At 42.4% G+C, this 56,025-nt stretch overlaps 1 protein-coding gene and 1 non-coding gene across 5 annotated transcripts; one reads left to right on the forward strand and one right to left on the reverse strand.

The window, feature by feature from the left end:
* Positions 1 to 264: 264 nt before the first annotated feature.
* On the forward strand, positions 265 to 53,265 carry DHTKD1 (dehydrogenase E1 and transketolase domain containing 1). Of its 4 annotated transcripts, none has more exons than XM_067701194.1 (17): positions 265 to 523; positions 15,356 to 15,511; positions 17,122 to 17,333; positions 18,098 to 18,292; positions 22,439 to 22,708; positions 27,329 to 27,500; positions 28,704 to 28,902; positions 31,033 to 31,345; positions 32,395 to 32,479; positions 33,177 to 33,316; positions 38,823 to 38,973; positions 39,354 to 39,460; positions 44,810 to 44,974; positions 48,074 to 48,156; positions 48,502 to 48,671; positions 50,329 to 50,414; positions 51,231 to 53,265. In XM_067701194.1, the coding sequence occupies exons 1-17, from the start codon at positions 367 to 369 to the stop codon at positions 51,333 to 51,335; spliced, it is 2,766 nt and encodes a 921-aa protein (XP_067557295.1). In that variant the 5' UTR covers positions 265 to 366; the 3' UTR covers positions 51,336 to 53,265. The 4 variants fall into 4 exon arrangements, with proteins under 4 accessions (XP_067557295.1, XP_067557303.1, XP_067557314.1 ...); XM_067701202.1 differs by having other exon boundaries at positions 22,439 to 22,693; XM_067701213.1 differs by lacking the exon at positions 18,098 to 18,292.
* TRNAV-UAC (transfer RNA valine (anticodon UAC)) lies at positions 9,574 to 9,646 on the reverse strand. The gene has a single exon. It is a non-coding gene; the product is annotated as a tRNA-Val (tRNA).
* Positions 53,266 to 56,025: the final 2,760 nt, after the last annotated feature.

Below are 56,025 nucleotides of genomic sequence, written 5' to 3' on the forward strand. Positions count from 1 at the left end.
CTCCTGGTGGGAGACCGCAGCATATATAGGTATATCAAGGTTTATACCAGAAAGCCGGTAACGCTCTACTCAACACTCCCCGTTTTCCCAAATCCAGGGCTACCCTCAGCCTCTAGGACCGCGCGAGTCCCAGCGGATCCCGGGGCGCGGCTTCGCTTTGAAGGCCGCTGATCTAGATTGGCTCCGAGGGCCGGTCCTGGCCATTCAGGACTGGGGGCGTTGTCTCGAAGGCGGGGCTTCCCCTCGCCTACCCCCCCTCCCTCCTCTCGCCTCCCACGCGGTGGGTTCCAGGAGCTACCTCCCTCTGAACGCGACCCCTAGATCTCCCGCACAAGTCTCTGGGCCCGGGGGGGGGCCTGGCGGGACATGGCCTTGGCCACTGTGGCAGCAACAAGACTGGGCCTCGGCCGGGCCCCTCCGCTCCTCCTCCGGCGCGGCTACCAGACAGAGAGGGGTGTCTACGGCTACCCGCCGAGGAAGCCCGAGAGCCGGGAGCCCCAGGGCGGCCTGGCGCGCCCCCCAGGTCAGGGGTTGGGCCCGGGCGGTGGGCGTGGGGCCTGGGGAGGCAGGGGGCCTTCCTGCCTGGCCTGGGGTGGGGTGCTTTTGATAGTTGGGGCTTCTAGGGGCCTCAGTGTGCGAGTAGGAGGGTGGGGAGGAACCTGAGGCGAGGGAGCAGAGGCGGACAGGCGTGCCTACAGTCAGGGTCGGGGTCACAGAATGGTTTTGTGAGCTCTTGTCTTTTCCATTCCTTGGTCGTAAAACGTATAAGAACTTAGCTCTTTGCGGAGTCGGGGCTGCAGGAAAAGAAAAGTTCTAAGATATCCCAGCTCCTGGAGATCACCCAAGGATACATTTCCAGGTCCGTCTCCAAAGCTGGTGTGAGCCGGGATGTGTGGGGATCGCGACTGTGGCAGGGTGAAGAGGGCAGTTAGTAGATGGTCTTGGACCACAGCATGATATTTATTATCCATTTGTCTCCTCTGTGTAGCCTCTTTAATTTCAGAGTTTAGAACTCTTTGCTGAATTTAGAAACGTGTTACTCAGGTTTTAATGTATTACGAGACACGAATATCAGTTTTTGGAAGCTCTGTTGCATTCTCATATGCTAGAGACTAATTTTGAGCATTTGGTTTATGCTCCAAAGTTATTGTATCTTTATTCATCTTCACAGAATAGAAGATGAACACAGATCGATTATTAGAGGAAGGTCATTTGGCATCTTTGATCCAGCTATTGGATTAACAATTAGGAGCCCCTTCATCGTCTAAGCACCTGACCTTTGAGCAGTACATCACACACTGGAACCTCAATATTTTGCTTTTGATCCCAGGGAACATTTAGAATAAAACTGATTCTCCTTCTTGAGTCTAGCGGGTTTCTTTAGGGACAGGATTTTGGCCAGCTAGATTGCTAATCCCTTGAGAGTAAGACTATAGGTATCTTATTTCACTTGGCAAATTGAATGCCCAGAATTTTACGTGCCAACCGTCCTCAAACTGAAGCACGCATTCAGATCACTCTGCATGATGTTAAAATGCTAGCTTCCAGGCCAGCCTCCCTCTCCCCTCCCCCAAACCCCACCCTAGTTCTCATTCAGTGGCCTGAGATGAGGTTCAGGAATTTGTATTTTTATGTCACTCTAAGTGATTCTCTAGCAGGATGTCCGTGGCCACCGTGGCCAAACACTGTTATAGTCATAAGGGATGTATGTGTAAGATGTATTTGACAATCTCTTCTTCAATTAAGAACTTACTAGTGTGTGCTCAGTGTGCAATTATTGTGATCTTATTTGAGGTTTTCCCTCACTGCTGGGTCTCTGTTTGATTCCTATTAACAGCCTGGCAGTCGAGAATTAATCTTTGCTGGGAAAAGTCTGGGCTGGTGGTTCTCAATGGCAAGACTGTATCCAAATCATCCAGGGAGCTTTGGGCTGGTGTGGTTTGAAAAAATATCTCTGGAGTTGATTTTATCTGTATATAATCTTCTCTCTTCCCTCATCACCAACTTGTGCCTCCCCACCCCTCCTAGCAATGAACTTGCTGTATTGTGGGATCCTTGGTGAACTTTGAAAGTTCAGTATTGAGTTAGAACTGCAGGCTAAGGGTACAATATTGTGTTGTACTGAGAGGATAGAGTAAAATCAATACTGAGAAATAGTTGTTTGTTGCAGTTATGGGATCTGACTTAAGGAATTTTTTCCTTATATCTTTTTTTAATACTCTGAATAAAACTTAAAGGCAAGTGGGCCGTTTTGTTAACTTTCTCCAAAATTATCATTCCATGTAGATCTGTGACAGTTCTTTCTGTTTAAGAACTTATCACATCATTTTGTAAAAACTCTTTTTATAGATACTACTCCTACTAGGCTGTGTGGGAGAATGGGGAAGGAGATTACATATAGCTCACGTCCAAAGAGCTTGGTCACACTTCTATACATACCTGCAAGGGAGACTGGAAACCATAGTCTTTACTCAGGGTGGCTACCTTCCAATTAAAAATTATTTTGAGAGAGAAGAGGAAAATAGATGTTGGAAAATAATTAGTAATTACCACGCTCGGCCCCTTTGGCCATTCAAATATCCTAAGCTTTTCTTCCCACACATAGAATGTACTCACCTCCTCCCTCCTCCATTAAATTCCTTAATTCAGCTCAAAGTCCATTTTCTCTGGAGAATGTGCAGTCCTCTCCAGCAGGTGTGGCTGTGGCTCCTTGGAGTCTGGAATTTTATGAACTGCCATCCATCCTGAATATATACACATTCGATGTACAAAGGAAACTCCCATCCACAAAAGGAAAGAATGAGGAATTTATAGCAGCCACTGGTTCAGACCAGTTATCAAGTCCTGTTGGGTAGGAATGGTAAAGCCCCTTTATGTGGCTTAGTGGTAAATTCACTAGATTATCTGGCCCCTCAACTCTGCCCCTGTCCCTTCCCCTGGTCTTGCCTTATGGGTTCTTCTTCTTCTTCTTTTTTTTTTTTTAAATTTGCCCATTTTAAGGATGTAGTTTTTTTGTGTTTTTTTTTTTAGATGTTGGGGGTAGGAGTTTATTTATTTACTTTTTGGCTGTGTTGGGTCTTCGTTTCTGTGTAAGGGCTTTCTCTAGTTGCGGCAAGCGGGGGCCACTCCTCATCGCGGTGTGCGGGCCTCCCACCATCACGGCCCCTCCCGTCGCGGAGCACAGGCTCCAGACCCGCAGGCTCAGCAGTTGTGGCTCACGGGCCCAGCCACTCCACGGCACGTGGGATCCTCCCAGACCAGGGCCCGAACCCGTTTCCCCTGCATTAGCAGGCAGACTCTCAACCACTGCGCCACCAGGGAAGCCCACGGGTTCTTCTTTAACCTGTATCTTCTGAGGGCTTTGGGGAGTGTGCCCTCCTTGGGGGCTGCACACCTTTCATGGTCCACTTTATTTTGATAAAGTTAGGAGCCTGAGAGTTACTTTAGGTAGTCATCAATTACAGATTTTTTTTTTCTGGCCAGAGTTGGGATTTCTTTGGCAGTTCAGTTTTTAATTTTATTTATTTTTATTTCTTATTTTTTAAATTAGTTTTTATTGGAGTGTAGTTGATGTACAATGTTGTGTTACTTTCTGCTGTACAGCAAAGTGAATCAGTTATACATATACATACATCCACTCTTTTTTAGATTCTTTTCCCATATAGGTCACTACAGAGTACTGAGTAGAGTTCCCTGTGCTGTACAGCAGGTTCTTATTAGTTATCTATTTTATATACAGTAGTGTATATATGTCAATCCCAATCTCCCAATTTATCCTCCCCTGCCCCATTTCCCCCTTGGTAACCCTAGGTTTGTTTTCTACATCTGTGACTCTATTTCTGTTTTGTAAGTAACCTCATTTGTACCATTTTTTGAGATTTGGAGTTGGGATTTCTTTGGCAGTTCAGGTTTTTAAAAAATTTATTTATTTATTTTTGGTTGCATTGGGTCTTCATTGCTGCGCGCGGACTTTCTCTAGTTGCGGTGAGCGGGGGCTACCCTTTGTTGTGGTACGTGGTCTTCTCATTGCGGTGGCTTCTCTTGTTGTGGAGCACGGGCTCTAGGTGCATGGGCTTCAGTAGTTGTGGCTCACGGGCTCTAGAGCGCAGGCTCAGTAGTTGTGGCGCACGGGCTTAGTTGCTCCACGGCATGTGGGATCTTCCTGGACCAGGGCTTGAACCAGTGTCCCCTGCATTGGCAGGCGGATTCTTAACCACTGCGCCACCAGGGAAACCCGGCAGTTCAGTTTCTTAAATAAAATTCCTAGGACTGCAGTCTTTTTGCTTTTCGCTTTTTGGCTTTTTGCTTCTAGTCATTCCATGAGCAAGTTGCCCACAGTCAAAGAGCTCATCCGGGCCTAGTTTTTAAGCCTGCAAACCCTGGTCTTTTATTTACTGCTTCTACCCACTCGACTCCCTAAATTTAATGGTGTTTATTTTGAGACCATCTCAACTAATATGCTGTAGTGGGAAGGCAAAACCCTTTGTGTGATATTGAAGGCTCAGCTGGCTTTCATCATCTAACAGATAATGCTTACTAGAAGGTACTTAAAAAGGGGTTTCATCTTTTCTCCTATATCCGGCCAAGACAGCCTCTTCAGAACTACCTTAACTAATTGCTTCTACTCTTCCAACCTTGGCTGGGTCTGCCCTCTAGGTACTGAGGCCACAGATGGAGAAAACCTCCCAGTAGTGGAGTGAATTTCCCTCCATCTCTTCTTAATGATGAACTAGCTCCTCCTTGACCTCACCTTTCTTCTGGGGCTTTCCTGAAGATGACAAGAAATGATGAACACAGACTACTGAGCTACAGGCTCCATGGGCACGCAGCCTGCCTTTCAAGATATCGCAAGTGACAGTTTTACTGAATGTCAGATAACATAACACTGCTTCAGCTTTCTAGTCTGAAATACCTGGGTCCTCAGTACCCACCACCTGACTGCTAAGCCAGTGTCATATACATTTTAGGTTCTGTTATGGCAGCAACCCACCTCCAGTAGCAAATTCAGTATTGGATAGGATGTGTTCAGGGGCTGTGCCAGAGACCTGGAATAACAGTGGGTTGAATAAAGTAAGTAGAAGTCTGAGCTGGTATGACAGCTCTGCTCTGCAAAGCTGTAGGGGTTCAAGTTTCTTCTATGTTGTTTCTTTGCCACCCTGTGGGTGTTGCTTTCAACTCTGGTCAAGGATAGTTCACCACTACAGCCACATACTGGCCAGCAAGAGGGAGGAAAAGGGGGAGGGGAAGAGAACACCATCTCTTTAAGGGTAAGACCCAGAAGTTGAAACATCACTTCTACTATCCTCTCATTGGCCAGAACATAGTCATATGGCCACCCTGGCTGCAGGGAAGGCTGGAAAGGGTATCCTTATTCTGGGTGGTCATATACTCAACTATCTGTTACCATAAAAGAGAAGGGAAAATGGATGTTGGGAGTTATAATAGTCTCTGCTACAGATGTACTTTAAAAATCTGGGGCAAGCAACTTTTTCACCTTGTACTTCCTGTCACATTTTGAGCACTCTGTTTCTCAAAGCCTTGCTTTCTTCATATTTTCACTAACTAGGATCCTAGTCTAGGTGTTTAATTCTGGCCTGCTACCAAAAAAAAAAGTTGAATTCAAGGGTTCTTAACCTGGGCTCATGGATCCCTATGAGAAGGTTTCAGGGGGTCTGTGTACTTTGCACAACTCTGTGTGTGTGTCTGTTTGTAGGCCGAGGGCCCGTAGCTTTCATCACATTCTCAAAGAGATCCATGACTTCAAAGAGGTAAAACTGCTAGCCTAGCTGGTATTATAATTTATAGCCTAGTTCCCTTCCAGCTTAGTCCAGTCTTTCCAAAACGTTCGTTTAACTGAGTCACTTTCTTACTCAGGTCTCCAAAGGCTCTACTTTGCCTCTCAAAATAAAATGCAGGTTCTTTAGGTTGCTACTCAATGCCCTTCATGTTTCTTGACCTGTTCTAATTCTTTCTTACCTCTTTCCACATAAATTCCCCCACTTTCCAAATCTCTTCTTCACTTTGTGCCTTTCCACTTCTTACTCTCCACAGTCCAGCTCCATTCCCAAGTTCTCCGTGACATCTTTCCAGACAACTCCAGGCTATCCTAATCTGAATTCCCTTAACTCTCAGTATGGGGCCCAACCCCTTGGACTGTATTAAACTTTTTCTAATTGTGTGCAGTTTTGTGCGGGGATCATCTTCTCATTTACATTGTAAGATCCTGCCTAGTAAAGACCTTGTCTTATATTCCTTTCAGCTCTACACTTAATTAAATACTTATTAAATGATTGATTCCTACTAAGAAGTGGAAATAGGGTTCTGTATATGCAATTTCTTTGTGACATTTAATACATTTGAATTTTGCACGTACAACCGTAACACCAAGAACTAAGAAACACTTTATATATAGGGTAATATACTGTATTACCATGTTCTAGAAGAAGGAATAACTTTTTTTTTTGCTGATGAAGACAATTAAGATTCATTGGGTTTTTCCTTAAATTCTGTTTAACTTGTGCTTATGGTCTGTTCTATTAATTATAGGAGGCTGATGAGGCCAAGGACACAGTTTAATTGGCTTTAGTCTTTCTTTTTTTCGGCCTTGCTGTGCAGCATGCAGGATCTTAGTTCCCCGACCAAGGATCAAACCCATGCCCCCTGCATTGGGAGGTGCCCCCTGCATTGGGAGCACAGAGTCTGAAGCACTGGACTGCCAGCTAAGTCCCAGCTTCAGTCTTTTTCATAATGCCTACCAGTTGTCCTAAAAGGTACCATCTTTGTTGAGAGGAATGACTGAGTTAGTGGGTTGGATCATGTACATTAACTTTTGGTACTGGCAAAATGAATCAAAGGACAAACCCTACTGAAAATGGACACAAGGCATCCTCCCACATCCAAGGTGACACAGAGAAATGGGAGGAGGTGTGATCAAAGTTATGGTGCCTCCCTCCTCCTCTTTGACCTTCATCAGCCTTCTTTCTTAATATGTTTATCTTGGCCAAATATCAATGCCTGCATAGGATGACTACTTCATTTACTAAGATTTTCACTGTAGTAAGAGTTTGGAGAGATATTGGATTTGCTTGTAGTAACCTTTTTGGGTGGCAGCGGTTTCACTAGTTAAAATTTGACCTGTGATGAGTGTCCTTTGTAGCTGACTATTAGTAAAACAGCTTGTACTTTAACCTCTGTATACCTCAACTTCCAAGTCAACTTGAATTTATTTATCAACAATCCTAATTTAAAATGGAGGTGGGTTTCCATATACATTTTAGAAGTATTTGTTCTAATTCTGTGAAAAAAGCCATTGGTATTTTGATAGGAATTGCACTGAATCTGTAGATTGTCTTGGGAAGTATGGTCATTTTAACAATATTAATTCTTCCAGTCCAAGGCCATGGTATATCTTTCCATCTGTTTGTGTCATCTTCCATTTCTTTCATCAGTGTCTTATACTTTTCCGAGTATATGTCTTTTACCTCCTTAGGTAGATTTATTCCTAGGTATTTTATTCTTTTTGGTATGACACTAAATGGGGTTGTTTCCTTAATTGCTCTTTCTGATAGTTCGTTGTTAGTATATAGAAGGGCAACAGCTTAGGACCAGTGATTCATAGGCATAAATTTCATTATGAAGGATTTGGGTTATTAAAAAATGGCAGAATTTAGAGACCATTAGGAGATGAGAGCTGTAAGATTCCAAACAGCGTTTAGTGGTTACTGATCTTGGAGATCAGCTTTAGTAGTTGAAGTGAGGTTGCAGGTATGTTGCATATTAGAAATAATAGGAGCCTTGGGAATTCCCTGGCAGTCCAGTTGTTAGGACTCGGCACTTTCACTGCTGGGGCCTGGGTTTTGTCCCGGGTCGGGGAACTAAGATCTCACAAGCAGCGTGACGCGGACCAAAAAAAAAAAAAAAGAAGAGAAAAGAAATAATAGGAGCCTTTACTGGAGGTATAGGAAAAACAGTTCGGGAAAATCTTATTGCATTAGAGATTTTCAAAAATATTTAGATGATTTTTTAAATGTTTCAATGACTTCTAGTTGTCTCATCCTGTTGGCTGTAGGCCCTGGACTTTCCTTTTCACTTTTTGTTATGGTATAGTAGGTAAAACACTGGATTAAAATCAAGCACACCTGAGTACAAATAGTTCAAATTCCAGCTTCTCATTACCAGTGTCACCTTCTGCAAGTCACTTAACGTGTTTGGGCCTCAGTTAACTCTTCTGCAGATAAGGGTGCCTATTTCAGGGCTGTTACAGGATTAGATAAAATGACGTATCTGAAAAATGTAACACAATGTGCAGCACAAGTTAGTACTCAATAAACGGTCACTACCATTTATTATCAATCTGTGACTGTTGCTCACCTATTTCGGCAATGATTTAAGAAAGGAATCTCAAAAAAGAAGGAAAGGACCAGAACAAGGTTTCTATTTAAAGTTTGGTTTTTTGCAAGAAAGAACTATCTGGCAAAATAAATTTAGCTTATAAAGATATCAGGTTTGAGATGGGAAGAGAAGATAGGATGTAAAATGAACTCAGCCGCGCAGCCTAGGTATGAGTCTGTTGTACAGAATTCATAATAATAGTATTCTGGTACCAAGTCTTGCCTTTTGATATGGTTATCTATGAACTTCCTAAGTGGAAGCTGGTGGAAGCTGTCTCACTTCTTTTTTTCTATAAATTTCTGTTGTTTATTTATTTATTTATGTATTTGGCTGCATTGGGTCTTCGTTGCTGTGCGCGGGCTTTCTCTAGTTGCGGTGTGTGGGCTTCTCATTGCAGTGGTTTCTCTTGTTGCGGAGCACGGGCTCTAGGGCGTGCAGGCTTCAGTAGCTGTGGTGTGCAGGCTCAGTAGTTGTGGCTCGTGGGCTCTAGAGCGCAGGCGCAGTAATTGGGGAGCACAGGCTTAGTTGTTCCTCGGCATGTGGGATCTTCCAGGACCAGGGATCGAACCCGTGTCCCCTGCATTGGCAGGCGGATTCTTAACCACTGTGCCACCAGGGAAGTCCCCGTCTCATTTTAATAGGGCCTAAGAGGGGACTTCCCTGGCGGTCCAGTAGTTAAGACTCCACGCTTCCATTGAAAGGGACGTGGTTTCGATCCCTGGTCAGGGAACTAAGATCCCACATGCCGCAAGGTGTGGCCAAAAAAAAAAAAAAAAAAATAGGGCCTATGGGACTCCAATTATGGAGTTCTCTTTCTTGGAGTCTTCAGTATTTTTATAGATAGCCAATGTTCCCGCTTGCTCTAAGCATATGCTGACTTGAATGCAAAGAGACTGTGGATTGGATCTAGATATTTTGGGGGGAGGCTGTTTATGACCAGATGATGAAAGAGAACTGTATTGACTTCCAGTTGAAGTACTAAGTTTAGTTTAGGTTATCTGTCAGTGTACTTTATGTTGGTTAATATGAACACATTTCTTTCTGAAAATAAAATGCTATTCAGTACTATCCAGTGCCCCCACTGTGTTTGCTTACAGCAGAGAATAAAGTGAAGTAGATATCCCTATCATAATGTTTTTTATTTGTTTGTTTGTTTTGGGTGCACGGCACGTGGGACCTTAGTTCCCTGACCAGGGATTGAACCCGCACCCCCTGCATTGTAAGCACAGAGTCTTAACCACTGGACCACCAGGGAAGTCCCTCATAATGTTTTTTTACTCTTGTTTTAGCTAAGGTTCTTTTGGTCACAAGCAGCAGAAACCAACTCTGGCTATCTTAAGCAAAGAGGGGACTTTATTTGAAGGGTACAAGGGTATCTTCTAGAGCTGAAAAACGTTTCAAGTAATCAAGAAGGGAGTGAATCAAAGCTAACTCTGGGAATATTGGCAGAGGCTGTGTGTGGCCCGATAAGGCACAGCTGTTAAGGTACTTAGCTCCTGTGTCACCCATAATGTGTGTTGGGTGTTCACAAGACCACCCCACATTTAGAGATTCTCCAGAAGGGACTCATGGCACTCAGTCTATAGTTGTACTCATGGCTAAGGTTTATGGCAGTGATGTGATAAGGACACACAGCTGGACCATAATGGAAAAGGCACAGGAAGAGTCTGGAGTACCTTTGTGCAGGCTTCCTTCTGCGTTCTCCCATGAGGCATCACACGGAATGCACTCCTCTTCAAGAAACACAGCAACATGTGTGCAATGTTCCTGCGCAGGGAATCCTATTAGAGTCTCAGCACCCAGGGTTTTGTTTTCTTTTTTCTTTTTAACATCTTTATTGGGGTATAATTGCTTTTCAATGGTGTGTTAGTTTCTGCTTTATAACAAAGTGAATCAGTTATACATATACATATGTTCCCATATCTCCTCCCTCTTGCGTCTCCCTCCCTCCCACCCTCCCTATCCCACCCGTCCAGGTGGTCACAAAGCACCGAGCCGATATCCCTGCAGGGTTTTTATTGGGAGAGGTTCGTATAAGCACCCTCTGCATGTGCCAAAATCCCAGACTCCCAGAAGGAAAGCAGGTGTTCAGCCTAAACTACCTTGTTCTCCCAAACAGTCGAGGCACAGTGGATCACCCTTACCAATTAGGGACAGGTGAGGCCATTCCTGAAATTCAAATTCCCAGGCAGCAACCAAGAGCATAATAAACCTTGCAAGCAGGCTTTTCTAAGGATAGCAGTCTCACGCTCACTCTTCTCATATCTCTTAATTCCAAGTCTCAAATTCTGGGAAGATTGAATCTGACCCACCTTGACTCAGGTGTCTTTGGAATCCATTGACTCTTTGGGAGGCAAAGTGGAGCAATAGAGACATGGCCCTGGAACCCACCCTCTGGGATGGGAAGGTACAGTTCTCAGAAGAGAAGGACCCAAAGTGATCAGGAGGGATCCACTGCAGCCCTCATACGGCATGTTTGAGGGCTCTGGAAACCTTTGATCGGGAGGGTTCTGTGATGCCATTACAATACAGTGAATTTCAGGACTTCATTCATTCAAGTAATAACAAATATCTCTTGAACATCTACTATGTGCCATTCTCCTGAGCCAGAAGCACGCCTCCAGTATTTTCCATTTTATTTGGAAGAAGAGCGTATATATCTGCTACTGTGGTTTGCCCTATTCTCTCTGGCTTCTTAGGAATTTAAACATCCAATTAAATTCCTCTGAACTTTCACAGATATCGTGAGCACTGAGTCATTTGGTCAGTATTATGCCTCAGGTGAAGGGATTCATTTTTCTCTTACAGTAATCCTTTGATTTATACAGTAACAGGGAGTTTTTTTGTGAAGAAGATATGTATTCTATTGCTGTGATCCAATCCATTTAAATCTTTTAATTTCATTATTTGCTACCAAAGTAATCCAGCTGAAGCAATTTTATCCAATGCATTTGACCCTGAAACTTGGTCAGTTAATTTAACAAAAAATCATTAAATCAAGGATTATCATAATGAAATGAGAGACACTTTACGTATTTTAACTCAAGTATGTTTACTTTTGGTTTTGTATATGCAAATCTTTAAAGTGAAGAGCACTTATGAAAGCAATCTGAGTGCGGAATCTCCTAGATTTTTATAATGTCTCCCCTAATGTTTACTTTTCCCCATAGCAACAGCCTTAGGAACAAATATAATTTATTCTTACAAGCATATAGTCAACTGGTGAGGGCAGTGGAGAGAATCTGATCATCAGAAGCTTTCAGGGTGTATTTAAGTCAGTTAAATGGATACAATTTAAAGAGCTCTGGGAATTTCCTGGAGGTCCAGAGATTAGGACTCAAGTGCTTTCACTGCCTTGGGCCTGGGTTTGATTCCTGGTCGGGGAACTAAGATCCCATAAGCCTCATGGTGTGGCCAAAATAAATAAAGAGCTCTACTGGACATGTTCATTACAGAAAACTTAGAAACTATGGTAAGCAAGAAAATTTTTTTTTTTTTTTTGGCTGCGTTGGGTCTGCATTGCTGTGCGTGGACTTTCTCTCTAGCTGCGGCGAGCTGGGGCTACTCTTTGTTGTGGTGCACGGGCTTCTCCTTGTGGTGGCTTCTCTTGCTGCGGAGTACGGGCTCTAGGCTCAAGGGCTTCAGTAGTTGTGGCTTGAGGGCTCTAGAGCACAGGCTCAGTAGTTGTGGCGCACGGGCTTAGTTGCTCCACGGCATGTGGGATCTTCCCGGACCAGGGCTCGAACCCATGTCCCCTGCATTGGCAGGCGGATTCTTAACCACTGCGCCACCAGGGAAGTCCCAAAATTAAGAATTTTGTTTGTTTGTTTGTTTGTTGTTGTTGTTTTTGCGGTATGCGGGCCTCTCACTGCTGTGGGATCCTCCTGGACCGGGGCACGAACCCGTGTCCCCTGTATTGGCAGGCAGACTCTCAACCACTGCGCCACCAGGGAAGCCCCAAAATTAGGAATTTTGACATAGGATCATCACTAAGTTTTTGGTCTATTTCCTTTATATATGTGGAATATATACATGCAAGTGCAGAGACATATATGAAGTATATAGATACTAATATGCTAGATATACTATATAATGAAATATATATTATACACCAATTTTAACAAAAATCAGGCTTATGCTATATATAGTGTCTTTTAGTCTTTTTCCATCTAAACAAACTGATGCTTTTCCAGTAAGCATTCTCCTACAGCATTATCTTGTGATGACTTTTGGCCAGTGGGGATTAGTTATCAACACTGTGGCATGTCCCTAAGAGGACTGGGGGTTTGTAGGGAGTTAGAGGACTAACTACAGGGGAATGTCAGTGAGGAATGAGGAGGCATTGACTCCACCTTCAGTACCGGAGGGACGTGTGTGTGGGTGATGAGTAACTTCACCTTCCACTGGTGTCCTCAGGGGAAAGCAGATTCCCGTGACGACAGGAGTATAAGCAATTGTTTAGGAAAGAGGTGAAGAGGGTAGGGAGACCTGTTAAGCATGGAACAGAATTCCAGAGGTCATAATGGAAGGATCTGGGAGACAGAAAGGGAAGAGATGTGGGACTGGGTCTGGTGGAAGATACCAGAGCAGTGAAATGAGGGTCTGAGAGAAAACAGATGGTCAGGATGGATGGAGGATGTGCCCCAAGGTGGGAGGGGAATAGTCCTCTCTCTCTGGCTCTTTCAGAATAGTAGGTGCCACATGTTTTTCAGGGTGAGCAGCATCCTTTTGTGCCAACTCCCCCGTCAGTGTTCTAGAGTATCATTAAAAACTGGCTTTTCAGTTAGCAATTTCAGTTAGAAATTGAAGCAGTGATCCCTGAGCTGATGTGGTTCAGTAAAGAGAATGTTTTCAAAAGAGGGCTAGTAGAAGACTTCCCTGGTGGTCCAGCGGTTAAGACTCCGTGCTTCCAATGCAGGGTGCGTAGGTTCAATCCCTGGTCAGGGAACTAAGATCCCACGTGCTGCGTGGCATGGCCAAAAGTTTAAAAAAAATAAAAATAAAGCATTAAAAAAAAGAGGGCTAGTAGATTGTGGTGAGAATGGTGATGATAACCCTATATATTTACCACTGGACTTACCCCACTAAGGATGTAGTTTTGCAGATGATCTTGGAAGTCGTGGATGAGATCACCTAGAGCGAAAGTAGATTGAGAAGAAGACCCTGGGCAGACCTGGGGAGAACCAATATTTTAGAGGTGGACAAAGAGGAGGATCCCCTAACCCACTTCTCGCCCAGCAAAAGTGATTGAGGTTGAGTAGCCAGCGAGTTAGGAGGAAACCCAGGATCTTGCAATGCCAGAGAGCCCAGGGAAGCAACTGTTTTTAAGGAGGAGTGGCCAACAGGGACAATGCTTTAGACAGATATATCTGTCTGTATTTTAGCCAGAAATATGAAGGTGTCCTACTTCATAACCAGAATAGAGACTATAGCAAAATTATATATGACTCCTCCAGCTTGAAATCTGTTCATTTACTGGGATTGTTTGATGAGTTTATTAGACATAGTGTGGATCCTCTTAACTGCCGGATTTGTGCCAACAGATCCTACATATTCGTATGAATATTGAATGCATGTTCAACACACCTCAGTTCTTTCCTCTAAGCCTGTGACAAGAGATACACTGCAGAACCCTGAATACAAACCCCAGCACATAAACATGTAGCTCTGAAATCATTGTGTGGCAACACATGTTCATAAAATGGTCAGTAAGTATTTCAAAATATGCTAACAATTTTCTTTGGGTTCTGAAAATAAAAATGCAAATTTTTGTAATGTTCAGAAAATGTGTGCCCTTCATGGTGGACTTGCTCATCTTCAGAGATTTGTGCTTGATTTGTATAAGACCACCTTGATGAACTGAAGGTTAATCGATTGTGGGCTTGAAGGATTTTCTTCCAAATTTTAGAAGGGCTTTCCTGTGGGAAAGGGAAGAAAAGCAGCTTCTGGCTCAATATAAAATCATCTAAGATAGAATTGGATTCATTGAAAGATAATGATTCCCCCTTGAGTAGAGACTGGGGAATTACTCATTTAAGGCTGTACAAACGGGATTTAAAAATTTTTTTCATTATGTGAGTAACAAGATAATTTCTAAGGTCTTTTCCTACTGTACGATTTCATGAGTGTATGTACCTGGGGTCTTTAAGAAATAAGGAAGGCTGGGACTTCCCTGGTAGTGCAGTGGTTAAGAATCCGCCTGCCAATATAGGGGACACGGGTTCTAGCCCTGGTCTGGGAAGTTCCCGCATGCCGCAGAGCAACTAAGCCCGTGCGCCACAACTACTGAGCCTGCGCCTTAGAACATGTGAGCCACAACTACTGAGCCCACCTGCCACAACTACTGAAGACTGCGCACCTAGAGCCCATGCTCTGCAACAAGAGAAGCCACTGCAATGAGAAGCCCACGCAGCCCAACGAAGAGTAGCCCCCACTCCCCGCAACTAGAGAAAACCCGCGCACAGCAACGCAGACCCAACACAGCCAAAAGTAAAATAAATAAATTTATAAAAAAAGAAATAAAATAAGGAAGGAAATGTAACATTGATTTTGTAGTTCAAATTGTCTGTATTTCTAATGTACGATATAAAAAATCTCAAATAATAATTAAGAGGACTATAATTATCCATAATCTCAGCATTTTAACAGTTATTTTCAATTTGGGGTGTTTCCTTTTAATATCTATCCTCGTGCATAATTAGTTTCACAAATGTGCACTTATAGTTCTGTTTCCTTTCTGTATTTTTCAGTGACTTTCGCTCTCAGGAGATAAATTTAAGGAAATAAGTGTGTTTTCCTGGAGTCTGTTAGTCTTTAATCCTGAAAACCACTGGCAGCTGTGGTGGGTAGGAGCCGTGTGTTTAAAACTGTCCAAGGCCACAGAGGCTTCTTTGAAAAACTGATTTTGCAGCTTGTGGGCATTTCCTAAACTCTATTGTTCTGTTGTTTTTTCCCCCTGAATTAGTGGATCATGGCCTTGCCAGGTTGGTGACGGTGTATTGTGAGCATGGCCATAAAGCTGCCAAAATCAACCCCCTCTTCACTGGCCAAGCCCTGCAGGAGAACGTGCCTGAAATCCAAGCCCTCGTGCAGACGCTGCAGGGACCCTTTAATACCGCAGGTAAAGCCCATCAACAATGGACTATCCACGTGACAGTTAACTGCCAGTGAGGTGGGGCTCCTTTCTCTGTTCTTGAAGGACCCACATGCCCGCTGGAGCTGAGGCTTCCACGGGTGTGAGGAGACAGTGAGGGGGCACATTCGAACACTGTCTGGGAGGAGCAGTGTTGGGGTTCTAGAAGGGTCTTCTGATAGGGCCCGTTTCTTCTCTATTCAAATCATATGTACAATGGCCAGAGGGTACATGAAAAGGTGCTCAGCATCACTAAGCATCAGGGAAATGCAAATCAAAACCACAATGAGGGGCTTCCCTGGTGGCGCAGTGGTTGAGAGTCTGCCTGCCGATGCAGGGGACACGGGTTCGTGCCGCGGTCTGGGAAGATCCCACGTGCCGCAGAGCAGCTGGGCCCGTGAGCCATGGCCGCTGAGCCTGCGCGTCCGGAGCCTGTGCTCCATAACAGGAGAGGCCACAACAGTGAAAGGCACACGTACCGCAAAAAAAAAAAAAAAAAAAAAACCACAATGAGCTATCACCTCACACCTGTTACAATGGCTATTGTCAAAAAAACCCCCAAAGATGGATAAACAACACAGTCCTACTGTCAAGCACAGGAAACTATATTTAATATCCTGTGATAAACCATAATGGAAAAGAAAATGAAGAAAAATGTATATATATATGTATAACTGAATCACTTTGCTGTACAGCAGAAATGAACACAACATTGTAAATCAACTATACCTCAATTAAAAAAAAAAAAAACCCAAAGATACAAGTGTCGGCGAGGATGTAGAGAAAAGGGAACTCTTGTGCACTGTTGGTAGGAATGTAAGTTGGTGCAGCCACTATGGAAAACAGTATGGAGGATCCTCAAAAAATTAAAAATAGAACTACCATATGATCCAGCAATTCCATGTCTGGGTATAAATCTAAAGGAATCGAAATCACTATCTTAAAGAGATATCTTCACTCCCATGATCATCACAGCTGTGCTCAATCAGTATCAAAGATCTAACGTTTATTGTAAGCAACTATACACGATATAAAGAAAATGTTGGTTTGTTAAATTCATATTGTAGGCTTAGGCAAATGACTGATAATTGATTTGGTGCTGGGCCAATCACGTACTACAAACCTTTCTTTTCTCTGGCTGAGATTCAGGGAGATTTCCTTTTACCTTAGAATATTGCATTGCTATCAATATTAATTCACATTAAGACCAACTGTGCAATAATAGGCATTGCTTTATAGATATTAATAAGACTTGAACGTTTTGGTAGATAGATGTTTCAGATAAAGGTATACATATGATTTGTAGCTATAAAGCAGATGAAAGGTAGGTTCACAATTTAGTTCAAAATGACTATAGAATCAAAATTTGGCATAATGCATCATGGCTCTGTTCGAGAGATGGAAGCTTTTTATTCCCTCTCCTTTTAGTACCTTTATGGCCTTTGATCATATTTTTAGTTTTGCCTTTAGAAAAATCTAGATAACCCAAGTTACTTGGAATGAAATGCTCTGAATTCAAATAAGGATCTTGGTATGTTCTATAATTAGTTACATGGTTGATTATTCTTTAAAACGATCCCTTTGATTCCATTTCGTAGGATTACTGAACATGGGGAAGGAGGAGGCCTCTCTCGAGGAAGTGGTAGCCTATCTCAACCAGATCTACTGTGGGCAGATTTCTATTGAAACCTCCCAACTTCAGAGCCAGGAGGAGAAAGAATGGTTTGCCAAGCGGTTTGAGGAACTGAAAAAGGAGACATTTACCACAGAAGAGCGAAAACATCTGTCAAAACTAATGCTAGAATCTCAGGTATAAAAGTAGCAGCTAATATCAAAGAAACAGGTCGATTCATTTTCTACAAAGACATATAAATATTGAAGAGAGGGAGTTAAGACATGAACTCTCTGAATGTAGCCCCATTTACCCCATGGCCTCAACACAAGGGGCAGGGTAGCACATACCACTTTATTCTAAGTAGAAGAAAGTAGATCACCAAACAACAGAACTATTGGTGCTTCTCAGAGTCAATATGTTTTATGTATTTGTCTATTCCCTCTATAGAAGCCTGCAAAATCCTTAAGATCTTATTTCTCTTTTTCTTACCTGAAGTGATAGAAAAAAAGGAACTGTATGTGGAAGAGGCTCTCAATACAGATTAATGGGATTGAATGTCTGTCAGGGCTGTGATCAGGACTCGGGCATATCAAGATGACAAGAAACCTGTTCCCAGTAATGTGGGTGGTTGGCTAATTTGCAGCCCAGATGAAATGCTATTGTAGAGCCCTGTACTGAAACTCAAGTCATGGGAAGGGCCTGGCATTCTGAGGGGATTCCTGCTGGGGTGAGTTCTTCTACCCCTCAGGTTGTTTTCTCTGCATCCCTGCTGCTGTCTGGTGTCCTCGGCAGGGCTTTCCTGCCTGGCTCTGGGTGACTTCTGTGCATCTCTGCGGTCGGTAGTGAAGGAACCCTGTTGCAGCTGCTTGACGTAGTGTGGGGTCTTCTTAAACGTGTTTGACTTTGACCCAAGTAGTTAGCTGTCCTGTAACTGATGCGTCTGACGTGGTGTTCCATAGGAGCTTGACCACTTTTTGGCCACCAAGTTTGCCACGGTGAAGCGATACGGAGGCGAAGGAGCTGAAAGCATGATGGGCTTTTTCTATGAGCTGCTGAAAAGGGCGGCCTACAGCGGGGTAACCGATGTCATTATTGGGATGCCACATAGAGGGAGGCTGAACTTATTGACAGGCCTTCTGCAGTTCCCTCCAGAGGTAAAAGACATTCTATGTTTTCCGCTATTCATGTACAATTGACTGTAAAAGAATAAAACCAATGGTAATAACTGCTTTTAGAAAACCAGCCAAGCATATGAGCCATTTGTCCAGGAGACAGCTTAGTTAATTTGTTTTTTGATCTGAATTTTATTTTATTTGTTTATTTTTATACAGCAGGTTCTTATCAGTTATCTATTTTATACATATTAGTGTATATATGTCAATCCCAGTATTTCAATTCATTCCCCCACGCCCGATGCCACTTTCCCCCCTTGGTGTCCATACGTTTGTTCTCTACATCTGTGTCTCTATTTCTGCCTTGCAAACTGGTTCATCTGTACTGTTTTTCTAGATTCTACATATATGTGTTAATATATAATATTTGTTTTTCTCTTTCTGACTTACTTTAGCTTAGTTAATTGATGAAACCTGTTGCTGTTGGATGGCCCTCTTCTTTTTCCTTTTGTTTGTTTATTCTTTTGGCCGTGCCACGTGGAATGTGGGATCTTAGGTCCCCAACCAGGGATCGAACCCGCGTCCCCTGCTGTGGAAGCACGGAGTCTCAACCACTGGACCACCAGTGAAGTCCCTGGACCTGGCATTTAGGTTGATTTTCTGTATCAACTTACAGAGGTTCTTCACTCAGGGAAGTTAAAAGTTAGTTTGGGGCTTCCCTGGTGGCGCAGTGGTTGAGAGTCCGCCTGCCAATGCAGGGGACACGGGTTCGTGCCCCGGTCCGGGAAGATCCCACATGCCGCGGAGTGGCTGGGCCCGTGAGCCATGGCCGCTGGGCCTGTGCGTCCGGAGCCTGTGCTCCGCAACGGGAGAGGCCACAGCAGTAAGAGGCCCATGTACCAAAAAAGAAAAAAAAGTTAGTTTGTTTCCTACGGATGATGCAAACAGATAAATTCTGTTTTTCGAAGCATGCTTTCCCTATTTCATAAAAATCATTCAAACAAACACAAAGATCTGTACAATTTGATACAATTTTACCTTACAAAAAAGTCATTTTTACCTTCCACTTATTTGCAGTTTCTAGTTAATAGATTGTATGAAACTAGTAACACATTGTTATCTCAAGAGACCCCTCTAAGTGAGTGGTTTTATGGGTTATTGGATCTTGGTGTTCCTGTTCTGTCCAACTCAGCTGCTCTGTAAGTCTCGAAAGACTTGAGGGTCAGGATGGAAGATTCGATGTCAGGGAGCATCAGAGGGACTCAATGTCTGATAAGGTTGTAGCCGTTACGCGTGGATAAACCTCATTACTGTTCTTGGCCCGGAGATTAAAAATAATTATAAATGTTAAAGGACCTTTCAAAGTTAGATGGAGTTAATGGAGCCTATGGAAGGATGTGTTATCCTTGAGAATATTAGAAGAAACACATGGGAACCCTAGTACGCTGTTGGTGGGAATGTAAATTGGTGCAGCCACTGTGGAAAACAGTATGGAGGATCCTCAAAAAACTAGAAATAGAACCACCATATGACCCAGAAATTCCATTCTTGGGTATATATCTGAAGAACATGAAAACACTAATTTGAAAAGATATATGCACCTCAATGTTCATAGCAGTATTATTTACAATAGCCAAGATACAGAAGCAGCCTAAGTGTCCATCAACAGATGAATGGATAAAGAAAATGTGATACACACACACACACACACACACACACACACACACACAGGAATACTACTCAGCCATAAAAAAGAATGAAAATTTGCCATTTGAAACAACATGGATGGACTTGCAGGGTATTGTGCTTAGTGAAATAAGCCACACAAAGATAAATACTGTATGTTGTCACTTATATGTGGAATCTCAAAAATAAAACAAACTAATGACTATAACAAAAAAGAAACAGACTCACTAAGAGAACAAACTAGTGGTTACCAGTGGGGAGAGGGAAGGGCGGTATAGCAGTAGGGGATGGAGAGATACAAACTACTTTGTAAAAAATAAATAAGCTACAAGGATATATTGTACAACACAGAGAATATAGCCAATATTTTATAATAACTATAAACAGTATAATCTCTAAAAATTTTGAATCACTACGTTGTACACCTGAAATTTATATAATATTGTAAATCAACTATACCTCAATTCTAAAAAAATTTTTTTAATGAAAAAAATATATGTGATGTTATGTCTAGGGGCCAAGCTTTACCTTTAATATTCGTACCTCAGTGTTTCTGATGCTAAGAGACTGGTAACCAGCTTTGAAAAGACACCTTAGTAAAGGTAGAATATGACAGAATAAAGTAATGGACAGATGGAGACATGTGCTTAGATACCTGCAGAAATTTTCTCTCTCTTTCTTTTTTTTTTTGGCCTGCTCCATGCGGCTTGCGGCTTGTGGGATCTTAGTTCCCTGGCCAGGGATGGAATCTACGCCCTCGGCAGTGAAAGCGCAGAGTCCTAACCACTGGACGGCCAGGGAATTCCCCTGCAGAAGTTCTTAAACCAAAAATTGCATTCCTAAAATATCCCAGACAAGACAGTTACTGAAAGACACAGAAGTGATTATCAATGATCATATTTGCGAGAAACACACCCATCCCTATACTGTGTGAGTTTGTATGCTCCTATTTGCAGATAGGGAAATAAGAAGCTTTTGTGAACTGGAGAAGCTTTTGGGTCATTCAAACCATTTGGCCAGTAGAGAATAGCATGCTGTTTTTGGTAAATACCTTGGTTTGAGACCCAGATTTTTAGCCGAGGACCTTTAAACCATCTAGTTAATTTCTCTTGCTCATTCATTTTTTTTTTTTTTTAAATCTCAAACTCCTAATTTATCCCTCCCCTTCCCCTTCGGTAACCATAAGATTGTTTTCTATGTCTGTGAGTCTGTTTCTGTTTTGTAAATAAGTTCATTTGTATCATTTCTTTTTCCTATTCTTTTTTTATTTTTGGCCGTGCCGCATGGCTTGCAGGATCTTAGTTCACAGGGACCGAACCTGGGCCCTTGGCAGTGAAAGAGCAGAGTCCTAATGACTGGACTGCCAGGGAATTCCTGTATCATTTTTTTAGATTCCACACATAAGTGATATCGTATGATATTTGTCTTTTTCTGTCTGACTTATTTCACTTAGTATGATAATCTCTAGGTCCATCCATGTTGCTGCAAATGGCATTATTTTGTTCTTTTTTATGACTGAGTAATATTCCAGTGTGTGTGTGTGCACACACACCATATGTTCTTTATCCATTCATCTGTCAATGGACGCTTAGGTTGCTTCTGTATATTGGCTATTGTAAATAGGGCTGCGATGAACGTTGGGGTGCATGTACCTTTTCGAATTAGAGTTTTCTCTGGATATATGGCAACTCTAGCAACTCTGTTTTTAGTTTTTTAGCTTGTTCATTTTTAAAATGGGTAGTAACATCTATGTCATAGAAGACTGTGAAGATGAGGTGACAGAATGTATGCAGAGAAGTCCTTTGAGAATTGGACAATATAGTTTTTAAGATGCCACTTGCACTAAGCAGTGTATGTTATCCCCTGACTAAATGGGATTAACTTCTTATTTGCCTCTCTACCTTTAACAAGAATAATACAGATTCTTTTGGAAAATACATAATAACAGGTGCATTTAAGAAAAAATATTTTGCTTATTGCAAGGCAGAAGTATCTTACCATCTGCATCAGGCTAGACTCTTCTGAAAGTGTTGGAACTTCATATGACTGAACATCTCCAAATAGTTCTGTGCATTCGAGCAGTTACAAGTGTGTGCTTATCTTTATTTATTTAATTTTTGGCTGTGTTGGGTCTTCATTGCTGCCTATGGGCTTTCTCTAGCTGCGGCGAGTGGGGGTTATTCTTCATTGTGGTGTGTGGGCTTCTCATTGCAGTGGCTTCTCTTGTTGCGGAGCACGGGCTCTAGGTGCATGGGCTTCAGTAGTTGTGGCACACAGGCTCAGTAATTGTGGCTTACGGGCTCTAGAGTGCAGGCTCAGTAGTTGTGACACACAGGCTTAGTTGCTCTGTGGCATGTGGGATCTTCCCGGACCAGGGCTCGAACCCGTGTGCCCTGCATTGGCAGGAGGATTCTTAACCACTGTGCCACCAGGGAAGTCCCTATTGTGTGATTTAAATGAACCACCTCTTACCATTTTTTCTTGTACGTTTATTCGGCATAGCTGATGTTCCGTAAAATGCGAGGCTTAAGTGAATTTCCGGAAAATGTCTCAGCCGCTGGCGATGTCCTGTCTCACCTGACGTCCTCGGTTGACCTGGACTTTGGCGCGCACCATCCCCTCCACGTGACAATGCTGCCCAACCCCTCACACCTGGAAGCCGTTAACCCTGTGGCTGTTGGGAAGACTCGCGGGAGACAGCAGTCCAGGCGGGATGGGGACTACTCTCCAGACGGTTCGGCTCAGCCTGGGGACAAGGTCATTTGCTTACAGGTACTAGTAGCTTCAGGAAGTGAGGCCTGAGGTTGGAAAGACCAGGAAGTAAGAATGTCCAGGATGGTAGTTACGACAGGAGATGGCAGATGTTCCAGATGAAATTGAGATGAACTTTTGGGAAAAGAAGATTTTTGGGGTTCTTTAAAAAATTAATAGCAGATGTGAGGTGGTGTAGTCTCAAGGCAACTGACTTTTATTTTTGACTGATGTTTTAAAAAATTCTTCAATTAATTTTTTTATTGGAGTATAGTTGATTTACAGTGTTGTGTTAGTTTCAGGTGTACAGCAAAGTGAGTCAGTTATACATATACATATATCCACTCTTTTTAGATTCTATTCCCATATAGGTCATTACAATATAGTAGGCTCTTATTAGTTAACTATTTTATGTATAGTAGTGTGTATATGTCAATCCCAATCTCCCAATTTATCCCTCCCCGCTCAAGGCAACTGATGGAGGTCTTCACTGTGTTTTTCCTTTCTTGAGTTATGAATTAATTAAGGGGATATAGACCGGCATACCTGCTACTGTTAAGAGGACAGATGTCATTACTTCTCTGAAATTATAACTCTCTTGGAAACGACGTGGTATCCGTCTGTCTAACAAGACTGCAAGAGTCTGGATTTATTTTATTTGCTTGTTTGTTTGTTTTCCAATGAAGGTCTTTGGCATTAAGGCAAACAATACAAATTATATAATGTATTGCTTCCTCTGCCCTCCACTTTTTGGTAGCCCAACAGGTATACTTTAGAGGTTTAGATTGTGGGTCACATTTTTCTTCTGCAAGTATTCATTTAAATATGAACGTTTAGGGACTTCCTTGGTGGTCCAGTGGTTAAGACTCTGCACTTCCACTGCAAGCCGCGAGGGTTTGGTCCCTGGTCGGGGAACTAAGATCCCACATACCACGCCACAAAAGTAAAAACATAAATATGAACCTTTAACTACTGGATAACTACTAATTAATCCTGGATATCAGTAACTGAGTCTTCAAACCCAAAGGAAATTAAGTAAATCTACAAGGCAGTAGAATATTTGGCTACATATACAAATAACCACATTATCTTACTGTTAATTTTCCATGGGCCAGAAACTTGTAGTAAATAAATCGGGGGTAAGCAGGATTGGATTTGATTATGTTATAGTATTTCTAAATAGAAATCTTCAAATCATTAGCCAGACATTCTCTTCACCTTTCACTTGAATTCATGAGACTAAAATATTTCAGTCACTCACATTTCCCCAGTACATTGAGCTGATCTTAAGGCTGATTCCTGAAGGAAGAGGTGAAAGTGCCATTTTCTTTGAAGTGAAAAGAAACTGCCCTCTTCTCTCTACTTTGTGTTCCCAAGACATTTTGCCCTGCTGTGTCTGCCTGGGTCTTGCCTCACTCAAGTTCAAAATTCTAATTTATTGTGGGAACTTGAAATTCGGAGTCTATAAAATCATGGTGGGTGAGACTCCGGATACTACTTTTGCCGTCTGTCTTCTGTTCATCTTGGTCCTGAATGTGGTGGAAGTGGATCGTCACATGTGATCCTCTGTGTGTGTCCAAGCCCCCTGCTGTGTTTGGCTGAGCAGTTTCCACCGCCCACAGCATTCCTTGGGGCTTATGGACCCGACTCCTGCAAAGCTTTATGGGCATCATGGAGTGTTTTCTCTTCTAAGACAGGAAATAAAATTAGCAGATGACACATGGCTTTAGTGCCAAGAACCCTAAGACTATGATAAAATGACGCAAGTTATGAACAGATGTTATGTTCTCAGCAATGCCTCTCCTGTAAACGCTTTTGTAAAGGAGTGGAAGAGACACCCAGCTCTCTTCCTTGCTTTACTGGTCTCCTTTTACATCATTACTCCACAGGAAGTCCCATCAGCAAGGAGGCCAAAGGGTGTGGAGTGTTCAGATGCTAGGAACCCCTTGACCCTGTGTGGACCGCCGTGCAGCTGAGGGTTGGACTTGACAGTGTAGCCCGGTGTAGAAAAGACAAGGATTCTGGAACCAAGAAGCACTGAGTTCAGATCCTGGCTTTGCTGCCTTCTAGCTTGGCGTGCTTGGTTCTGTTCCTCAGGTTCTCTGAATCTCAGAGGTCAATGGGAGTAGGTTACATTCCTTATAGTGTTCTGAGGATTAAATGAGAACATAGTAAGTTCGTTAACCCAGGCGAAAGGCTTGGAGGGGTGGGGAAATAAGTCCAAAAAATGGAGGCATCAGGACTTTCCTGGCAGTCCAGTGGTTAAGACTCCACGCTTCCAATGCAGGGGGCACAGGTTCCATCCCTGGTTTGGGAAATAAGATCCCGTGTGCCATGCAGCGTGGCCAAAAAAAAATGGAGGCATCACAGAAGGTCTAGTCCTTGGCACGTGAAATACGTACTCTTTCTGAACCTTGGTTTTCTCATCTGTGAAAAGAACAGTGGCGATTCCCTTACCTGGCCCCTACACCTGATTGTTGAATGGATCAATGGAGATAATGTACATAGCGTTGTGGAGGTGACGTAAGGGTATGTTATCACTACGTCTGGATATTCCAAAACGTCAGTCATCCCTGTAGGCCCTAGCAATGGGAAGGTGTGGGCTGGAGATTTCGCTAAGCAAAACAGTGCTTCCTTTCTTAGCCAAAATGTTTTACCTATATACAAATTACTCTTTTAGGACGTCTTCACTGTCATTAAAAAAATCTGCTTCCAAGGATTCCTTCTTTTTATTTATTTATTTATTTATTTTTGGCTGTGTTGCGTCTTTGTTGCCGCACGCGGACTTTCTCTAGTTGTGGTGAGCGGGGGCTACTCTTCGTTGCGGTGCGCGGGCTTCTCATTGTGGTGGCTTCTCTTGCTGCGGAGCAGGGGCTCTAGGCACTCGGGCTTCAGTAGTTGTGGCTCGAGGGCTCTAGAGCTCAAGCTCAGTAGCTGTGGTGCACAGGCTTAGTTGCTCCGCGGCATGTGGGATCTTCCCGGACCAGGGCTCGAACCCGTGTCCCCCCCTGCATTGGCAGGTGGATTCTTAACCACTGCGCCACCAGGGAAGCCCAAGGATTCTTTCTTCATTCATATTTAGGTCTTTTATTTCTGCTATTATTAGAGCCACAATGGTTACCATATCAGGTCATTTTATTTAATTAATTAATTAATTAATTAATTTGGCCGCGCTGTGCAGCCTTCAGGATCTTAGTTCCCCGGTCAGGGATTGAACCCGGGCCATAGCAGTGAAAGCGCCGAGTCCTAACCACTGGACCACCAGGGAATTCCCCATATCAGATCATTCTATTCTCTAGCTGAGCATTTTGGCTGTTTATGATAGTAGCCTTTTATTTAATAGCTTTTTAATTAAAATGCATTTGTCATATAACATCATGTAAATTTAAGGTGTACAACATATACCTTATTGATATAACAGCCTTTTATACAGCATGAAGTCAGTGGAGCTCATACTTTCTCCTAAGGTCTGCAATTCCCTCATTATTTACTTTCAAGTTTTCTAAAAAAAATTTACCCCCTTTTCTACCACTTTCCGTTTACCGGTTTTTTTGTTTCTTTGTTTTTTGCGGTACGCGGGCCTCTCACTGTTGTGGCACGTGGGCCTTTCACTGTTGTGGCCTCTCCCGTTGCGGAGCACAGGCTCCGGATGCGCAGGCTCAGCGGCCATGGCTCACGGGCCCAGCCGCTCTGTGGCGTGTGGGATCTTCCCAGACCGGGGCACAGACCCGTGTCCCCTGCATCGGCAGGTGGACTGTCAACCACTGTGCCACCAGGGAAGCCCATACCAGTTGTTTTTCTTAATTAATTTTTTATTGAAGTATAGTTGATTTACAATGTTGTGTTAATTTCTGCTGTAAGCAAAGTGATTCACTTATACACATATGTATACATTCTTTTAAAAATGCTTTTCCATTATGGTTTATCCCAGGATATTGAATATAGTTCCCTGTGCTATACAGTAGGACCTTGTTGTCAGGTTTTGTGCTATTATGATCTAGCAGACTTCACAAGTTCTGGAAGAAAAGCACATTTCAGAGATTCTCTTACAATAGTATTTTGCTCTTTCCCCAAAGCCTCCTTTCACTTGTGTATGATATACTTACACCCCCATGCTCCTGTCTTTGCTGTCACATCATTCTCATTTATGTTCACAGTGGTGGCTAATACACCCAGTAGGAATGAGGTGATGTGAGCTACACGCAGTCTCGTTTTGGGGGGGAAATGATTGGGGAAGAGTGAGAGTTCGAAGCTGTGCATTGGTCTTAGTGTCTTGCAGGCTGTTTTCATGATTGCTTTACTAGAGTTGATTTTCCTTCTACACCTCCAATCACCCTTCTGTGGTGCTGCTGTGAACACTAGCATGTTGATGGGGATGTGAGAAGTGATGGGTGTAGGTGATGATGTGGGGCGGAAGGAATAGGTCAACTGGTGGTGGCTGCAGGAGGAAAAGGGCTGATTTAGCATCTTTGAAAGCTGCTTGAGATCAGCCTAACCATTCTAGGAAATCCTATAACTGGCAGATTTTTAGGAGGGCAGGGGAGCAGTGAGGGCATGATTGTTTTTATTCCTGTTACTATTGAAAACCGAAATTTCTCCATCCCTTACGTTCATTTTCTTTTTTTCTCCCCCATGATCTAGGTTCACGGTGATGCTTCTTTCTGTGGTCAAGGGATTGTTCCTGAAACATTTACACTCTCTAATATCCCGCATTTCAGAATTGGTGGGAGTGTCCATTTGATTGTCAATAACCAGCTGGGTTACACCACTCCTGCAGAAAGAGGAAGGTCTTCCTTATACTGTAGTGACATTGGTATGTAACACAGGGAAGAGTTGATGCTCTGGAGTCCGACAAGGAATTCCTGGAGAAACTTCTAGTTCACTCAGAACAGTGAGCCTCACTGCTGGTCCCATTTTAAATTTTGGATCAGATATGGCCAGTGGTCACCAACAGTGTTGTTAATATTCCTTTTAAAGTCTGAGTGTGATCTTAAAATCCAAGGAAATAAAACAAGAGTAGAATTTAGAGGGTGCAATCTCAAAATGCTGAAGTATCTAGTTGAATGATCTGCTGGAATCCAGAGATAACACAATTAGTACAGCTAGAGCAATTGTCTTTAGGATAATCAGATTTGGAGTACCCAAGATCACAGTCAAAGAGGATATGTTCAACCGGTAAACTTGGCCAAGTGGTCTGGTTAGAAATCAGATGTGAAGAAGCAAAGTCAGCTTGTTTTAACCTGTGGAAACTAGTAGTATTCAAAGAAACACAGGGCTTTTTATTATTCATTCCCTATTTCACAGAATTTCCAGAACTGTTAGATGGTAAGAACTGCTCTGTTTTTATACCCAGAGCCTGGCCTGGATGCCTTTTGGGGCTACCTATATGAATTTTTTGTAATTAGTTAGGTAGAGATTTGAAAATTCATTCTCAATCTTCTCTTTGGAGAAAATCAATTTTTTTCTTGGATACATCCTTTAATGACCCTTTTATCTCAGGAAGAAAGATAATAGTCATGATGATAATAACAAATAAGTATCAGTTATGATGTACCAGGCTCTGTTAAGCACTTTATATGCATTAACTCATTGCCTCTTTAGGACATCACTAAGAGGTAAGAGCTATTATCCCAGTGTTACAGACAAGGAGACTGAGATTCATAACTTTACCAGGATCACACAGAGCTGGGACTTGAACTCATGTTTGTCACCTGGCCTCTAAAGTGCAGGTTCTTTTTTTTTTTTTTCATAAAGTGCGGGTTCTTTTTGTTTTTTTGGCCTCACCGTGTGGCTTACAGGATCTCAGTTCCCTGGCCTGGGATTGAACCCAGGCCACGGAAGTGAAAGCCCAGAATCCTAACCATTAGGCCACCAGGGAACTCCCAAAGTGCAGGTTCTTAACACCCAAGCCAAACTACCCCTAAGGACAAGGGCTGTCTCCCCATGCGGGCAACAGGACTTGGGGGTAGGTTCATGGGTTGACTAGCCGGTCTCATCTCCAGCTCCTCTGCCTCAGGGAAGCTTGTGGGCTGCGCCATCATCCACGTCAATGGAGACAGCCCAGAGGAAGTGGTCCGGGCCACGCGACTGGCATTTGAATACCAGCGCCAATTCCGGAAGGATGTGATTGTTGACTTGTTGTGCTACAGGCAGTGGGGCCACAACGAACTGGACGAGCCCTTCTTCACCAACCCGGTCATGTACCAGATCATCAGGTACAAGGATGAACCGTCATGCGATGTGCCCTTTCCCCCACAGTGCTCACATTATTATTTGTGTTAGACACTCTCCGGTAGGGTGACCAGCTTTCCCAGTGTGTCTGGGACATGAAACTTTCAATGCTCAAACTGGGACAGACCTGGGCACACTGGGATGGTCATCCTATGGGTCGCAGGAAAGCGCCCCATGTTCTTCCAACTCTACATATTTCCTCAATGAATAGACAAAGGGCAACTTCACCCCCTCACTTAGCAGAGGGAGGACTGAACAGAAGACGTAGGCAGAACCTTGCCCGAAGCTGCTCAGTGCGACATTGACAGGAGCAGAAACAGAACCTCCGCGATTCACTTCTGCGAACTATAGACGTGGACCTGCTTTGTGCCTTGGCAAGAGGTTACATGATGGATTTTAACGAAGTTCTGAACTACACTGTCCAAAGTGGAAGCCTCGAGCCATAAATGGCTGTTGGACACTTGAAATGTGCCAACTCCTGAAGGAGATGTGCTGGGAGTGTAAGATATACACCAGATTTCAAAGACTTAGTGTGAAAAAAAGAGTGTAAATGATCTTGATAATAATTTTTATATTGATTAGGTATTGAAGGGACAATATTTTGGGTATATTGAGTTAAATCAATATATGATTAAAATTAATTCCACCTCTTGCACCTTTTCTAATGTGACCACAGGGAAATTTTAAATTACACATTGTTTGCGTTACATTTCTGTGGGACAGTGCCGAGTCAGAAGGTTCACGTGATGGGGAGGAGTGTGTTCCTTCGGAATTTCCTATTTATGTATTTATTTATTTGGCTGCACCGGGTCTTGATTGTGGCACGCAGGATCTAGTTCCTGGACCAGGGATCGAACCTGGGCCCCCTGCATTGGGAACACGGAGTCTTAGCCACTGGACCACCAGGGAAGTACCAGGATTTCCTTTTCAGATGCTAGGAAGTAAAGTAGATCCCTCTTTCCTGCTTTATTTCCTCATAGACATAAATTAAAGCAGAGGAATAAACTTGGTGATATTTTATGGGCCTTTCTGGTCGTGGGTAGCAGACTGCCCTTGGAAGAACAAATCTGGTTTCTCCATTTAGCTTTGAACTTAGCACCTGAATGACTTGATGTGACTCAGGACCCTGCTTTTAAAAATATATCCTGTCTACCTCTCACTTTTTTCAGGATTAAATATAATGATCAATGTGACCAGACTTGCAAGTTTAACGTATTAAGCGAATGCAGAGTAGCATCATCGTTATTTCTATTGTTGTAAAACCCGGATGCTGAATAGTTACAGGCTTCTTCAAGCAACCTGAAACAGATGTCGGCAACTTATAGGTCCAATCCTTTTTGAAATAAAGGGATGCAGAATAGGTAGACAATATAAGTCAGCCTTGTAAATAACTGTCCAGAATTAACAGTTTGTAAGAAAACTCTACTACTCATTACTTCTGCCTGACTGTAGACAAAAGCTTATAAAGGTAAATTTGTGGGCTTCCCTGGTGGCGCAGTGGTTAAGAATCCACGTGCCAGTGCAGGAGACACGGGTTCGAGCCCTGGTCCAGGAAGATCACACACGCAGTGGAGCAACTAAGTCCGTGTGCCACAACTACTGAGCCTGTGCTCTAGAGCCACAACTACTGAAGCCCGTGTGCCACAACTACTCAAGCCCATGCTCCTAGAGCCCGTGCTCCGCAACAAGAGAAGCCACCAGGATGAGAAGCCCACGCTCCGCAACGAAGAGTAGCCCCTGCTCACTGCAACTAGAGAAAGCCCACAGGCAGCAATGAAGACCCAACACAGCCAAAAACAAATAAATAAATAAATTTAAAAAAAGAAAAAAGATAAATTTGTTTTCACTTGCTTGCCTGAAAGAGGTGGATACTCACCACTGCCTTTAAAAAACAAATTTATTGGAGTAAAAGTCACATGACATAAAATGGACCTTTTATTTTTTGGCTACACCACAGGGTGCGTGAGATCTTAGCTCCCCGACCAGGGATTGAACCCGTGCCCCCTGCAGTGGAAGTGTGGAGTCTTAACCACTGGACCGCCAGGGAATTCCTGTATCTGTCTCTTTGATTTTTACAAATCATACTGATTTTTGTTTCCCTTTTCCTTGGACAGAGCCCGGAAGAGCATCCCCGACACGTATGCAGAGTACCTTGTGGCCAATGGACTCATGACCCAGGAGGAGGTGTCGGAAATCAAAACCTCCTACTACGCGAAGTTAAATGGCCATTTAACTAACATGGCACACTACAGCCCCCCTGCCACGAACCTGCAGGCCCACTGGCAGGGCCTGGTTCAGCCAGAAGCTTGCATCACCACCTGGAACACAGGTGTGCCCCTTGACCTCCTGCGGTTTATTGGCAGGAAGTCTGTGGAGGTGCCGGAGGAGCTCCAAATACACAGTCACCTTCTGAAGATGCACGTGCAGGTAGGGAGCCCGGGAATCTCTGGGTATTGTTTGTCCATCTCTCACAGCAAGGAATTGCTGTTGGTCTGGTCTTGTTGCTTGGCTAATGCACTTGGCAAGTATTTATTGTGAACCACTCCTAGCGGTGTTTTGGTACTGCTCGTCAATTAACTCAAATTTTGTCTACTTTTTTTTTTCTTTCTTTTTTTTTTTAACCTACTTCTATTTTTCCTCCACTTATTCTTTCAGTCATTCATTAATACATTATATGTACAGGTACTGCGTGCACATTATTAGAAACACAGCCGTACAGGAATGCCCTTTGTGGTTTTTCTGAGCAGTGAGCAGAAGACACTTCCATTTTGAGGAAGGTGGTCTGGGTTTGGCTTAAATAAAATAAATAAAAATCAGCACACACACTCCCGAAAGGCAACCATTTACACCCTTAAGCATGTCGAGGTTTTACATGTTGTCTCATGTTAAGGATGGATTGACAAACTGTCATGGTTTGCCTGTGGTTTCCTAGAACGTGGGACTTTCAGCACTAAAAGCAGGAGGAGAGCAAGGAGATACAGGTCTTCATCATTCTTGAACTTGGATGAAGACACGATGAACTCTGGATTATTTTTAAAACACTAACTTCGTTTATAAGTTTCTATTATAGGTATAGAGACTATTAAAACAATCTGTGTACTCACCATCAGGCTGAAGACATAGAATATTACCAATACCGTTCCTCTCTCCCCTCCCTGATAGAATATTACCAATACCGTTCCTCTCTCCCCTCCCTGATAGAATATTACCAATACCGTTCCTTTCTCCCCTCCCTGACCTCTCCTCCTCCCATCCATCTGCCCGGTTAACTGCTCACCAGAGTGCCGGTTTGTTTCGCCTGCTTTCATATGTCATGTACTTGCTGTCATACTCCGATGTTTCCTTCTGCACTATCTGTCATATTTAATGTTATGTTTTTGATTCTTAACCATTGTTGCCTTACATTTTTTGAACTCAATGTGAAAAAGGATGGGAACTCTTAAAATTTTCTTTTCCCCTCCCATTCAATTTTACAGTCCAGAGTGGAGAAAGTGATGGATGGAACAAAGTTAGACTGGGCCACAGCAGAAGCTCTTGCCCTAGGCTCATTACTTGCTGAAGGTAAGACGTTTCTGTGTAGCTGCACAGAGGGTACGGGGTGCTTTATATAACATTTCTTAGATGTGACGCCTGCAGTTTTGAGTTACAACTACCTTGTATTGTTTTTATTGACTAGAGAGGTTCTCAAACGTGTTAACGTTTCTTACCTGAAAACATTATTTAATCTTGGTATGTCATGTTGACAATCTTCATCAGCGAACAGACTATGGAAACAAAGGACTCAGTGCTGGATGTATTGGAAAGACATTTTCCTTTAAAAATTGTAGGATGAATGATGACTCTTCATTCTTAATTAGACTATGGAGTGTTGAATATAGGACAGGTTTTTTTTTTTGTTTTGTTTTGTTTCTGTGGTACATGGGCCTCTCACTGTTGCGGCCTCTCCCATTGTGGAGCACAGGCTCCGGACGCGCAGGCTCAGCGGCCATGGCTCACGGGCCCAGCTGCTCCACGGCATGTGGGATCTTCCCGGACCGGGGCACGAACCCACGTCCCCTGCATCGGCAGGCGGACTCTCAACCACTGTGCCACCAAGGAAGCCCAGGACAGGTGTATTTTAAGAAGGATAATCTATTGTCCTAAGGACAGTTCTCAGGATGAGCCGATATATAAGAATTCAGGGTCACCAGGCCTTATTATTACTTAGGTTATTCATGGGAATCTGGATTTTTTTCTTTTCCTTCTTGCTTGCTTTAAGGTTTTAACGTCCGTCTGAGTGGCCAAGATGTTGGCCGTGGAACTTTTAGCCAGAGGCACGCAATGGTTGTTTGCCAGAAGACCGATGACACCTATATCCCCCTGAACCATATGGACCCTAATCAAAAGGGCTTTCTAGAGGTAGGCTGTTTTATTATCTAGTATAAACCTCAGGTGCTGGTGATTATAACTACAGGCTTCTTAGACCAACTAGAAACAGATGTCGGAAACTTTGGGTTCAGTCCTTTTTGAGATAAAGGGATGCCGACTGGGTAGACAATGCCCGTCTATGTACTTGGAATGGAAGTAACAGACTAGCGAGTAGACTAGAGCTGTTTTACTGTGGCTACTTATCTGTAATCATGTAAATGTCAAATGGGTGTTCATTTTGTGAATCCAAAATTGATTATATAACCTGCTCATTGCTGAATTCATCAAAGTGAGTCGAAGATGTGGATAATAAGCCAACATTTCTTGCCAACTTAAAAAAAAAACCCACTGACTTAAGGTTACTTTATTCCCTAGAGTTTAGCGGGCTTGATGAATGTATCCATTGCCATGTATTTCTCTGTGCCAGTTGCTGAGTTAGATTCATTAGAGTCAAGAGCAGGGCCTGGGTCTTTTCATTTTTGTTTCTCCAACAACTAGCATAGTGCCTGGCACATGGAGTTTATGAAATTATCCTTTAAGGTACAATTAGTGGTGTGTCATCTTTTTTCCTACTCTAGCCATTTGAGAGTATTGGGTTCACTGATACTCGATTTTTTTTTTCAATAAATTATTTTATTTATTTATTTTTGGCTGTGTTGGGTCTTTGTTGCTGCGTGCAGGGTTTCTCTAGTTGTGGTGAGTGGGGGCTACTCTTCGTTGTGGTATGCGGGCTTCTCTTTGCGGTGGCTTCTCTTGTTGCGGAGCACGGGCTCTAGGCGCGCAGGCTTCAGTAGTTGTGGCACATGGGCTCAGTAGTTGTGGCTCACAGGCTCTAGAGCGCAGGCTCAGTAGTTGTGGCCCACAGGCTTTGTTGCTCCGCTGCATGTGGGATCTTCCCGGACCAGGGCTCGAACCCGTGTCCCCTGCATTGGCAGGCGGATTCTTAACTGCTGTGCCACCAGGGAAGCCAAATACTGATATTTCTTTTAAAAATTCACTTTGTGAAAAGCAAGCTTCCAGGACAATTACTTAAAGGACATGCAACTCATCTTTTCTTTAAGTTAGTCTAAAATCCCCTCCTTGATCAGTATCAGATTGGTGACCTAGATACTGAAACATTTCGTATTTTCTCCACCCGATGTCTTTTATTGATTTGTGATTTGATATATAGTATCAGTTAATTTTGAATATCGCTATTTAGAAAGCCCCAAGTAAACGTCTCACATCTGTTATGGGGATACTGTCAAAGATTTCATTTATTACCCAACACTTTGTCCTTTATATGAAGACCCTAGGGGGGACTCCTGCTTGATCTTGGTATTGAGAGTAGTTGTAGTTCCCTGAGCAGTGGCTCGTCTTTATTGTGTGTACATTGAAAATTCTGCAACCGATCAACCTCCCCTTATCAATAATGGCTTCTGGGAAGGGGTAGAGGCCATGGCAGCCTCAAGAAAGTAGGTTACCAGGTTGTATGTTTTCCCCAACGCTCTTGGGTGTGTCAATCTATTTATTTTCTTTCTGCCCACCTACTTTTTTTTTTGGCTGCACAGCGCAGCATGTGGGATCTTAGTTCCCTGACCAGGGATTGAACCCATGCCCCCTGCAAAAGAAGCATGGTGTCCTAACCACAGGACCACCAGGGACTTTCCTGTCCACTTACATTTAAACTATCATTTTGTGTATTATCTATATTTACAGGCCATCTTAAATAATTTTTGGAATAAATGAAAGCATTAATAGATTCAACAAATTAATGTAGATAAGGGTATACAAGTATATGAAGTACAATAGATGCATAGGAGAAGGGGCAGCTAGGTTACTTGGGAATTAAAAAGAAGAGCTTTAGCGAGGAGGCCAGATTTGCGCTGGGACTTGAGGGACATTTGGAACTGCCTGGTCTAGTAAATGTAGGGAGAACATTCTAGGTGGACACAGTAGTGCATACATAAGCTGTGAAGTAAGAGGCCCTGACCTCATGCTCAGGGAACTACCTATAGCTTCATGTGACTGGAGTTTAAGCTGCAAAGTGGATACAGAAGTAAAGGAAGAGACGGGCCAGTCAGGACTACCCACGTTGTGAAAGACTTTGAGTGTTACGTAGAAGAGAAACCATGGAGGAATTTTGAACAGGCGATCAGATTTCCATGTTAGAAACAGCACTCCTGATGATACTTTGGAAGCCTGAGCTGAAGAAGGGTGAGACTTAGGACAATTTCTAAGGAGCCTTCTCAGTCATCTAGGCAGGAAATCCTGGAGCTGTGAATTAGGGCAATAGCAGTGCAGAGGGGAGATGGGGCCAAGATTTGAGAACTAGTCAGAAAACAACAGCTATCAGACTCAGTGGTAGGTGTAGGGAGTGAAGAAGACCAGTACTGGTACCTCCTAGCTCCCTGACTAGGACAGCTTGCATAAGATGATGGCATTTACCCAAATAAAGAGTAAGGGAGAGGAACAGGTGTGGTAAGGAAAGGTGATGGACTAACTTTTGGGCGTTAAACTTTGACATAGATATTTCAGGTAATTAGATATGTATGTCTGGAGTTAATGAAGGAATCTGGTCTTGGATGTCTATTTGGAAGTCATCAGGGTGCAGGAGTGTTTGAAACCACAGGGGTGGAGAATCTCTCTGAGAGAGCAGAATGAGAACAGATAGGGTCCTGGGAAAAACAACTTTTAAAGGGCTGGCAGAGAAAGCATTTTCCCAAAAGAGCATCCAGAAAGGCAGGAGGAGAACTTAGAGTCCCCGTGTCATTGAACTTAAGGAGGGAGGAATCTGAAAAGAGGAAGAATAACATGGCCATTCAATTTAGCAACTGGAAGGTCAAGGTTGACCTCCTCTAGAGCTATTTCTGTGGAGTGGGGAGAGCAGAAGCTAGATTTTACTAGTTGAAGTGTAGATAGGGGTTCAGGAGGTAGAGACAACTAGATTAGATAATTCTTTCTAGAAGCCTGACTGTTACAGGAAGCAGGAGCTAGAGAGCACTGGCCAGGGGAATATTCTTTGTTTTTTGTTTTTATTTTTTTGGCCGCACTGCGTGGCATGCGGTATCTTAGTTCCCAGACCAGGGATCAAACCCGTGCCCCCTGCATTGGGAGCACAGAGTCTTAACCACTGGACCCCCAGGGAAGTCCTTTCTTGTTTTATTTTTAAGCTTTTGATTGTTCATTTGCCAAGAGGAGAAAGCCAGTGAGGAGAGGTTCAGAAAAAAGGAGTTTGGTGATGAGCCGAGTGAAGAAGCAGAAAAAAGGTATGGATTAGAATATGAGTGGGTGTGTCAGCCTTGGGTAGGAAGGGAGATGGGGAATGAGGTGAAGACACAGAGGTGCAAGTAAAGCACTCAGTTCAAATCCCGTTGACCACAGACTCATGGATCTGAGAAATACAGTGTCTCTTTTCAAGTTAATGTCTTATAAAGATCATAATTGAAATCAAATAGAAATCAGGAAAGGTAACATGCATAATCCCGCCATACTAATACATTATCTGTTTTCATTTTTTGTTGTTGTCATTGAGTGCTTATCCATATAAATCATGCATTTTTATGGTTGTAATCATAGTAGAGATGAAATTTTTTTCCAGAGTTTTTTTTTATTAAAAGCTTTATTGAGATAAAACTCATAGAATTCAATGTTTCAATGTGTACAGTTAAGTGGTTTTCAGTGTATGCAGTGGTGCAGCCATTACCACTATCTAATTTTAGAACATTTTCATCACCCCTAAAAGAAACCCATACTTATTAGCAGTCACACCCCATTCCTTCCTTCCCTCAGCCCCTGAAAACCACGAATCTACTTTCTGTTTACATTGATTTATCTATTTTGGCCTTTTTATATAAACAGACTCATAAATATGTGGCTTCTTATGGCTGGCTTCTTTCACTTAGCATTGTGTTTTCAAGGTCCATCGTTGTTGTAGCATGTGTCAGTATTTTATCCCTTTTTGCTGCCAAGTACTATTCTATAAATATGTAACTTAAGGACTTCCCTGGTGGTCCAGTGGTTAGGACTACGCGCTGCCACTGCAGGGGACGTGGGTTTGATCCCTGGTTGGGGAAGATCCCATATGCCTTGCAGCATGGCCAAAAAAAAAAAAAAGTAACTTAAAAAAATTTTTTTAGAAAAATGTTGAAACAAACACAAAATTACAAAAAAGTTGGATGTATAATGCAAAAGGAACTTTTTCTCATTCTGAGACATTTGAGCCATCCAGATGGAAACATCACGTTGCCAGCCTGATGCCCTACATGTGTATTTCCTACAAACTAGGTCATTCTCCTACATTACCCCAATGCAACCATCCAAGTCAGGAAGTTAACACTGAGACATGAAGACATCTGGTCCACAAACCCAGTTCAGAGTTGTGCTGCCTTGAACTGTCACATCTCTTTAGCCTCTTCAGAGATGTAATTTTATGTTCTGCTTTTTAAATCTTAACATGTGGTGATGATTCTTTTGCTTTATCATGCAAACAGGATATTAGAATAATGGATTCCTAAAGGTAGGCCTTTTTCAAGTAACTTTCCCCCCCTTTGTTTGTCTGTTTGTTTGTTTTCAATTAATTTTTATCGGAGTATGGTTGCTTTACAATGTTGTGTTAGCCTCCACTGCACAAGAAATGAATCAGCCATACACATACAGATATCTCCCCGCTTTGGGACTTCCTTCCCATTTAGGTTACCACAGTGCATTAGGTAGAGTTCCCTGTGCTATGCAGTATGTTCTCATTAGTTGTCTATTTTATACATAGTATCAATAATGTATATGTGTCAATCCCAGTCTCCCAATTCCTCCCTCTCCACCTCTTTCCCCCTTGTATCCGTACATTTGTTCTCTATGTCTATGTCTCTATTTCTACTTTGCAAATAAGATCATCCATACCATTTTTCTAGATTTTTAAAAATTTATTTATTTATTTTTGACTGCGTCAGGTCTTAGTTGCAGCACATGGGCTCTTCGTTACAGCGCGTGGACTTCTCTCTAGTTGTGGAGCGTGGGCCCTGGAGCGCAGGCTCAGTAGTTGCGGCACGAGGGCTTAGTTGCCCCATGGCATGTGGGATCTTAGTTCTCCGACTAGGGATCGAACCCACGTCCCCTGCATCGGAAGGCAGATTTTTAACCACTGGACCACCAGGGAAGTCCCTCCCCCCACTTTGTTTTGTGACATTTTTTAAAAAGCTCTTATGACACCATTTTACTCTCAGCTTCAAAGGTGGGGCATCTGAGAAGTTAATTTTGCTTCTCCTTCAAGAAAATCTTTAATGTCCATATTCCAACCTTTTGTATGTCTTCCTCTGTTTGCCCCAACTTTTCCCATACACATCATTCATGGAGAGCAGGAGATGTCCTCTCTCAAAGGGATGCGGGGATGAACGAAAGCACAGCTGCCCTCACGGCCCTCCTCCCTTTTGAGCAGTTGGTACCAATATGATGCTTTACTTTAACTGATTCACATCCCATCTTCCCTGCACGACGGTTCTGTTCTCCTCCTTTGCCCTAGGTCAGCAACAGCCCACTGTCGGAAGAGGCCGTCTTGGGATTTGAGTATGGGATGAGCATCGAAAGCCCTAACCTACTGCCCATCTGGGAGGCTCAGTTTGGCGATTTCTTCAACGGTGCCCAGATCATCTTTGACACGTTCATCTCTGGAGGTTGGTGTTGGCCTATGGGTGTGTAGTGGACGTGTGGCACCAGCCTCACGGGGACAAATGACAGAAAAGGGGCCATAACTGCTTATGAGACTCCTGTGTACCACGGCATCCCCCCACTCCGAGAGTTGGGAGCCTGTTCTGTCATCCACTGGGGCATGGCAGCTATCAGGCAGTTAAGTAAGCTGCTAGGAAGAGCACGTAAGTCCTCTGTCAGCAGGAGGGCCTGTGTCTCCTGGGGAATGTGCTTGGCTGTAGTGATGAATGGTGCAATGAAAATGGTTTTGGGGGTCCAGCAACAAACTAACGTGTCTCACCGCCCAGTCGCCCGGGCTGTCCTGCACCTGCGTCATAGCGTTCTTACTCCCGCTGCTGCTTTGCAGGTGAGGCCAAGTGGCTCCTCCAGAGCGGCATCGTGGTCCTCCTTCCTCACGGGTATGATGGGGCTGGACCAGAGCACTCATCTTGTCGAATAGAGCGTTTCTTGCAGGTATGTCCACTGCCTTCTGGATTCCACGAAATGTTTCCCTGCTTTCTAGGTGCTTTGAAATAGAACTGCCTCCTGCAAATACCTAATGTGAACCTTGGACTTTAAGACATTGTAGTATTTGAATGAAACAGATTTAATGCAATGTCAATCAATATTCCTTGGAAACGTGATGCCTCAAGCATGTTAGTATCACGGTTTTACAGCAATGAAAGTGCTTCTTCTTTTTTTTTTTTTTTTTTTTAGTATTTATTTATTTAGGCTGTGCTGGGAGTTAGTTGCAGCATGCGGGATTTTTAGTTGCAGCATGCGGGATCTTTAGTTGCGGCACGCGGGCTCAGTTGCGGCATGCGTGCGGGATCTAGTTCCCCTACGAGGGATGGAACCTGGGCCCCCTGAATTGGAAGTGTGGAGTCTTACCCACTGGACCACTCAGGGAAGTCCCTGAAAGTGCTTCTTATGCGGCAAATATCAGTAGTTTCTGAGTCAAGCTGATCATCGGAGTCATCTAGGGGCTTTTTATAAACAGAGATACAGTGACCAACCCCAGATCTAAGTAGTGATAGTATTTTTATAAAATGATTCGTGACCATTAAAAAATGTTAAACAACAACCGAGAAATTACCATTGTTATCTTTTGGTAAGAATCATTACCAATGCCTCTTTACGCATATTTCTAATATTTTATTATGAAAAATTTCGAACATACAGAAAAGTTGAAAAAACTTTACAGAGAGTATTCATATGCCCACTTGCTACATTCTACCGTTAATATTTTATTATATTTGTTTTATCATGTATCTATTCATCTGCCATCCCTCTATCCATAAATCCATATAATTTTTGGATGCATTTGAAAGTAAATGGAGACATCAGTACACATCACCCTAAGTACATGAATATCATTAATTATCTTAGCATACAGGCAGATAAAATATATAGAAAGGTGATAGATTAGTAGATAGGTAGATAGAACAGTAGCTAGATAAATGAATATAACTGGTTGGTTGGTAGATAATGACAGAGAAATCATTTCATAAAAATTAGATTACAGAAATAAATTGGAGGTAAATTAAAGAACTAGCTGTGAAATACAAAACTACAGTTTTTCAAAGAAATATATGAATGAGCATGCAAGAGATACAGTTTGGGAGTCATCAGTTTCCAGATGATATTTAAAGTCATGAGACTGGATGAAATTATCAAAAGAATGAGTAGTTAGAGAAGAGCAGTTGCCCCCAAACTGAGCCCTGGGATAGACCAGCAGTTAGAGGCTGCAGGGAAGGAGAACACAGGAGGCTGAGAAGGAGCAACCAGTGAGGCTGGAGGAAGGTCCTAGAAAGCAAGTGAAGGATACGTGTTAAGAAGGAGGACGTATCAAGGCCAGTCAGGATAGGACTGAGAATTAGCCGTTGGATTTAGCAATAAAGGGTTCATTTGGTGGTTGGTAACTGCAGTTTGTTTAGGTAGAGTGGTATTAGGAGTATATGGAAGGAGGAAAGTTTAACTCTTTTGAAAAGTTTTGCTGCAAATAGAACAAGGAAGGGGGAAATTTGCACCAAGAGAGGTTCTTTTTGCTTTTTTTTTTTGCGGTATGCGGGCCTCTCACTGTTGTGGCCTTTCCCGTTGTGGAGCACAGGCTCTGGATGCGCAGGCTCAGCGGCCATGGCTCACGAGCCCAGCCGCTCCGCGGCATGTGGGATCCTCCCAGACCGGGGCACGAACCCGTGTCTCCTGCATCGGCAGGCGGACTCTCAACCACTGCGCCACCAGGGAAGCCCTTGCTTTTGTTTTAAAGATAGGAGAAATAACAGCATGTTTGTATGCTGATAGGAATGATCCAGTAGAGAAGAAAATATTGATGTAGGAGAGAGAGTAGAATGACTGGAGTGATGGCCTTGAGAAAGCAGGATGGGCTGGTGTCCACTGCACAAGGGATTGGATCAGCTCTAGACAGCAGCATGGCAGGTTCCTCTATGGTGATAACCAGAAGGCAGAGAATACGATGCCAGATGATAGAACATGGGAGATGTTGTGGTGAAGGTCTGAGGAGATACTCTTGGGTCATTACCCGAGAGTGATGATGCAGGAGGAGATCCTGGGTTAAAGCTGTGAAATAGTCATCTGGAAGAGGAGGAGAATGAGTGAATTAGGGAAATAGAAGATAATAGTCTAAGAGCACTGAGGGCCCACTTAAGATTCTTGGTCAAGATTTTAAAGTGAGATCCATCAGTGTGATTGTGTGTTTTCTCCAGCTTCATTCCCTGCATAGGTGCAGAAATGGGACAGATGGAAAGTTGAGATTAACTCGGCTTGTGGTTTGGAGTGAAAAAATGTCAAGGGAGTCAAGGGTGTATGCAAAAGAATGATTATAATGATTGACTATGGAATTTAGCTTAAGTAAGGAGGAGGGAGGAGATGTGAAGGGTGAAGGCCCGTGAAAAGGTGATAGGATCAATATGTTGGTGGTATTGATGAGGCTGAAGGATTGATGGAGTCAAAGTGTTAAAGGGAATTGAGCTAGAAAGGTAGGAAGTGGTGGTCAGAGTGGAATGGATAAAGTAGAGCTTATGGAGAGATCCCTGTCATTGAAACCAGGATGTAGCCATGGAAATGGGTTGTTGAGGTAGGATGGAGGACAGAGTGATTGGAGGACAGGAGTTCAAGGAACCAAGTTGCCAGGGTTTTGAAAGGACCATCTACATATGCATTAAAATTACCAAGTCCGTGTTAATAATTTTCTCAAACCTACTTCATAGGATTACTGTGAGGCATAAAGGGTCAATATATGTAAATGCTTAGAACAGTAATCGACATTTATATGTTTGCTGTTTATTATTTTTATTATTATCGTTTCCTGTGCTTGCACTGGGATTACCTCAAGCTCTTTGTTTACACTACTAATTTTATTTTTAGCCCTGCAAAAGAATTAATATATCGATATGTAAAGTGAAGAGTGTTTGCTGTGTATATAAGCACTTGCTTACTTCATCTTCTTTCACTGTGATTATCTCAAGCTCTTTGTTCATGCCATTTCTCTCTTTTTTTCTTTTTTCTGGTACGCGGGCCTCTCACTGCTGTGGCCTCCCCCGCCGTGGAGCACAGGCTCCTGACGCGCAGGCCCAGCGGCCACGGCTCACGGGCCCAGCCACTCCGCGGCACGCGGGATCCCCCCAGACTGGGGCACGAACCCGCGTCCCCTGCATCGGCAGGCGGACTCTCAACCACTGCGCCACCAGGGAAGCCCCATGCCATTTCTTTTTCGTCCTGTCTGTTCTGCTTCTTGATGTTTCTTATTTATTTATTAGGTTTGTAATGGTTGAGTTTGGTTCTCACTTGGTTTTCTTGGCATTGCACTCACCTTTCTTATCTAATTCTACTGTGTTATCTTTAAGACTATCTGCCCTTTAAAACACTGTTGTTTTTTAAAATTGTGGTAAGAACACTTAACATGAGACCTACCCTCTTAACAGATTGTTAAGTGTGCATTGCAATACTGTTGACTGTAGCTACTATGTTGTACAGCAGATCTCTAGAACTTATTCATCTTACATAACTGAAACCTTATACCCCTTGACTAGCAACTCTCCATTTCCCCTTCCCCGCCCCTGGCAACCACTGCTCTGCTTTCTGCTTCTCTGAGTTTGACTATTTTAGATTGCTCATATAACTGGAATTGTGCAGTATCTGTATGTCACTTAGCATAATGTCCTCAGAGCTCATCTGTGTTACTGCAAAGTGCAGGATTTCCTTCCTTGAATAGGCCGAGTAATATTACATATATAGATAAAAATACCTGTATACCACATAGCACATTTCCTTTATCCATTCATCCATAGATGACCATTTAGGTTGTTTGCACATCTTGGCTATCATGAGTAGTGTTGCAATGAACATGGGAGTGCTAATACCTCTTTGAGATCCTGATTTCAGTTCTTTTGGTTAAATACTCAGAAGTGGGATTTCTGGATCATACAGTAATTCCGTTATTAGTTTTTTGAGGAGCCTCCAAGCTGTTTTCCGTAGTGACTATACCAATTGACTTTCCTACCAACAGGGTACAAGGGCTCCCTTTTCTCCACATCCTTGCCAATACTTATGTCTTTTGTTAAAATTGGCTGCCTTTTGCCTGCTATGTTCCTTTCTTTTTGTCCCCCCCCTTATAAAAAGTTATAAGGGGCTGTATAATATTTACATTGTTGCTATATCATTTTATTTCATCTTGTCTTTGATTATTTAGGGCAATTCTTCAAAACCATATAGTTTCCCTGAGAGGGTGTGGGTGAATTCCCCTTAATTTTCCTTCCCATTTGGTACCAATTTACCTTCTTAGAACAGCAGTTGAGAATAGTCTCCAGTACATGAAGCCTGAGGACATGGCGTGGGAGGACATAGCTCTGCTGGACAGAGGGTTTTTCTTGCTAAATTCCGGTGTCCCTTCTGAGATTCAATAGCTAAGCCCATACAAGGGTCCACTCCCTGGTCAGGGCTGTGTATCACTTCCGTGGGCCTCTCTTTCCTTGGCATGTCCTGGCCCTGGAAGCGGCAAGCCTGGCAGCCCCATCTGCCTCCACTGAATTCTGCAGGGGCTTCAGCCCTAGATTTTGCCTTTTTTTACCCAGGGTGCCACTCACACCCTGTCACCAAATTGGAGGAGCCCAGTAAAAATCTCAGGATTTTGTCAACTCACTTACTTTCCTCTGTACTGCTTCTTGATCAGGTTAGGAGACATGCCTCAAGTTTCTGTCCCAGCAGGATCTTCTGAGATTTCATTCCTTGCCCTCAATTTTTCAACCTCATTAGCTGCTCTCGTTCTTGTCTCTAAGACAAACTACACTTACATTTACTCCATCAGGAGAGTGAGATTCAGATAGTGCATCCTTCCAACATCTTCACTCCACAGTCATCAGCATCTGTACTTTTCAAAAAGTCTCCTCCAGATGCTTCTTTTTTTTAATTTTTAATTTTAGCTTTTTTTGGTCATGCCACACGGCTTGTGGGATCTTAGTTCCCTGACCAGGGATAGAACTCGGGCCCTTGGCAGTGAAAGCTCCAAGTCCCAACCACTGGACCACCAGGGAAGTCCCCACCTCCACATGCTTCCTGCAGTCAGCTGTGTTTGGAAAGAACCACGTTAAAACACACAGACTCGGCCAATGGGGAGCCATCAGGCTTCTCCTCTGGTGAATTCTTCACAGGTCATAAATTTACCTTCTGGTCTTTTTCTATAATGAAGAGACACATCTCTTCTCCTGCTCATTGAGAGCCCCGTGTCCCCCTTAGGATAGCCTGTGCCCTTAGGATGGAGTGAGATGACCCGACTGTCTGCCCTGCCTCTCACTTCCCTCCCAGATGTGTGACAGCGTGGAGGAGGGCGTGGACGGGGATACCGTGAACATGTGCATGGCTCACCCCTCCACGCCCGCCCAGTACTTTCACCTGCTACGGAGACAGATGGTCCGGAACTTCAGGAAGCCCCTCATCCTTGCTTCTCCGAAGATGTTGCTCAGACTCCCTGTAAGTAGAAAAAGCTGGTTATTAGTCTTTTTTCTCCTGTCATTTTTTTTCCCCTGCATTTTCGTCTCTTGTCTGTATCTGATTGTAGATGCAAATGACAGAAGCATCTCTTTGGTTTTAGTTGGCCATGCTGCTTTGTCTCTCCCTTTTTCTCTTTTTTTAACCTTTCAAGAATAACTAGAAATCTAAGTCGCTCTCAGTTTCATTGTCATGAAGGACAGACATAGCAATTATTATAACCCTGGCATCCCAGTCTGAGCAGAAATAATCTTTCAGGAAAAGTTTCAAAGTCCAAATGGTCTCAGCACTGCTGTGTTGATAGTTGCAAGTTGGGAATTGAAAGTACTTCGATGAAAATGAGTGGTTTTAGTCATTGACTTTTATTTAGACTTTTTCTGTTAAATGATTTATCACCGGTAGCCTCCATTTCAAACATTGGAACAATATAGCTTATCACTACCTGGCTTTACAAGAGTATATTTTCTCTTGGTTTACCAGAACTAAGTGTTAAGCGCACATGTTTTTTTAAATCACACAAATATGCTAGTTTTCAAGTGGCAGAGTTCAAGATAAGAAACACTGCTAAGCATATATTTATCCCACCTGCTATAATTTTTGTCAGTTTTGTATGAGAGTCTGAATTAGGATTAACATTCAAAAAACCTCTGCATTTATTTGGTTGCCACTGCTGAGGTGAGCTAAGTCGTTTAGGACTTGGCTGTTTGAGATGATCTTGTGCTTCTCACAAAGCTTATAGAATGTGTATTTGGAAGTGAGGGGTGTTGAGGGAAGCTGCCAGTGATTTGCCTTCACCGGTTGCCTTTTTTGGCGCTTCTAGCATTTGGAGGGGAGTAAGGTGACCCTTGTTCTCACAGTCGGTCAAGGGTACTTGAGTGATCCCAGAGTGAGCGCCCCCTTAAATTTTGCTCTCCAGGCCCCTCACCTGTCTCACCCCAGCCTCAGGGGTCAATAATGAGGAAATGCACTTCAAGTTCTTTCACCAATGGCTGAAAGTTCATTTGTTTGGTCTGCTTATTCTCTCTGTGAACAACCTTATGAATTTTGAGATGGTTTCATGAGCATCATGGGACATTCAAGACAAACAAATTCAGTCCCTTTACACCATCTTTCTGATGGGGCTGCCTTGACACCGATATTTTGAAACAGCAATGTGAAAGGAGCCAAGTCAAAATGTAAAGTTACTATAATTTTGCTCTGGGTCTTAGTAGCGGCATGTGGGATCTAGTTCCCTGACCAGGGATCGAGCCCGCACCCCCGGCATTGGAAGGCAGAGTCTTAACCACTGGAACACCAGGGAAGTCCTGATCTGGGATTCTTGAACCCAACTTTCATTGTATCCCTAACATTGTCACCTGCTCTCTCAATCATAACTAAAAGGAGTGTAATGATATTAAATATAATGCATGTATATTATTAGGTATTGAGTGAACTATTAGAAGTTTTGTTGAGAATTTCTTTTGCTGTTTGAAACTGAAAATGAGTTCATTTTCTGGCCCTAATGCTCCACCCCTCTCCCCAAGTCTAATATACAACTTATTAAATAAGTGAAGCCTTCCTTGGGGAGCTTAAAAAATATCAACAGCTATCTTATAGACTTTCAAGTGAAGAACTACTCTTATTAAGTAGTCAAATATTTTCATTAAACATGTACGTCCTTTTGTTAATGGAAAGTCAGTACAACCAGTATTGAATTCTGATTTCTTCCTGAAAATTGGATTATTGGTACAAGTGATCTAGCAGAATATAATAGCCAGCCTTCTCTATCCATGGCCCACTCAGAGATGACTTGCCATGTAGCAAACATGACTCAGGGGTACAGGGAGTTTGTCTGTCAAGCGGTACCAAAATCCCACCCCAGTTTCCCACCTAACTCTGAACTCTGAACTCTGAACCTTTTGATTCCTGCTGTAGGAAGTGGGGACTGACAAAAGGCTCTGTTCAGAAGGGAGAAAGATTGCCTCTATCACACATTATTTACTAATATGCATAGCTGAATAGCTAATATTAATTTTTTAGGTTATATACAATATCCCAGCATCAGTATGGCTGCCCTCAATGGCCTAGTCTAAATGTCATATACCCATTTGAGACTAGACTATAGGGAAACTAACTAGATGATAGCAAAAGGGATCAAATCCCTCACCTTGGCTTCATCAGTTTTCTACTTTAAGTTCTTTGCAACAAGTGTTTTTTTGCCGCACCACGCAGCTTGTAGGATCTTTGTTCCCTGACCAGGGATTGAACCTGGGCCCTTGGCAGTGAAAGCACTGAGTCCTCACCACTGGACTGCCAGGGAATTCCCAAGTATTTCTTTAAATTGGGCTCAGTAATAACATTTCTTTTCATCGTGGAAATAGTCATATGTTGTTCCTACTTGTTCTGTTTCGTTTATAAATTATAGTCAAAATCCTAAAGACAGAAATAATTGCCCAACTCAGCTATTCCGGTTCACAATATAAATTCTATAAAAGGTTGTTTCTGATTCCAATTCCAAAAAGTTAAGGTGTAGTTTTTATTGATAATAAAGTTGAGTCATCACACTGCAATTTTTTTTTTTTTGGCTGCGTTGGGTCTTCGTTGTGGTGCACGGGCTTCTCATTGCGGTGGCTTCTCTTGTTGCGGAGCACAGGCTCTAGGCGCGTGGGCTCAGTAGTTGTGGCTCTTGGGCTCTAGAGCTCAGGCTCAGTAGTTGTGGTGCACGGGCTTAGTTGCTCCGCAGCATGTGGGATCTTCACGGACTAGGGCTTGAACCCGTGTCCCTTGCACTGGCAGGCAGATTCTCAACCACTGTGCCACCAGGGAAGTCCTCCACACTGAAATTTTGACTGTTAAAATTTATTGTGGCACCAAACAAAAGGCGATCTTATTTAACCTCAGAAAAATATTTTATTCTGAAGTAACAGAACAGATACTTTTGGGAAAGATATTTTGTTTAATAGTACATATGTTTACTTATAGCCCCAGGAGAGAATTTTGATACTAGATTTTGGGAAAGATCCCTGATAAATAAAAGCATCTTCAGGTCCTTGCCCTTGGTTGATAGATTTGTGGCTTTTTTCTCCCCCTCCCCTTCCTTAGGCAGCTGTGTCAACTCTTCAAGAAATGGCACCAGGAACAGCATTCAAACCAGTCATTGGTGATTCATCTGTGGATCCGAAAAAGTAATCTGACGTGGAGCTCTGTTTTCATACTCTGCAGTAGATTTGTAGTGAGTGGGAAAACTAGTTCATGTTAAGTGAACCAAGCGACCCAAATCTTCTCTATCCTTATATAAGTCCTTTAAGTTCATGGGGTAGGAGTTAGAATATGCACAAAAGAGTGAATTTTGGAGGCATATGTTGCTCAAGAAGGTTGGCCAGGGCACAGCATGAGTGAACCCCACTACAACGCCCCTGCTGCTTCAGTGGTGAAGCATTGAAATCTCTGTGGTCTCCCCCTTTCTTCTGCTACAGTTCTTACTTTAAGATATTTCTCCCCCGCCTCGCTGTCCCTTTTCTACCCAACAGGGTTAAGAGTTTAGTGTTCTGCTGCGGCAAACATTTCTATGCCCTGCTGAAGCAAAGAGAATCTTTGGAGGCCAGGAAGCATGACTTTGCTATCATCCGAATGGAAGAACTCTGCCCTTTCCCACTGGATTCGCTGCAGGAAGAGATGAGCAAATACAAACATGTTAGAGGTAAAGGGTCCTTCTTATTAGACTTTTTTGGTTTTAAGTTACCTGAAACCGATTTGAACTATCTCAAATAAAAAGATGGTACGGGAGCAGTGAGAGTTATTAGAAAGTTGAATCTCATGGAATCTGGAGATATGAAAGTAATACAACTGAAGCCAATGTCTCTATGTCTTTTTTGGTGTCCCTTTGGGTGTCCCTTTCGTTCTCCCCCGCTTTCATATAAGACATCGAATTTCTTGAGTTTGGAGGGAATCAGTGCTATACAATCGTTTATGATACATCCGGTATAATTGTAAAAGATAAGCCTTTTCAACAGATGGGGCTGGAATGATTAGATATCTATGTGCACCTTATATAGAAATTAACTCAAAGTTGATCATAGACCTCAATGTAAAACTATAAAACTTCTAGAAGGAAGTGGATGAAAATCTTCCTGACCTTGGGTTAGGCAAGAAGTTCTTAGACATAACACCAAAAGCACGTTCCAGAAAAGAAAAAGTAGATTTTACCAAAATGAAAAACTTTTGCACTGCAAAGAATATAAAAAAGACAAGCCACAAACTGGGAGAAAATATTTGTAAAAACATATCTGACAAAGGACTCTCCAGAATGTTGAAAGAGCTCTGAAAACTCAACAGTGAGAAAACGTATAATCCAGTTTTTCAAAAGGTGCAAAAGAATTGAACAGTCATTCTACCAAAGAACCAGATGGCAAATACCCATATGAGAAGATCATCAACATGATTAGTGATAGGGAAATGCAAATTAAGCCAAAATGAGATATGGCTACATACCTATTAGAATGGCTAAAATGACAACAAAACAAAGTCAAGGACTGATCAGGATGCAGAGCAACTGGGACCTTCATTCACTGCTGGTGGGAATGCAAACTCGTACAGCCACTCTGGAAAACAGTTTTGTCAGTTTCTCATGCAGTTACACACAGAGTTTCCTTACCACGCAGCAGTCCCACTCCTAGGTATTTACTCAAGAGAAAGGAAAAATCCATATGTGATTATTTATAGTGGCTGTATTCATAATTGCCCCAAGCTGGAAGCAACCAAAACATCCTTCAACTGGTAAATGAAGAAACAATCTCATTGTGCATCCCTACAGTATCATGCTCCTTAAGAGTAAAAGAGAGTGAACTATTGCTAGCGGCAAAATGACCAAGAGATTTTGCTAATTCACAGAAGCCCAAACCAAAAGGCTGTATACTGTGTGATGCCACTTACCTGATGCTCTGGAAAAGGCAAAACTTCGGGGATAGAGGAAAGATCGGTGGTTGCCAGAGGTTGGGGGTGGGAGGAAGAGCTGAGCACAAAGGGTCAGGATGAGGGAATATTTGGGGTTTAGAGAATTGTTCTGTATCATGATTGTGGTGATGGATACATGACTATGCATTTCTCAAAAAAAAAAAAAGACAACACTGTGCCATATTGGAAAGGTAATAATATATTTACTTGAGGATATATGTGTATGTGTGTGTGTATGTATATATATGTAACTATGTGTGTATATGTGTCTATATACATATATAACATGTATAGTATGCGTATGTGTATGTATGTGCACACACATGCACATATAGTGTGTCTGTGTGTGTAGTATGTTGTATATATTTACTTGAGGTACTGAGATGAACTTTCTTCTTTCATAGATTTTATTTGGAGTCAGGAGGAGCCTCAGAACATGGGTCCTTGGTTTTTTGTTTCTCCAAGGTTTGAAAAGCAACTGGCCTGCAAGGTGATAGCTCTTTCTCCTTTGCAGTGTTTTGTGTGTGTCCCTTTTCTCCTTTTGGAGTGCCACCAAATAGGTTTATCCCCTATTATCAGTCCAAAGCTTCTAAAGATAAACTAAAATATAAAACCTAGTTTTAGGCTCCTTTTTCAGACTAAACTTCTGAGTGTTTAGCAAGATGTATATGTGTAGCTACTAGTATCATGTTAAAAAACAAAACAAAAACAATGATTATACTCGAAAAGGTAGAACACCTACCTGTCGTCTACCGTTCCCATTAGCCTACTCAGCATTCTTGTCCCAAAGGTCAGTATCCAAGCCCCGGGAGAGGAGAGCGATGAGCTCGCTTGTTTTACAGTAACACTTATTCCAGGCCCACCTGCAAAGCTGGTAGACATCGGAGGCCAAATTCTTTGTTATGTTTTAGGAAGAGGAAAACAAGGAGAAGAACAGTTGTGCTTCTGTTTATCTTTCTATTCTGCTTTGATTAAAACTCAGGTCACTTGATACCAGTTTAAGGCACTCAAATCATTTTCACCTGTAAATAGTTCTAATTTAGGAAACTCTACAGCTAAAACCAACTAACAGTCACCTAAGAATAGGACAGATTCCAGAATATGTCTCACCTTATCACGCCTGGAATTTAGTTTTCAGTTGTGACATAGATCTCCCTGCAATCTATTTTATGTAACACATTATTTTTCAAAAAGGTGATTTATAGTTAAACAACTTCAGAGAAATACATGCACATCCCTGGACGAGCTAATCAGAGCTCTGGTCTAGTCCAAATGTCATTGTATTTCTTTTCTGCTCCAATGCTAGCTCCGTCTGGTGAGCCGACCCGCGTTGCCGGTACCTGCTGTAGGAATCGGCAGCGTTCATCTAGAGCAGCACGAAGAAGTCCTCGCCAAGACCTTCACCCAATGATGTCCTAAAAAGAAACACTACTTACTTGTAAGAAAACTGCCATAAAAAGAAAGGCTCGCCTCCTCCACTCTCTCCTCCTTCCATTAGGTGCCACAAAAAGAATGTATTCCTCGAAGATGTTGGGATTGATGAGGACAGAGGAGAGGTTAATCTGGAAGAATACATGGAACAGCCAAAGGAATTGTTCATCAAGACGTGAATCCTACAAGTCACTTTCGTCCTTAAAAGTACTATAGTGTTATATTCTGTTAGACCTGCGTGGGTTGTAGAGCTAGGTCCTTATCCGGATGTTTCCAGACTCGACTCTTTCTAATTAACTAGCTGTACCCAGGAAAAGTTCTTGAGTCTGAATTTATAGTTGCATAGGGATTACCTCAACATTACCTCCCTATTTTCTTGACGCATGTGACTTTCATGAATTTTCCCTTTTTTATTCAAAGTCCCTGACTACCTGTATTTTCAATTTATGTCATCTCTGGTACTGCTTTCCAGCCACTGTGAAAAATGTTTCACCAAATCATTTTCACCTGTAAATAGTTCTAATTTAGGAAACTCTACAGCTAAAACCAACTAACAGTTACCTAAGAATAGGGCAGATTCCAGAATATGTCTCACCTTATCATGCCTGGAATTTAGTTTTCAGTTGTGGCATAGATCTCCCTGCAATCTATTTTATGTAACACATTATGTAACACTATAGCAAAACTGTATTATTCCTGATTTGTGTTCTTCAAGATCACTATTTTACCCATTATCCTTAAATATAGGTCTTATTAAATATAAACCTCCGGGTGTATGATCCTTTAGCACAGTATTATCAAGCTGAGTTATAGTTACGATGAAATTGATTAGTGGTCTACTTTGCCGTAGTATCTTTTTTCTTTTTCCTTAAATTGTTCTTGCCGCGATACCTTAATATTTTTAATTACCTCTGGGTGTCTGATATGGGGATTTCAGCCCCTGGTTGATCATCAGCCTTGCCTCTAAAAGTCCCTGCTGTCATATGATGTTAATTTGTGATACTTAAGGGTCACTTTAACTTTGATAGCAGGAACTTCCCAACATCAGGCACTTTCTGGATTTCTAGAGGTCACCAACCCACTCCCTTATTCTGAAATTACGCTTATAACTGGAAGTATAACTAAATATCAGCAAACTGTGTACACTTACCTGGCTTGGTGCTGCAGAGCACTGCCATGTACCATGCTTGTGCTGGGACACTGTTTTTCTCAGAAATGGGGGAAGTACCGGGGCCCTGTAACACCCTCTCCACTTTTACTGGCAACTTTTAATGTCTTTCAGAATCAATGTATAGGTTGTTCTGGCCACAGCAGTAGATTCGTGATTCATATCTTAAACGTGTACATTAGTGTACTGATTTACCGTTTCTGTAATATTCACATCCCTTTTATTCCTATACACGTGAATGCTTTCTTCCTTCGCCAAGCCTTATAAATCATGTAACTTAGTGCAAGCCTTATAAATCATGTAACTTAGTGTCACACATGTCAACCAGTAAAATTACAAAGGTCTGCTTAATGAGAATGGTTATCAATGTTGTATATTGAACTAGAAAAAAAATAAAAGCACAGTGCCTTTTTTTTTCAGATCTCTCGGTTTCTTGAGTTAAAACATTTCAAAAGTCTGAGCACAAAATGAGATGGAAAACCAGATTTTTTTTTTTAGTTGAGATCTCTCCAGATTTCTAACTTTACACCTCACGAGTCTGTTTCCTGTTACATCTCCAACCTGAGCCGTGAAATGTCTTCTGTATCTTAACCTTACTCTCAATCACCAGTGCAACGTGGATCAGCATTTTGAATTACCTTGCAGGAAGAGGCCATTTGAGGAATTCCAGATCAAATACTCACATAATAAAGAATGGGATAAATATATCAATAATAAAGTAAAATATTTTAAAAATTGATAATGTGGTATTAATATCCCATTAATGTAAATCTATGCTAGAAGCACAGAGTCTGAACCACTGGACCACCAGGGAAGTCCCCCAAATTTTCTTTTTTATAAGAACAATTTTGCTCAGTTTTCCTATATTTTCCATACACATACTATAAGCAAAAATATTCTAAAGCATAGCCGTTTTGGGGCTGACTGTATTACCTTTGAAGTTTTATTATTTTAAAAAATTCCTCGGCTGGCAATAGAAACAGTATCACTTTTGCAAAATTGAAGAAATATGGTTTTAGCAATTAAGGGTTACACAGGAAGGAAGTCACAGATTAAGAATCAAGACTTTTGGTCAAAGAAAGACAAATACCATATGATATCACTCATATGTGGAATTAAAATATGATACAAATGAACTTATTTACAAAACAGAGACAGACTCACACACCTGGAAAACAAATTTATGGTTACCAAAGGGGAAAGGGGGTGGGGGAGAGATAAATTAGGAGCTTGGGATTAATGGATATCACTACTATATATAAAATAAATAAACAACAAGGTCCTGCTCTATAGCACAGGGAACTGTATTCAATATCCTATAATAAACCATAATGGAAACAAATCTGAAAAAGAATATATATATGTATGTATATATATATGCATATATATATGTATGTATGTATATATATGAATATATATATTCATTCATATATATATATGAAGAATATATATATGTATGTATATATATATACATATATATATATGTATGTATATATGATATTGAATCACTTTGCTGTACACCTGAAACACTGTAAATCAACTATACTTAGATTTAAAGAAAGAAGGAAAGAAAGAAAGAATCAAGACTTGGGTCTTGAGGTTCCTCAAGCCTTACCTAATTTCTCTTAGATGTACTTGGATATTTGGTTTACATTTTTAAGCTTCTCAGAGGATTCAGGCTAAAACTATTAAATTTTGGAGAAATTTGGACAAAATGTTTAAATCCTCAATATTTGTAACACTATTACACAAGTAGACAATTCCTAAATTATTCTATGGAAGTAGTAATTCACTGTCATGTTTGTGTTTAAATCTGATAAAGCACAATCTAAAGCAGGCTGCTACTTCCCCATGGCTAGCTGCAAAATCAGTTAAGTTTAGCAAACTGTTAATAAAAGTACACTACTTTAGTGTTGTTTCCCTGTGTCTTCTCTGACTCACGTGAAGAACCAGCTATAATGGAACAAAGATATGATCCTGTAAGAGTAGAATGGTATTTCCTCAATAAATAGTTTATTGAACATGTGTTGCATATATGGCATTGTTCTGGACATTAGAAACACATGAAATTTAGAGATAAAATGGGTTGCCCACTGCCCCAATGGACTAATAATCTGAGAAGACAAAATACTTTACATGCAGAGAGAGATTCTTGCTGAATGTGCTTAAAACAAGGGGGAAGGTCATGATAGAGTGATATTCCTGATAGATGTAGATTAGGTGGTGTCTTGACGTTATGCAAGGAAAAGTCCTGAGTGGCAAGTAGTCGCAGAAAGACTGAAGAATCTTGGAAAGGGAATTCACAAAAGTTATCTAGGGTATATTCCCAGCTTGTTCCCAGGCTTTTCCTTGAACCAGCGAGCTGTCCCAGAAACAGGTAGTAAAGAGAGAACTTTTCGGGTAAGGGGCCTGAGGTGACCTCTAAAAATGGTTTGCTATTCACTTAACCCAGAAAACCCCACAAAATCATGCAAGTCAAGAGGTTCAAATCTTCATGTTCACTTTAAGAACACTCATGAAACCGCCCAGGCCATTAAGGTATGCATATCCGAAAAGCCACCAAGTATCTGAAGGATATCACTTTAACGAAGCAATGTGTGCCATTCCGTTGTTACAGTGGCGGAGTTGGTAGGTGTGTCCAGGCCAAAGAGCGGGGCTGGACCCAGGGTCGGTGGCCCAAAAAGAGTGCTGAATTTTTACTGCACGTGCTCAAAAATGCAGAGAGTAATGCTGAACTTAAGGGCTTAGATGTAGAGTCTCTGGTCACTGAGCAAATCCAGGCGAACAAAGCCCCAACGATGTGGTGCAGGACTTACAGAGCTCATGGCTGGATCAACCATACATGAGCTCTCCCTGCCACATTGAGATGATCCTTACTGAAAAAGAACAGATTGTTCCTAAACCAGAAGAGGAGGTTGCCCAGAAGAAAAATATCCCAGAAGAAACTGAAGAAACAAAAACTTATGGCCCGGGAATAAATGCCGCAAAAAATAAATGCAAGTAAATGTTAAAAAAAAAAAAGAGAGAGAGAGAGGTACAGGCCACCCTTCTCCTTCTGTCAATTAGATTTTCAATTTAGCTCATCTTTATTGAAAGGATTCACGAAATTAGTTCACAATCTAGTGTCAAAACTGTATTTAAGTCAAACACTTGCAGGTAACTGAAAATGATACAAAAATTAAATAAGACCCTCCCTGCTATCCAGAAGTTTATGGTGTACTAGGGGAGATTAGGCAAGTATGAAAATGACTAAACAAAGTAGAATGAGAGAAGAATGAAGTCACAGGATGTGCAGTGATGATTATGTCAGATTGCATTTTCCAAAAGGCCAGAGTCGTATTTTGTGTCCCACAAGCTCTTCCAGAATCTTACCACATCCTCACCTGGAGGCGGAGTCTATTTCCCTTCCCTCTTGAAGTTGAGCAAGACTTTGTGGCTGCCTCTATAAATGCAATGCACTGAAAGTGATGCTGGGTCACTTCCAAGGACATGCCTTGGTACC

The sequence above is a fragment of the Pseudorca crassidens genome, chromosome 1, assembly GCF_039906515.1.
Source record: "Pseudorca crassidens isolate mPseCra1 chromosome 1, mPseCra1.hap1, whole genome shotgun sequence".
NCBI classification, from domain to species: Eukaryota; Metazoa; Chordata; class Mammalia; order Artiodactyla; family Delphinidae; genus Pseudorca; species Pseudorca crassidens.

What these genes read in the sequence shown, in the direction of transcription:
- DHTKD1 (XM_067701194.1), top strand. Translation starts at nt 367, where the DNA reads ATGGCCTTGGCCACTGTGGCAGCAACAAGACTGGGCCTCGGCCGGGCC. An exon ending in CGGCCTGGCGCGCCCCCCAG is followed by an intron (nt 524 to 15,355) that starts GTCAGGGGTTGG and finishes CCCCTGAATTAG; the next exon opens with TGGATCATGGCCTTGCCAGG. An exon ending in CAAATACAAACATGTTAGAG is followed by an intron (nt 48,672 to 50,328) that starts GTAAAGGGTCCT and finishes CTTCTTTCATAG; the next exon opens with ATTTTATTTGGAGTCAGGAG.